Source organism: Neovison vison, chromosome 7 (assembly GCF_020171115.1).
Source record: "Neovison vison isolate M4711 chromosome 7, ASM_NN_V1, whole genome shotgun sequence".
NCBI lineage: Eukaryota > Metazoa > Chordata > Mammalia > Carnivora > Mustelidae > Neogale > Neogale vison.
The window spans coordinates 70,413,559-70,485,647 of NC_058097.1; positions in this window are offsets into that span (position 1 = coordinate 70,413,559).

A 72,089-nucleotide genomic window follows, 5' to 3' on the forward strand; every position below is an offset into this window, starting at 1 on the left:
CCACTAACCCTAACCCAAATTTGTGTATGCAGACTTCCATCTCAAAACCATGGCTCTCATGCCCTCAAGGATGGGGTCTCTGGAGCCAAACCACAGGACTGTGCCTGCCATCCCCAAAGAAACTGTGCCCGTCACAGTTGCCCAAACCTTCCAGATTGGGAGAAAGCAGCAAGGCCCTGATCCCACCCCTATATCAGCGGCCATTCTGGATGGAGAAGCACAGTGAAAATACCTGATCACCTACATCCAGGCAGTCAGCCAAGTCAATGGTCCTGAGTCAGAAGATTAAACCTGACAGGCCCCTAGGACCACATTGGAACCCTCAACTAGGTTTTCAGGAATTTGTCCTCAGTGGCCTGTTCTGAAATACCACATTCTGATACAATCTTAGGGCCCTGGGCCATACAAGAGGACATCTCCTGTCCCCAGAAGGAAACCGTGCTCTTCGAACTGTGCCAATCCCTCAGGGAAGGAGAATCCTGTATGGCACCTTACCCACCAGCACATTCGAACATCTCCCTGGTAACAAAATATCATTGTGGCCTTTCTGCAGGATATTCAATGTCATCTCAAGGCCTTGGTACTTCGCCCCAGTGCTACCAGAATGAACCTGTCATGTTCCTCAATGCGATGCTCAATGGAGGTGTGCATTCCAGGCATCCATGTGGGAGAGATCCACTACCTAAACTTTCTACATGGGGGACCCTATAGCAAACAAACCAGATTCCATCTGTCTAGTAGAAGGAAACATTTCTGTTTGGAGCATCTCACAAGCCTCAGCATGGGAAATCCTACAGGGCCTCTTGACACCATGCCTCCATTTGTTGTTCATCATAGACACAAACTCCACTGTGAGCGAACATCTGACATCCGCCCTTACTCATGCCCTAGATATCTCAAATAAGACTCTGCACATTGGAACTGTCTTCTGCCTGGCACTGAATATAACCGTGGCTTGGGTTTAAAATTCTATCCTCATTGTACTCATCTTCATGCCTTCTTGATGAGGAATTTTGGAGCCACAATGCAGCAATCTGTCTTCCCCATAGAAAGAAGATGTGCCTGTTGAGACTGCCAGAAAATCCCACATGAGGATCTGTCTGCTCGACCCTCAAGGGAACCCCAATCTATAGGTACCCTGGACACAACTGCTGTGTCTGAGAGAGCCTGAGCCCTGACCTCTTGTCAGCCACCCATAGAGCCGGGCCCATATCCAGCATGTGAGACCAGAGATGGCCGACATCCATCATCTCTACCCATCCTTAGTATTCAGTCATCTGTCCCCAGAACTTTGCTGGAATCCCTGCCAATGGAGGAACCTGAAGCACAATAGAAACTCCTCTTTCCCCAGGGCAGGAAACGTGGCTTTTGGGATGGGTTTCCAACCCTCAGAGTGGGAACCAGGTGCATGGCCAATGAGACAACACCGACACCTGAGGGCCTCCCTGGGGACAAACAGGTACTGTGACCCTCAGCTTCAGCATGCTTTCAAGACAGCCTTCTCAGTTTAACCTCCAGGATCAGGCTTTGAAGGACTGGTACGCCCCTAGACACAAATCCTAATGCTTGGTGGGATTTTTCAGGCGCCCATACCCAGAGCCCATCTCTGGAATCCCTATTTTGGGGCACACATAAGTTGGAAACCATCACCCTTCCCTTCCACAAAAAAGCCACCAAATTACAGGGAGCAAGCAGGTTCTATAGAGAGGAACAGTCTCCCATGGACCCATGAGACCACACCTGCATTATGAGGCCATCCTGGACACACAACCCAGATATAAAAGCCTGTGCTACCACTTTCGAGGCACCCTAATTACAGTTCCTGATGAGCTGCCCTCCAGCTCTATGCATTGGGCCTGTGATCACTTCTCCACTAACCCTAACCTGAGTTTGTGTATGCAGACTTCTCGCCCAAAACCATGGCTCACATGCCCTCCAGGATGGGGTCTCTGGAGCCACACCAGAGGACTGTGCCTGCAATCCCCAAGGAAACTATGGCCATCACATTTGCCCAAACCCTCCAGTTTAGGAGAAACCTGCAAGGCCCCTGAGCCCATCCCACTATTGGAGGCCAGTCTGGTTGCAAATGCGTGGTCTGAAACACCATGATCACCTCCATCGAGGCAGACACCCAAGTCAATGGGCCTAAGTCAGAAGATTGAACCTGACGTGCCCCTAGGACCTCATTGGAAGCCTAGATTAGGTTTTCAGGCATTTGTCATCTATTCTAGAATACCAACGTAGGGTAAAACATGTGGTCCCTGAGTCCCACAACAGAACATCTATCCCTAGAAGCAAACCATGCCCTTGGACCTGTATAAAACCCTCAAGGTGGGAGAATCGTGCATGGCCCCTTAGCCACCAGCATATTTTAAGATCTCTCTGGTAAAAAAAAAAAAAAAAAAGCCAGCATAGTAGAACATCTGTAAGAGATTTCATGTCAACTCCAGGCCTTGGTACTTCGCCCCAGAGGCAACAGAAGGAACATGCCATTTTCCTCAGGTGCAATCATTGATGGACATGTGCTTTCCAGGCATCCATTCGGGAGAGCTCTGCTACCCAAACTTTCCACATGGAGGACTGTGGAAGAACCACACCAAACCAAACCAAACCTGCTTCCAAACCAAAGCAGACTCAACCTGTCCTGTAGAAGAAAACCTTGCTGTTTGGAGCATCTCACAAGCCACAGTGTGGGGAATTCTCTGTAGCCTCTTGACACCAGCCCTCCATTTGTCAGACATCATAGACACAAACTCCAGTGTGAGCAAATACAAACTCCAGTGTGAGCAAATATCTGACATCGCCCCCCCTACTCAGGTGCTGGCTATCTTGAATAAGCTGCTGCCATTTGGAACTCTCTACCGCTTGGCACTGAATTAAACCGTAGCTAGTGTTTACAACTCCATCCTCACCCGACTGGTCCCCAAGCCCTCTTGATAGGGAATTCTGGAACAACAATGCAGCATTCCGCCTTCCCCATAGAAAGAAGAATGCCTGGTGAGACTGTCCAGAAACCCCACATGAGGATCATTTGCTGAGCCCTCAAGGATCCCCAATTAATCAGCTGCCCTGGCCAGCAGTGCTGTGTCTGACAGAGCCTGAGCCATGACTTCGTGTCAGCCACCCAGAGAGTGGTTCGCATATCCAGCAAGTGAGACTGGTTATGGCTCAATCAGTCCTCTCTACCCATCCTAGTTATCCGGTATCTATCCCCAAACCTTTGCTGGAATCCGTGCCAATGGGGGAACCTGAAGCCCAATAGCGAACTGCTCCTTCCCCATGGCATGAAACCTAACTGTTGGTATGGGTGTCCAACCCTGAGAGGGAGCCAGCTGTATGGGCAGAGACCATACCCACTCCTATAGGTCGCCCTGGGAATAAACAGGCATTGTGACCTTCAACCTGAGCATGCTTTCAAATAAGCCCTCTCTATTGCACCACCAGGATCCCGCATTGCAGGGCTGGTATGCCCCTAGGCCCAAATCCTATCCCTTGGTGGGAATCTCCTGGCGCCCAGACCCGTCTCCAGAATCCCTGTTTTGGGGCACCCCTACGATGGAAAACAGCACTCTCCCCTTCCCCGAGAAAGCTACCAAAATATTGGGAGCCGCCAGGATCCTTAAGGAAGAAAATATCCAGTGGACCCATGAGACCACACCTGCATTCTGAGGCCATCCAAACACACAGTCCATATAGGAAAGCCTGTGCTACTGCCTTCCAGTCACCCTAATTACAGTTCCTGACGAGCTCTCCTCCAGGTCTACACGTTGGGCCTGTGATCACCTCACCACTAAGCCTATCCCGAGTTTGAGTTTGCAGTCTTCTCTCCCAAAACCATGGCTCATATGTCCTCCAGGATGGGGTTTTGGGAGCCACACCAAAGGAATGTGCCTGCCATCCCCAAGGAAAATTTGCCCGTCCCAGTTTACCAAACCATCTAGATTAGGAGAAACCTCAAATGTGCCTGGGACCACCGCCATATTGGAGGCTGCTCTGTACGCAAATGCACAGTCTGGAACACCCTAATCACCTAAATCTGGCAGATGCCAAAGTCAATGGTCCTGAGTCAGAAGATTGAAACTGACATGCCCCTAGAACCTCACTGGAATCCTAGATTAGGTTTACAGGCATTGTCCTCAGAGGCTTCTTCTGGAATGCCAACTTATGATATAACAAGAACATCCCCTATACCCAGAAAGAAACTGCTCTTCGACCTCTGTCAAACCCTCTGGGTAATAGAATCCTGCTTGGCCCCTTAGCACCAGGACATTCTAAGTGTTCCTTGGTAAAAAACCAACATTGTAACCCATCTGAAAGAGACTCCATGTTAATTCATCACACTTGGTACTTCGCACCAGAGCCACCAGAAAAAACCTGCCATGTTCCTTAGCTGCAATGGAGAATGAAGGTTTGCTTTCCAGGTATCCATGTGGGAGTGCTCTGTTACAGAAATTTTCCACACGGGGGAAACTAGAACAAACAAACCAGACTCCACATGTCCAGTAGAAGGAAACCTTGCTGTTTGGAGCATCTCACAATCCTCAGCATGGGAAATCCTCCATGGCTTCTTGACGCCACCACTCCATTTGTCTATCATCATAGATACAAACTCCAGTGTGAGCAAACATCTGACAACTGCCCTTACTCAGGTGCTGGTTTCTCAAATAAGGTGCTTCATATTGGAACTGCCTTCCACTTGGTACTGAATTGAACCGTAGCTTGGTTTTACAATTCAATCCTCACCCTACTGGTCTCCAAGCCTTGTTGAGAGGGAATTCTGGAGACACAATGCAGCATTCTGCCTTCCCCATAGAAAGAAGAAGAGCCTAGTCAGTCTGCCCAGAAACCCCACATGAGGAACAATCTGTTCAGCCTTTGAGGGGACCCCGATTTATAGGCTGACCTGGCAACTAGTGCTGTGTCTGACAGAGCCTGAGCCCCGACCTCGTGTCATTCATCCGGAGGGTGGGGCCATATCCAGCATGCAGACCGGCCATGGCTTCATATCTTCCCATCCTTCATATCTACCCATCCTTCGTATTCAGGCTTCTGTCGCCAGTCTTTTGTTGGAATCCCTGCCAATGGGGGAACTTGAAGCACAATAGAGAACTCCTCCTTCCCAATGGCAGGAAACATGGCTGTTGGGATGGGTGTCCAACCATCAATGTGGGAGCCAGCTGCATTGCCAATGAGACCACACCCACTCATGAGGGCCGCCCTGGGATCAAAGAGGCATTGTGACCCTCAGCCTGAGCATGCTTTCAGACAAGCACTCTCAATTTCACCACTAGGATCCTGCTTGGCCAGCCTGGTACCCCCCTAGGCCCAAATACTAACCCTTGGTGAGATTTTCCAAGTGCCCGTACCCAGTTCCCATCTCTGGAATTTCTCTTTTGGGGAAGCCCTTAGATGGAAAACAGCACTCTTCTCTTCCCTGAAAAAGCCACCAAAGTATTGGGAGTTGCCAGGATCCTTAGAGAGGAAAAATATCCAATGGACCCATGAGACCACACCTGCAATCTGAGGCCATCCTGGACACCAAATGCAGATAGAAAATCCTGTGCTACCTCTTTCAAGTCACCCTAAGTACAGTTCCTGACAAGCTGCCATCCAGGTCTATGCTATGGGCCTGTGATCATCTCGCTACTAACAATAACCCGAGTTTATGTTTGCAGATTTCTCTCACAAAACCATGGCTCAAATGCCCTCCAGGATGGGGTCTCTGGAGACAAACCACAGGACTGTGCCTGTCATCCCCAAGGAAAATTTGCCCCTCACAGTTTCCCAAACCGTCCAGATTAGGAGAAACCTGCAAGGCCCCTGAGCCCACCACAATATTGGAGACCGCTCTGGAAGTAAATGTGTATTCTGAATCTCCCTGATCACCTACATCCGGAATACACTCAAGTCAATGGTCCTGAGTCAGAAGATTGAAACTGACATGCCCCTAAGACCTCACTGGAACCCTAGATTAGGTGTTCAGGCATTTGTCCTCAGAGGCCTATTCTGGAATATCAACTTATGATACAACTTGTGTTCTCTGAGCCACAGAACAGAACATCTCCTGTCCCCAGAAGGAAACCATGTCCTTCGACCTGTGTCAAGCCCTCCAGGTGGGAGAATCCTGCATGGCCCCTTAGCCTCCAGGACATTCTAAGATTTCCTTGGTAACAAACCAGCATTGTGACCCATCTGGAAGAGATTCCATGTTAATTCATCGCCCTTGGTATTTCACACCAGAGCCACCAGAACAAACCTTGCATATTCCTCAGCTGCAATGGACAATGGAGGTGGGCTTTTAAGGTAGCCATGCAGGAGAGCTGTACTACCCAAACTATCCACATGGAGGACACTGGAGCAAACAAACCATACTCCCCAACTCCAGTAGAAGAAAGCCTTGCTGTTTGGAGAATCTCACAAGTGCCAGCGTGGGACATCCTCCATGGCTTTTTGATACCACCCTTCCTTTAGTCGGTCATAATAGATACAAACACCAGTGTGAGCAGGCATCTGACCTCCACCCTTACTCAGGTGCTGGATATCTCGAATCAACCTTTGCACACTGGAACTGCCTTCTGCTTGAAACTGAATTTAACCATAGCTTGTGTTTACAATTCTATCCTCATCCTCAAGGTCTCCATGGCCTCTTAATAGGTAATTCTCAAGCCACATCAGAGCATTCTTCCTTCCTCATAGAAGGAAGGAGTGCCAGTCAGTCTTCTAAGAAAGCCCACATGAGGATCAATCTGCTCGACCCTCGAGGGAACCCCGATGTGTAGGCTGTCCTGGCCACTAGTCCTGTTTCTGACAGAGCCTGAGCCCCGACTTCGTGTCAGCCACCAAGAGACTGGGGACCATATCCAGCATGTGAGACGGCCATGGCTCAAGTCCGTCATCTCTACCCACCCTTGGTATTCAGGCATCTGTCCCTAGACCTTTGCTGGAATCCCGGTCAATGGGGGAACCTAAAGCACAATAGAGAACTCCTCCTTCCCAGTGGCAGGAAACCTGTCTTTTGGGATGGGTGCACAGCCCTCAGTGGGAGCCAGCGGTATCGCCAATGAGACCACGCCCACTCCTGAGGACCGCCCTGGGATCAAACAGGCATTGTGACCCTCAGCCTGAGCATGCTTTCAAACAAGCCCTCTCAGTTGCATGACCAGGATCCTGAATTGTAAGCCTGGTACTCCCCTAGTCCCAAATCGTAACCCTTGGTGGGATTTTCCAGGTGCCCTGACCCAGTGCCCGTCTATGTAATTTCTGTTTTGGACCACCCATAAGATGGAAAGCAGCACTTTTCCCTTCCCCTAAAAAGCCACTAAACTACTGGGAGCTGCCAGGATCCTTAGAGAGGTAAAGTGTCCCATGGTCCCATGAGACTATACCTACATTCCGAGGCCTTCCTGGACACAAAATCCAGATATAAAATCCTTTGCTACTGTCTTTGCATCACCCTAATTACATTTCCTGATGAACTGCCCTCCAGGTCTATGCATTGAGCAGGCGATCACCTTGCCAGTAACCCTAACCTGAGTTTGTGTTTGAAAAATTCTCTTCCCAAACCATGGCTCAAATGCCCTGCTGGATGGGCTCCCTAGAGCCACATTACAGGACTGTGCCTCCCATCACCAAGGAAAATTTGCCCGTCACAGTTCCCAAACCCTCCAGAATAGGAGAAACCTGAAAGACCTCTGAGCCCAGCCCCTTATTGGAGGCTTCTCTAGCCGCAAATGCGAAATCTGTACACCTGATAACCTACATCGAGGCAGACACCCAAGTCAATGTTCCTGAGTCAGATGATTGAACCTGACATGCCCCTACAACCTCATTAGAACCCAGATTAGGTTTCCAGGCATCTGTACTCAGGAATGGGTCACAGTGCTGAATTGTTACCAGGGAGATCTTAGAATGTGCTGGTGGGTAACGTGCACAGCAGGATTTTCCTACCCTGAGGGTTAGGCACAGGTCGAAAAACACGGTTTCACTGGAATACCAACTTATAATAGAACATGTGGTCCCTGAACCACACAACAGTACATCTCCTGTCCCCAAAAGGAAACTGTGCTCTTGGACCTGTGTCAAACCCTCAGGTTAGGAGAATCCTGCATGGCCCCTTAGCCACCAGCACATTCGAAGATCTCCGTGGTAACAAACCAGCATTATGACCCATCTGCAAGAGATTCAGTGTCAACTCAAGGCCTTTGTACTTCGACCCAGAGCCACCAGAAGGAATCTTCCATGTTCCTGAGCTGCAGTGGACATTGAGGGTGTGCTTTCCAGGCATCCATGTGGAAGAGCTCTGCTCCCAATCTTTCCACATGCGGGATCCTGGAGCTAGCAAACCAGACTCCCCCTGTCCGGTAGAAGAAAACCTTGCTGCTTGGAGCATCTCACAAGACCCAGCGTGGGAAATCCCCCATGGCCTCTTGACGCCACCCCCCCATTTGTCACTCATCATAGACACAAACTCCAGTGTGAGCAAATATCTGACATCCGACCTCACTCAGGTGCTGGGTATCTCGAATTAGCCTCTGCACATTGGAACTCCCTTCTGCTTGACACTGAATTGAACTGTAACTTGTGTTGACAATTCCATCCTCAACCTAATTTTCCCCAAGCCCTCTTGATGAGGAATCTGGAGCCACAACACAGCATTCTGCCTTCCCTATAGAAAGAAGAATTGCCTGGCCAGTCTGCCCAGAAACCCCACATGAGAATCTCTCTGCTTGGCACTCGAAGGAATTCTGATTTATAGGCTGTCCTGGCCACTAGTGCTGTGTCTGACAGAGCCTAAGCCACGACGTAGTGTTAGCCACCCAAAGAGCGGGCCCCATATCCAGCATGTGAGACTGGCCATGGCCCAAGTCCGTCATCTCTATCCAACATTGGATTCAGGCACCTTTCCCTAGACCTTTGCTGGAATACCTGCCAATAGCGGAACATGAAGCACAATAGAGAACTCCTCCTTCCCCGTGACAGGAAACCTGGCAGTTGGGATGTTTGTCGAAACCACACAGTTTGAGCCAGCTTCATGGACAATGAGATCACACTAACTCCTTAGGGCCTCCCTGGGCACAAACAGGCATAGTGACCCTAAGCCTGACCATGCTTTCAAACAAGCCCTCTCAGTGGCATGGTCAGAATCCCGCATTGCACGCCTGGTACACCCGAGGCCCAAATAATAACAATTGGTGTGATTTTCCAGGCACCCAGTCTGAGAGCCCGTCTCTGGAATCCCTGTTTTGGGGCAACAAAATGACGGAAAGCAGCACAATTCCTGTCCCTCAAAAAGCCACCAAACTTGGGGAGCCAACAGATCCCAGGGGAATCCCAGCCGCTAGGGGAAAAATCTCCCATTGACCATGAGACCACACCTGCATTCCAAGGCCATCCTGCAAACACAATCCAGATAGAAAGACCTTTGCTACTGCCTTCGAGTCACCTTAATAACAGTTCCTCACTAACTACCCTCCAGGTGTACGCATTGGGCCTGTGATCACCTTGACACTAACCCTAACCCGAATTTGTGCTTGCAGACTTCTTTCCCAAAACCATGGCTCACTTGCCATCCAGGATGGTGTCTCTGGAGCCAGAGCACAGGACTGTGCCTGCCATCCCCGAGGAAACTGTACCCGACCCAGTTGCCCAAACATTTAAAATTTGGAGAAACCTGCAAGACCCCGGAGCCCACCTCAATATTGACAGCCCCTCTGCATGCATGCCTTCCAGGATGGGGTCTCTGTAGCCACACCACAGGACTGTGCCTGCAATCCCCAAGGAAACTGTGCCATCAAAGTTGCCCAAACCCACCAGATGGGAGAAATCTGCAAGGCCCCTGAGCCAACCCCAATTTTGGAGGCCGTTCTGGACTCAAATGCAGAGTCTGAAACACCCTGATCACCTACATCCAGGCAGACACTCATGTCAATGGGCCTGAGTCAGATGTTTGAACCTGACATGCCCCTACTACATCATTGGAACTCTAGATTAGGTTTTCAGGCACTTTTCCTCAGAGGCCTGTTCTGGAATACCAACTTATGATTCAACATGTGGTCCCTGAGCCACACAACAGAACATTTCCCCTCCCCAGAAGGGAACCGTGCTCTTGGACCTGTGTCATACCCTCAGGGTAGATAAATCCTGCACAGCCCCTTAGCCACCAGCAAACTCTAAGATCTCCCTGGTAACAAATCAGCATTGTAACCCACATTCGTGAGACTCCATGTCAACTCAAGGCCTTGGTACTTCGCCTTAGAGCCCACAGAACGAACCTGCCATGTTCGTCTGCTGCAATGGTCAATGGAAGTATGCTTTCCAAGCATCCATATGGGAGTGCTCCACAGTTCTTTTGGGGCCTAGGAGGGAGAGTAGGGTATAGAGGTTAGGCACTGTCGGGTGGATATCTTCAACACATTTATTAACTTCCCTCAAGTCCTGGACCTGTCGGTACTCCCCAGTCTCGGCCTTTTTAATGGGCAGCAAAGATGTGTTCCATGGAGATTTGTAAGGAACTAGGATGACCTCTCTTTGGAGGTGGTTAATGTGTTTTTTGATCCCTTCCTTTGCTTCCCGGGGAAGGTGGGTACTGCCGAACGTGAACAGCCATAGCTGTTGCATTTAATTGTACCACCAATGGAGGTTGTTCCTTGGCCAAGCCAGGGGGCTTCCCTTCTGCACAGACCTCGGTAAACTCCTCCTGTAGGATTTGGAGAAGGCTCCCCCAACTTTGTTTCCTCTGGTTTTGAGACTGGCTCGTAAAGGAGGTATTCATATACTGCTGCCATAAGCACTTGTACAGTGGGTTGTCTCAAGGTTACAGTCATGCCTCCTTCTGAGAACTGAATGCCAGCTCGTAAGTTGTGGAGGAGATCTCTTCCCATCAAGTTATATGAGGCATTATGGAGGGATGTTAAAAATTGATGTTTAGCTATTCCCGAGGCCAAATTTAAAGTCCTTTCTGCTGCCCATTTTTGTCTCTCTGAGCCATTGGCTCCTTGTACAGACTTCCTCTCCAAGCAGTGTTTCCATACATTTAAGTAATGATGAAAATTGGGCTCCCATGTCTACCAATAAATAAAGTGATTTCCCCTGCACTTCAATTTTTACCCCAGGTTTGGGGAGGGGCTCCGAACCATGACCCCTTCAATCTCTGGTGGCAAGCATTGTTGTCTTCCTTTTGGGGCACTCCCTGGCCCAATGTCCTTTTTCCATACTGTAAGCACACTGTTCTGAATCTAAGTCTCCCCGCCTGCCTTCTCTGTGCTTAGGCTTATCCTTCCATTTACTATCCCCTACCCATCGCCTCTCTGCCTCATGTAATGCCAAAACCTTAACCAGTTTTTTTGTCTGTTTTTCATCTTCCTGTGCATCCCTGTTGTTAAACATCTTTTCTGCTATTCCCACTAACTCAGTCAGATTCTTCCATTCAAATCCTTCAATTTTCTGCAGTTTCCTATATCTGGGGTGACTGACTTATAAAGCAAGATCGTCTAAGTGAGCTATAATGCAACTTCCCTGAAGTTTTCCTCAAATTGTCTATCTTAAGTAAACAAACATTTAAAGACAATCAAATCTAGAATTTAACATCCATAAAGGTGTGTTATTAAAATATAATTTTCCTCTCCAAAATAATACTAGTTTTCAGAGATAGCCAAATCAGGACTAAGTTATTTGCAAAACAAGTCAAGTTTTAACAAGCTTGGCCTAATTGTTTACATAAGCTCAGCAAGAACAGTGAGAGATCATATAAATCTTTTAGAATCTGCTCTGCTGGAATCTCATAAGGAATCTGTAGGTTGTACTTATGATAACCTCTCCAAGCCAGAAGCCAAGTTACATACTTGCCATCAGACACGCCTGCCATACCTGTTGATTTGGGTGAATTCCTCTTCCTGAGGCTCCCAAAGAATACTGAGGTTCTTGCACCTGCCAGGAAGTAACATCTTTTACTCACCTGGTGAGGCTACTTGGAACTCTGTAAGCAAGATATCAGGCCAACAGTTCCAAAGGCCTTTATGGTTCCAGGTTTTATAAAGTCAACCTTAGTTCCTTTAAGCTGTCTAGTCATATCTGAGTCTTTTCTAATATGGCATTACAGTCAAAGCCATGGTAAAATAAAATAACCAATGTTTCCAATGGTGTCCTGTTACAAGGAGAATGGATTCTTATTGAACTTATGCAAATGACTGATTGCCATGGAAGAAAGAATACTTGCTGAGGCCTTTTGATTTCAGAGGGTTCAAATAGAGAGAAAGAGTTAAATACCTTGATTTGGTTATAAATGACTACATTTTATCTCTGTCAATTACAGATAACTTAAGAATAAGTTTCCCTAGTCGGGAAGAGCAAACATAAGACAAAACATCAAGAGATACAACATTACAGTCTTTCAGTTCACATAGTCCCATGTTAATAATTCTGGTTTAGTCCAAATGCAGCTTTTACTTCTGTAAATTCTTACCCATTTCAGTTCCAGAATTTCAACATATCAAAGACCTGTATTTGTCCTGAAACTCTCCCCTATGAATTTTCTTTGAGACAGAATTTATGTTACAAAACAATTAAAACAATTACAAATGATGAGAACTCAGAACAGATATTGTAAAGAGCTGGTGAGAAGAGAATTTACAATGTAACTGGCAAGAAAATCAGGTTACTTCTGTGATACGTAACATTTTCATAATCACAATATCAAGTGGTGATCTATCAATGTATTAAAACTTTAGGAAAGGGCGCCTGGGTGACTCCGTGGGTTAAGCCGCTGCCTTCAGCTCAGGTCATGATCTCGGGGTCCTGGGATCGAGTCCCGCATCAGGCTCTCTGCTCAGCAGGGAGCCTGCTTCCTCCTTTCTCTCTCTACCTGCCTCTCTGCCTACTTGTGAAGTCTTTCTGTCAAATAAATAAATAAAATCTTTAAAAACAAGAACAAAAACAAAAAAAACTTTAGGAAATGTATGGCATTTTCCGAAATATAACCCAAGGTTTATCATTGGTTTAAATCCTGTCAACAATTGCTAAAACCTTAGACAGTTTTAAAACACATGCCTAAATATAATTAGGGATGTTAAATACCTGATAAAACAAAACATAGAAACGGAATTTTCTGGGCAGGCAAAGAGAAAACCATAACAGATCAATTAACTTAAGAAAAATTCATTTCTTTAAACAGAGAGAAACCCAGTTTTTCTATACCAGTGTCTTTTTTTAAAAAAATAAGCAGATAATGAGTTTACTAGGTTTCCCTCCCTTCTTGAATGATATTGCAGACAATGGGAGGGGGATCTTTCAGATGCTGTCCTGATCGTGTCCCTTGCTTGAACTTTAGGAGACTCTGAGTTAAGATCTGTCCGTATAAACCCCAGACAAGGACAATCCGTGGAGTAGATGACCGTTATGCCATATGACGCCCTGCAAGACTCAGGGTGCAGCCCACTCAGACTCCATAGCGGAAGTCGAGCCATACAGACACATTCACACAGTCAGGCACTTTTCAGATTCAAACTTTTACATATCTTCTACTTTTTACATACAGAGTTGCTTTTCTCATTTCCACTGTCTTAACTACACTTAACAGAATTTTGTACTCTTAGAAATACCTGAACCTCTACTGAAGACTAAATATAAACCAATCGTGAGTTAGGAAAACAGAATTCTTTAGATGGCAAAATTATCAATTAGTTAAGCACAGAACACGTTCACCAGCAGATTTCAAAAGCACAAACCCAGTTCCAGCAGCCAACACTCTAGCATTTTATCCCATTTGGTTAAGACCTACATGTCCAACAAATGTAATTCCATTTGTCATTCAAGCAACCCTTCTGAGTTCCAGGTTACAAAGACTTCGGAAGCCACTTGAACAATTACCCATTAAAACCTTGAGGCAGACAAATAAGCATCTCCACGTCAGATGCCATGCTCTCCCGCCGGCAAGTGGGAGGGGCTATGCAGTCCACATTGGGCCAAAAAGGCAAGGAATTCCCCAAAACAAAGGGAGTTTCTGCAGCTTCTTGGGAATATTCCTTAAAGTCTCTCTCTCGAGGTCGGTTCATCCCACAGTGACAGTACTACTTACCAAAATTGGTCCATTAGGCACTATATTCCACGCCTGGCTCCAATGAGCCAGCATTGGGCACCTTAACCTGGCATTCAAATAACCCCATCTGACTCCAGTATTAGCCCTTAACACACAAAATGAGTGAGCGAGAAGCCTTAAATATATTATGAAGAATGGAGAGATGAAGTCAGAGTCCTCTTGCTCTCTGCTTGCCCCATTCCATCAACCATAACAAACAACACAACAGACAAGAAAAGGACCAGGCAAAGAATCTTACCAGGTAAGAATCTTACCCATAACCTGCCACTGGTGGGGGCTTTATCCCTCCGACCACCTAGGGGGACATGAACCCACCAACCACCCATGGGGACACGAACCCCCGAATGTCTAGGGGTACTCAAACCCCCCGACTGCCCACGGGGACTTGAAGCCCTTGACCATCTAGAGGGACTTGAACTCTGTGGCTTTCTAGGGGGATTCGAACCCCCCAACCACCAAGGGGGAATCAATCCCCCTGGCCATCTAGGGAGACTCGAACACCCTGGCCGTCTAGGGGCACTCGAAACCCCCAACTGCCTAGGGGTACTCGAACCCCCCGGCAGGCCCCTGACTGACTGGGGGACTTGTACACCCCGGTGACAGCCTAGGGGGACTCGAAACCCCCGACCACCCAGGGGACTCGAAGCCTCCCGTCTATCTACCAGCAGAGGGATGGGGTGTCCCCGCATCCACTCCATCCCTGGGGTCATGGCTGCATCCAATTTCTCCCTGGTGGGCCATACCCTGGAGCTCTAACTAGACAGACAGATAGGAACCCCTGATCTTACTTCTGGAAGCTTTTCCCAAAAATTCCTATACTGGCTCAGTTCTCATCGTTTGAATCCGGGTGCCCCCTCCAATGTTAGGGTCCATAATCAAAGGAGCAAGACTGATACAAAATGAAGGTCAAGCAAAGCTTTATTTCATGCCAGCATTGAGAATCAAACTGACTGGTCAGGGCCGTCTCTTGCAAAGAGGCGACCCCTCCCAGCCTCACAGACTAACTTTTATAGAGGTATTTAGCCAGGCTATACACACGTGACCAATGAGATTGCAATACACAGAGAACACTACACAGTCATGCTAAATCACCAGACAGAAAAAAAAAAAAAATACTAGGTAACACACGCGTGCCCAATTGTATTCCAATTTACCCTAGTAGATATATGTGTGCCCCACTGATTGGATGTCTTCACCTGGCCTGAACTTCCCTTTTATCTAGGCTTTGCAAGTAAGTTCCTCTGGGAAGGGCGGGGTCAATCTAAGTTTACTGCATAGGGTCAATCTAAGTTCACTACATAAACACAAAATGACTCTGACCACACCCTTACAGGGGAGCCTTAAGCTCCATAGAGAACTCCTTCCAGATGGCAGGAACCTGTCTGTTGAGACTGGTGTCCAACACTCAGAGTGGGAGCCAGCTGCATGGCCAATGAGACCACACCCAATCCTGAGGGCAGCCCTGGGCACAAACAGGCATTGTGACCCTCAGCCTGAGCATGCTTTCAACCAAGCCCTCTCAGTTACACCACCAGGATTCCTCATTGCAGGCTTGGTATGCCCCTAGGCCCAAATCATAACACTTCATTGGATTTTCCAGGCGCCCAGAGCCTGGCTCTGAAATGGATGTTTTGGGGCACGCCTAAGGTGGAAAATTGCACTCTTCCTTTCCCTGAAAAAGTCACCAAACTATGGGGAGCCGCCAGGATCTTTAGAGAGGAAAAAATCTCCCATGGACCCATGAGACCACACTTGCATTCTGAGGCCATCCTAGACACACAATCACGATAGAAAAGTCTGTGCTACCACCTTCCAGTCACCATAATTACATTTCCTGATGAGCTGCCCTTCAGGTTTACCCATTGGGCCTGTGATCATCTTGCCACTAACTATAACCCGATTTGGGTTTGCAGACTTCTCTCCCAAAACCATGGCTCACATGTCCTCCAGAATGGGGTCTCTGGAGCCACAGCACAGGACTGTGCCTGCCATCCCCAAGGAAACTGTTCCCGTCACAGTTGCCCAAACTCTTTAGATTAGCATAAACTTAAAGGGACCCTGAGCTCACCCCAATGTGAGAGGCAGCTCTGGATGCAAAAGCCTAGCCTGAAGCACCCTGATCACCTCCATCCAGTCAGACACATAAATCAATGGTCCTGAGTCAAAAGATTGAAACTGACATGTCCCTAGGACCTCATTGGAACCCTAGATTAGGTTTTCAGACATCTGTCCTCAGAGGCCTGTTCTGGAAAACCAACTTATAATACAACATGTGTTCCCTGAGCCAAAAAACAGAATTTCTCCTGTCCCCAGAAGGAAACCATGCTCTTGGACCTGTGTCAAACACTCAGGGTGATAGAATCCTGCGTGGCCCATTAGCGACCAGCACATTCTAAGATCTCCCTGGTAACAAATTAGTATTGAGACCGATCTGCAAGAGATTCCATGTCAAATCAAGGCCTTCATACTTCACGCCATAGCCACCAGAACGAACCTGCCATGTTCCTCAGCTGCAATGGTCATTGGAGGTGTGCTTTCCACACATCCTTGTGGAAGTGCTCTGCTACCCAAACTTTCCACATGGAGGACACTGGAGAAAACAACCAGACTCCAGCTGCCCAGTAGAATGAAACCTTACTATTTGGAGCATCTCCCAAACCCCAGCGAGTGAAATCCTCTATGACCTCTTGACGCCACCCCTCCATTTCTTGGTCATCATAGACACAAACTCCAGTGTGAGCAAAACTCTGAAATTGTCCTTACTCAGATGATGAATATCTCGAATAAGCCACTGCACACTAGAACTGCCCTCTGCGTGGCACTGAATTTAACTGTAGCTTGGGTTTACAATTCCATCCTCATCTCCATGGACCCAAATCCCTCTTGGTAGGGAATTCTCAAGACTCATTGCTGCATTCGGCCTTCCCCATAGAAAGAAGAAGTGCCTGGTGAGTCTGCCCAGAAACACCAAATGTGGATCAATCTGCTTGGCCATCGAGGGATTTATAGGCTTTCTCAATTACCAGGTTACCCTGGCCACTAGTGGTGTGTATGACAGAGCCTGAGACCCGAACTCGTGTCAGCCATCCGGAGAGATGGCACCATATCCAGCATGTGAGACCAGCCAGAGCCCAAGTCCATCAACTCTACCCATCCTTGTTATTCAGGAATCTGTCCCCAGGCCTTTGTTGGAATCGCTGCCAATGGGGGAACCTGAAGCACAATAGAGAACTCCTCCTTCCCAACTGCAGGAAACCTGGCTGTTGGGATGGGTGTCCAACCCTGAAATTGAGAGCCAGCTACATGGACAATGAGATGACGCTCATTTCTAAGGGCTGCCGTGGGAATAAACAGGCATTGTGACCCTCAGCCAGAGTATGCTTTCAAACAAGCCCTCTCAGTTACACCATCAGTTTCCCGCATTGCAGGCCTGGGATACCTCTAGGCCCTAATCCTAATCCACGTGTGATTTTCCAGTCACGCAGACTCAGAGCCTGTCTCTGCATTTCCTGTTTTGGGGCACGACTAAGATGGAAAACAGCACTATTCCCTTCCCCAAAAAAGCCACCAAAGTATTGAGAGAAGAGGGGATCGATAGAAAGGAAAAATCTCCTATGGACCCATGAGACCACACCTGCTTCTGAGGCCATCCTGGTCACACAATCCAGATAAAAAAGCCTGTGCTACCTTCTTCCAGCCACCTTAATCAGAGTTCCTGACGGGCTGCCCTCCAGGTCTATGCATTGGGCCTGAGATCACCTCGCCACTAACCCTAACCTGAGTTTGTGTTTGCAGACTTCTCTCCCAAAACCATGGCTCACATGCCCTCCAAGATGGGGTCTCTGGAGCCACACCACAGGGCTGGGCCTGCCATCCCCAAGGAAACTTTGCCCATAACATTTGCCCAAATGCTGTAGATTAGGAGAAACCTCCAAGGCCCCTAATCCCACTGCAATATTTGAAGTGGCTTTGGATGCAAATGCACAGTCTGAAACACACTGATCACCTACACTCAGGAAGACACCCAAGTCAATGATCCTGAGTCAGAAAACTGAACCCGACATGCCCCTAGAACATCACTGGAACCCAGGAATAGGTCTTCAGGCATCTGTCCTCAGATGGCTGTTCTCTAAAACCAACTTATGACACAACATCTGTTTCCTGAGTCACACAACAGAACATCTCCTGTCCATAGAAGGAAATTCTCCCCATTCCAATGTCTCCATGGACCCAAACTCACATTAGGACCCATATGCAGGAGAGTCCATGTGAACTCAGCCCTCTCTCTTGTTCCCCCTGAGCCAGCAGATTGAAACCATCTTGTCACTAGGAGACAATTGCAATGCAAGGCGGGCTGCCCAGGCATCCATCCTTTGAACCGTGCTCAGGAGTCCTTCCGTATGGGAAGTCCTGGAGCATTCCAACAGGTCTCAATTGTCCCGCAGAAGGAATCCCTGTGGTTTGGAGCATCACAGGTCCCATTGTGTGAAAAATTCCATGGCCTCGTGATGCTCCCCCTCCTTCATGAAGGGGCCATCATGGACAGAAACACCAAACTGAGCGAACGTCTGATCCTTGCCCTGACTTCAGATGCATGAGATCTCGATTCAGCTCTGCAGAGAGTGCCTTCCGTGCCCTCACTCCGAAACCTAAGCCTAGCTTGTGTTCTCAGAATTCTGTCCTCACACTCCTGGCCCACAAGTGCCCCAGTATGGCAGTACTGGAGCCACAATGCAGCACTCTGCCTGCCCTCCAGAAGAAAAATGTTACCCTCTGGAGCTACCCAGAAACACCAAGTGACTATCAACCTGCACGCCACTAGACTCTATGCCAATTATACAGTCTATCCCTGGGAAATAATGCCCTGTCTGACACAGCCTGAGCCCGAAACTCCTGACCGACACCAAGACAGCTGGCCGCACACTGAGCATATTAGACCCGCCATGGCCTTATGTCCTCATCTCTTCCCAACCTTGTTTTTCAGGCTTCAGAACCTAGATCTTATCTCCAATCATTGCCCAGGGGTGAACGTGATGCAGAACTCAGAACTCATCTTTCCCCATAGCAAGAATTATTGTGGATGTCATGTTGTCCAACATTCAGTGTAGGAGAAACGAGCGTGGCCCATGAGGCCCCGCCCATGCTTGAGGGCAGCGTTCGGCACACCCATTGTGACCCTCATCGTGAGCCCTGTTCTCAAGTAAGGCCTCTCAGTGGCTGGACCAAGAGCCCACTTATGGGGCTCTCCATGCCGCTAGACCCCATCTTTAACTGGAGTTCGGGCTGTCAAGTCGCCCCTTCCCAGGGCTCTGTTCTAGAATCCCACTTTAGTGAGACAACAAAGGTTAAAAGAAAAGAAAACAAAACAAAACAACAACAACAACAACAAAAAAAAAACGCATCCCACAAAATGCGCCCAAAGTCTTTGGATTGGGCCAAATCCCCACAGTGGGACACTCCTCCATGGCCCTTGAGGCCACCCCGTCATTCCACGGCCATTGTTTACACAAAATCCAGAGGCAAAAGCCTGAGCAAGCGCCTCACACTCGCCATTTGTTCTTATCCCTAGGAATTCTATTCATGGTCTGTAGCTCGGGTCTGCCATACCTACGTCCCCAAACCTAAGCCGAGTTTGTGTTTTCAGACTTCTGTCCCCAGAGCACTGACCAAACACCCTCCATGTTGGGGCCGCTGTTGCCACAACTCAGGGCTATGCCTGTCCTCTCCAAGGGAATTCAGCCCATTCCATGGGCAACAACCGTATAAATTAGGAGAAACCTCCAAAGTCCCCGAGGACATCCCAATAGTGTAGGCCGCCCAGGACAAACAGGGGTGATCTGACACCAGCTGAGCAACAGCCTCCACTCAGAACTGTACACAGATGTCCACAGAGAAGAAAATTGTACCAGACAGGACCAGAGGCCCTAATTGTACCCATTGCATTGGTTTCCAGGCATCTCTCCTCAGAGGACTTTTTTCCAATACTAGCATATGGGGTTTCCTAAGGCACCTATCAGGACATATCTCGTCTCCACATGGGAAACGTGCTCTTTGGAGCTGTCTCAAAATCTCCGGTTAGGAGAATCCTTCAGGGCCCCAGTGCCACCGCCCCATTCCAAGGTCTCCATGAACACAAACCCACATTAGGACCCATATGCAGTAGAGTCCATGTCAACTCAGTCCCCTTGGTTGCTCCCACAGAGCCAGCAGATCTTACCCGTCTTGTCATTAGCAGAAAATTGGAATGCGAGGCGGGCTGCCCAAGCATCCATCCTTAGAGCCCTGCTCTGGAGTCGTTCTGTACGGGACGTCCTGGAGCCATCCAACAGGTCCTGACTGTCCTGAAGAAGGAATCCTTGTGGTTTGGAGCATCTCAGAACTCCCACCATGGGAAAACCTCCATGGCCTTGTGATGCCCAGCCCCTTTATGAAGGGGTCATCATGGACAGGAACCCTAATCTGAGCCTAAGTCTGAGCCTCGCCCTGACTTCAGAAGCACGGGATCTCGATTCAGCCCTGCAGAGGGTGCTTTCCATGCCCTCGCCCCGGAATCTTAGCCTAGCTTGTGTTCTCAGACTTCAATCCTCACACTCCTGGCCCGCAAGCACTCCAGTTTGGCGATACTGGAGCCACAATGCAGGAATCTAATTGCCCTCCAGGAGGAAAACGTTGCACTTTGGGGCTACCCAGAAACCACAAATGGGGATCATCCTGCACACCCCTCGACTGTACCACAATTATATAGTCTACCGTGGGCATTAATGCACTGTTTGACACAGTCTGAGCCTGGAACTCCTGACCGACTCCCAGACAGCTGGCTGCACAATTAGCACATCGGACCCGACGTGGCCTTAGGTCGTCATCTCTTCCCAACCTCCTTTTTCAGGCTTCAGAACCTAGACCTTATCTCCAATCACTGCCAAGGGTTGAACGTGATGCAGAAATCAGAACTCATCCTTCCCCATGGCAAGAAATAGTGTGGTTGGCATGTTGTGCAACATTCAGTGTAGGAGAAACCGTGTGGCCCATGAGGCTCCACCGATGCTTGAAGGCAGTGTTGGGCACAATCACAAATTATGACCCTCAGCGTGAGCCCCGTCTCAAGTAAGGCCTTTCAGTGGCTGGAGCAAGAGCACACATATGGGCTTGCGATGCCCCGAGGCCCCCAATCTTAACCAAAGTTTGGGATGTCCAGTCGCCTCTCCCCAGGGCTCTGCTCAAGAATCTCTCTTTTGGTGGACACCTGTTTAGGATACAGAAAAGACTCTTACCATCCCAAGAATGACTCTAACTCTTGGGATAGGGCCAAATCCCCACAGTTTGGAGACTCATCCATGTCCCATGAGGCCCCCCGTCATTCCACGGCCATCGGTGACACAAAACCCAGAGGCAAAATCCTGAGCATGTTCCTCACACTAGCCCTTTGATCATATCCTGAAGATGTCTCCTCACGATCTGTAGATTGGGTCTGCCATAAATACGTCCCCAAACCTAAGCCAAGTTTGTGTTTTCAGTCTTCTGTCCCCACAGAACTGACCAAACACCCTCCATGCTGGGGCCCCTCTTGCCACAACTCAGGACTGTGCCTGTCCTCTCCAAGGGAATTCGGCCCATTCCATTGGTAACAACCGTACAAATTAGGAGAAACCTCTAAAGTCCCGGAGGACAACCCAATAGTGCAGGCCGCCCAGGACAAACAGGTGTGATCTGACACCAGCTGAGAAACAGCCTCCACTCAGAACTGTAGACAGATATCTACAGAGAAGAAGACTGAACCGGACAGGCCCCTAGGCCCTAATTGGATCCATTGTTTTGTTTTCCAGGCATCACTCCTCAGACGACTGGTTTCCAATACCAGCATATGGGGTTTTCCTGAGGCACCAATTAGAACAAATCTTGCCTAAACATGGGAAACTTGCTCTTTGGAGCTGTCTTTAAATCTCCGGTTCAGAGAATACTTCAGAGTCCATGTGCCACCGACCCATTCCAAGTTCTCCATGGAAACAAATCCACATTAATACCCATGCGCAGGAGATTCCATTTCAACTCGGCCCCCTTGCTTGCTCCCCCAGAGCCAGCAGATAGAACCTGTCTTGTGGCTAGGAGACAATTGGAATGCGAGGCGGGCTGCCCAGGCAGCCATCCTTAGAATCCTGCTCTGGCGTCATTCTGTATGGGATGCCCTGGAACCATCCAACCAGTCTCAAATGTCCTGCAGAAGGAATCCTTGCATCTTGGAGCATTTCACAACTCTCAACGTGGGAAAACCTCGATGGCATTGTGATGCCACCCCCTTTGTGAAGGTGAAATCATGGACAGGAACTCCAACCTGAGAAAACGTCGGATCCACACCTGAATTTAGGTGCACGTGATCTCAATTCAGTCCTGCAGGGTTTGCCGGCCTTGCCCTTGCCTATCTCTATCTCTAGCCTATCTGGCCCCCTCCTATCTCTATCCCTATCCCTCGCCTAACCTATCTCTAGCTTGTGTTCTCAGACTTCTGTCCTCACACTCCTGGCCCTCAAGACCTCAAGTTTGGCAATACCGGACCCACAATCCAGCACTCTGCCTGCCCTCCAGAAGAAAAATATTTCCCTGTGGAGCTTCCCACACACCCCAAATGAAGAGAGACCTACAAGGGACTCTACTGTACTCAAATTATATAGTCTAACATGGGCATTAATACACTGTGTGACACAGCCTGAGCCCGGACCTCCTGACCAACACCGAAACAACTGACCGCACACTGAGCACATTGGACCCGCCATGGCCTTACCTTGTCAGCTCTTCCCAACCCAACTTTTCAGGATTCAGAACTTACACCTTGACTCCAACACTTCCAAGGGGTGAATGTGGTGCAGAAATCAGAAGGCCTCCTTCCCCATGGCTAGAAACCTTGTGGTTGCCATAAGTCCAACGTTCAGTGTAGGAGAAACCAGTGTTCACCATGAGGCCCCACCTATGCTTGAGTGCGGGGAGGGCATAAACACGCGTTGTGACCCTCAGCGGGAGTCCTGTCCTCTAGTAAGTCCTCTCAGTGGCTGGACCATTAGACATAATAATGGGCTTGCCATGCCCCTAGGCCCCAATTTTTAACCAGATTTCTGGTTGTCCCGTCGCCCCTTCCCAGGGCTCTGCTCTGGAATCCCTCTTTTGGTGGGACTCCTCAGGTAAAAAAACAAAAAATAAAAAACAAAAAACAAAAAACAAAACAAACAAGCAAACAAACAAAAAAAAGGACACCTCCCATCCCACGGAATGACCCCAAACTCTTGGGATCAGGCCAAATACCCAGAGAGGAAGACTTGTCCATTGCCCATGAGGCCACCTGGACATCCATGGCTATCAGTGACACAATATCCAGATACAAAAGCCTGAGCAAGCACCTCACACTCGCCCTTTGTTCATATCCCGAAGAGTTCTCCTCACAGTCTATAGAACAGTCCTTCCATACCTATGACACGAAACCTAAGCCGAGTTTGTGTTTTCAGACTTCCATCCTCACACTCCTGGCCCACAAGCCCTCCAGTTTGGCAATTCCAGAACTACAATGCAGCACTCTGTCTGCCCTCCAGAAGAAAGACATTGCCCTCTAGGGCTACCCAGAATCCCCAAATGAGGATCAATCTGCACGCCTCTAGACTGTACCCCAATTCTACAGGATGCCCTGAGCACGAATGCCCTTTCTGACATAGCCTGAGCCTGGACCTCCTGACCCACACACAGCCTGCTTGCCTCACACTGAGCACATCGGTCCAACCATGGCCTTAGGTCATCTATCCCCAACCTCGGTTTTCAGGTGTCAGAACCTAGACCTTATCTGCAATCACTGCCCTGGGTTGAACATGATGCAGATATCAGAACTGCTTCCCCATGGTAAGAAACCTTGCGGTTGGCATGTGGTCCAAAGTTCAGTGTAGTTGAAACCAGTGTGGCCCATGAGGCCCTGCCCATGCTTGAGGGCCGCGTTGGTCACAAACACGCATTGTTACCCTCAGGATGAGCCCACTCCTCAAGTAAGGTCTCTCAGTGGCTGGACCAAGAGACGGGATATTGGGCTTGTCATGCCCTAGGCCCCAATTTTTAACCATAGTTTGGGTTGTCCATTCACCCCTCCCCAGGGCCCTGCTTTGGAATCCCTCTTTTTGTGGGACACCTGAGGTAAGAAAACTGAAAGGACTCTTCCCATCCCACAGATTGACCCAAATCAATTGGGATCGGGCCAAGACCCCAGAGAGGAAGTCTCATCCATGACCCATGAGGCCTCCCCAACATTCTACAGCCATCGTTGACACAAAATCCAGAGACAAAACCTGAATAAGCGTCTCACACTCGCTCTTTCTTCATATCCTGAAGAGTGCTCCTCACGGTCCATAGATCGGGCCTTCCATACCTACGTCCCCAAACCTAAGCTGAGTTTGTGTTTTCAGACTTCAATCCCCACAGTCTTGGCACACACACCGTCCAGGCTGGGGCACCTGGACCCACACATCAGGTCTGTGACTTCCTACTCCACGGGAATTCTGCCCATTCCATTGTCCACAATCGTACAAATTAGGAGAAACCTCCAAATTCCCAAGGCCATCCCAATCGTATAGGCCGCTTGGGACAGACAGGGGCCGTTTGACACCAGCTGAACATCTACCTCCACTCGTACCGTAGAAGGATGTCCCAAGAGGAGAAGTTTGAACCATACAGGCACCCAGGCCATAATCGGATCCATTGCTTTCGTTTCCAGGTATCTCTCCTCAGAGGCCTGGTTTCCAATATCAGCATATGGGGGTTTCCTGAGGCACCAACCAGAACAAATCTCGTCTCCACATGGGAAACTTGTCCTTTGAGGATGTCTCAAAACCTCCGGATAGCAGAATCCTTCAGGGCCCGTGTGCCACTGCCCCATTCCAAGGTCTCCATTAACACACACTCACATTAGGACCCATCCGCAGGAGAGTCCATTTCAATTCAGCACCCTTGGTTGCTCCACTAGAGTCAGCATTTCAAACCTATCTATTCACTAGGAGACAATTGGAATGTGAGGGAGGGCTTCCCAGGCATCCACCCTTAGATCCCTGCTCTGGCATTGTTCCATATGGGATGTCCTGGAGTGATGCAACAGGTCTCAAATGTCGATCAGAAGGAATCCTTGTGGTTTGGAGCATCTCACAACTCCCATCGTGGGTAAACCTCCATGGCCTCGAGATGCCGCCCCCTTCATGAAGGGGCCATAACGGACAGAATCTCCAATCTGAGCATCAGTCTGAACCTCGCCCTGACTTCAGATACATGAAATCCTATTCAGATCTGCAGAGGGTAACTGCTATGCCATCGCCCCGAAATCTATGCCTAACATGTGTTCTCAGACTTTCATCCTCACACTCCTCACCCACAAAGCATCCTGTTTGGAAATTCCGGAGCCACAATGCAGCACTCTGCCCTACAAAAGAAAAACGTTGCCCTTGGGGATACCCAGATACGCCAAATGAGGATTAACCTGCACGGCACTCGACTGTACCCTAATTATACAGTCTATCCTGGGCACTAATGCCCTTTCTGACACAGCCTGAACCTGAAGATTCTGAACAACACACGGACAGTTGGATCCAAACTATGCACATCAAACCCGTCATGGCCTTAAGTTGTCATCTCTTCCCAACCTCGTTTATCAGACTTCACAACCTAGACCTTAACTCCAGTCACTGCCCAGGGGTGAATGAGATGCAGAAATCAGAACTACTACTTCCCCATGGCAAGAATGCATGTGGTTGGCATGTTGTCCAACGTTCAGTGTTCGAGAAACCAGCATGAACCATGAGTCCCTGCCCAAGCTAGAGCGCCACGAGGGAGTAAGGTCACATTGTGAACCTCAGCGTGAGTTGTGTCCTCAAGGAAGGCCTCTCAGTGGCTGGACCATTAGAAGGCATATTGGGCGGGGGGGGGTGGTTTGGGAGGTTGGGGTACCAGGTGGTGGGTATTATAGAGGGCACGGCTTGCATGGAGCACTGGGTGTGGTGAAAAATAATGAATAATGATTTTCTAAAAATAAATAAATTGGAAAAAAAGGCATATTGGGCTTGCCATGCCACTAGGCCCCAATTTTTAACCAGATTTCTGGTTGTTCAGTCGCCCATCCCCAGGGCTCTGCTCTGGCATCCCATTTTGGTGGGACACCTGAGGTAACAAAACTGAAAGGCCTTCTGCATCCCACAGATTGACCCGAAACAATTGGGATGGCTCCAAATCCACAGAGAAGAAGACGTCCATGGCCCATGAGGCCTCCCCGACATTCCACGGCCATCGCTGACACAAAATCCAGAGACAAAAGGCTGATCAAGGGCCTCACACTTGCCCTTTCTTCAAATCCTGCATAGTCCTCCTCACAATCTCTAGATCAGTCCTGTAATACCTATGTCCCCAACCTAAGCTGAGTTTATGTTTTCAGACATCTGTCCCCACAGTCCTGGCCCACACACCCTCCAGGCTTGGGCCCCTGGAGCCACACATCAGGTCTATGCCTGCCTACTCCACAGGAATTCTGCCCCTTCCATTGTCCATAATCGTACCAATTAGGAGAAACCTCCAAAGACCCCGAGGCCATCACAATAGTGTAGCCTGTCCAGACAAACGGGGTGGTCTGACACCAGCTGAGCAACTACCGTAACTCATACCATAGACAGATGTCGCCTGAGAAGAAGATTGAACCGGACAGGCCCCCAGGCCCTAATCAGATCCATTGCTGTGGTTTCCAGGTATCTCTCCTCAGAGGCCTGGTTTCCAACACCAGTATATGGGGTTTTCTTGAGGCACCAATTAGAAAAATCTTGCCTCCACATGGGAAACTTGCTCTTTGGAGCTGTCTCAAAATCTCTGGTTAGGATAATCCTTCAGGGCCCTCGTGCCACCGCCCCATTCCAAGGTCTCCATGGACACAAAACCACATTAGGACCCATCCACAGGAGATTCCATTTCAACTCAACCCCCTTGCTTACTCCCTCAGAGTCAGAAGATCGAACCTGTCTTGTCACTAGGAGAAAATTGGAATGCGAGGCGGGCTGCCCAGGCATCCATCCTTAGAACCCTGCTCTGGCGTCGTTCTGTATGGGACGTCCTGGAGCCATCCAGCAGGTCTCAAATGTCCTGCAGAATGAATCCTTGCATTTTGGAGCATCTCACAACTTCCAACATGGAAAAACCTCGATGGCTTTGTGATGCCACCGCCCCCGAAATGAAGAAGAAATCATACACAGGACCTCCAACCTGAGCCAACGTCCGACCCTCACCATGACTTCAGATGCACGAGATCTAGATTCTGCTCTATGCAGTGTGCCTGCCTTGCCCTCGCCACGAAACATATGTCTTGCTTGTGTTCTCAGACTTCCGTCCTAACACTCCTAGCCCCCACACCCTTATGTTTGGCAATTCTGGACCCACTATGCAGCACTCTGCCTGGCCTCCAGAAGAAAAATGTTGCCCTATGGGGCTTCCCAGACACCCCAAATGAGGATAGACCTACACGGCACTCTACTGTACCCAAATTATATAGTCTAACATGGGCACTAATACACTGTCTGACACTGCCTGATCCCGGACCTCCTGAACAACACTGAGACAGCTGACCACACACTGAGCACATCGGACTCGCCATGGCCTTTTTTCATCATCTCTTCCAAACCTAGCTTTTCAGGCTTCAGAACATAGACTTAACTCCAAACCCTTTCAAGGGGTGAACGTGACACAGATATCAGAACTCCTCCTTCCGCATGGCAAGAACCTTGTGGTTGGCATGTTGTCCAACATTCAGTGTAGGAGAAACCAGCATTCACCATGAGGCCAAGCCCATGCTTGAGAGCTGCGAGAGGATAAACGCACATTGTGACCCTCAACGTGAGTCCTGTCTTCTAGTAAGTCCTCTCAGGGGCTGGACCAATAGACGTCATAATGGGCTTGCCATGCCCCTAAGCTCCAATTTTTAACCAGATTTCTTGTTGTCCAGTCGCCCCTCCCCAGGACTCTGCTCTGGAATCCCTCTTTTGGTGGGACACCTGAGGTAAAAAAAATAAAAAATAAAAAATAAAATAAATAAACGGACTCTTCCTATCCCACAGAAAGACCCCAAAGTCTTGGGATAGGGACAAATCCCCAGAAAGGAAGATTCGTCCATTGCCCATGAGGTCACCTGGACATTCCACGGCCATCGGTGACACAAGTTCCAGAGACAGATGCCTGAGCAAGTGCCTCACACTCGCCCTTTTTTCATATCCCTAAAAGTTCTCACGGTCTGTACATCAGTCCTGCCGTACCTACCACCCGAAACCTAAGACGAGATTTTGTTTTCAGATTTCTGTCCCCACAGCCCTGACCCACACACCCTACAGGCTCAAGCCCCTGGAGCCAAACCTGAGGATTGTACCTGCCCTCTCCAAGGGAATTCTGCCCATTCCATTGGCCACAACCCTACAAATAGGATAAACCTCCAAACTCCCCAAGGCCATCCCAATAGTGTTGGCTGCCCAGGACAAATAGGGGCAATCTGAGCCCATCTGAGCACCCACCTGCACTCAGACACGTAGACAGATGTCCCAGAGGTAAATTGGAATGAACAGGCCCCTAGGCCCTTTGGTTTCCAGGCATTTCTCCTCAGAGGCCTGGATTCCAATACCAGCATATGGCTGTTTCTTGAGACTCCCATCAGAACAAATCTCGTCTCCACATGGGAAACTTGTGTGTTGGAGCTGTGTCAAAGCCTCTAGTTAGGAGAACCCTTCTGGGCCCCGGTGCCATGGCCTTATTCCAAGGTCTCCATGAACACAAACCCACATTAGGTCCCATCCGCAGGAGAGTCCATTTCAACTCAGCCACCTCGGTTGCTCCCTCAGATCCAGCAGATCTAACCTGTCTTGTCACTAGTAGACAATTGGAATGACAGGCAGGCTGCCCAGCATCCATCCTTAGAACCCTGGTCAGAATCGTTCCATATGGGAAATCCTGGAGCCAACCAACAGGTCTCAATTGTCCCGCAGAAGAATCTTTGCAGTTTGGAGCATCTCACAACTCCCTTCGTGGGAAAACCTCCATGGCCTCGTGATCCCCCCACCCTTCATGAAGGGGCCATCAGAGACAGAAACTTCAACCTGAGCGATCATCTAATCCTCGCCCTCACTTCAGATGCACTAGATCTCGATTCACGTCTGCAGAATGTGCCTGTCGTGCCCTTGCCCAGAAACCTAAGCCTAGCTTGTGTTCTCTGACTTCCGTCCTCATACTCCTGGCCCACAAGCCCTCCAGTTTCACAACTCCAGAACTACAATGCAGCACTCTGCCTGCCTTACAGTAGAAAGACATTGCCCTCTGGGGCTTCCCAGAAACCCCAAATGAGGATCAACCTGCAAGCCACTTGACTGTACCCCAATTATAGAGGCTTCTCTGGGCACTAATACCCTTTCTGACACAGCCAGAGCCTGGACTTCTCGACCCACACCCAGCCAGCTGGCCGCACATTAGGCACATCGGACCCACCATGGCCTTAGGTCATCATCTATTCCCAACCTCGGTTTTCAGGCTTCAGAACCTAGAACTTATCTCTAATCACTGCCCAGTGTTGAACTTGATGCAGAAAACAGAACTTCTTCCCCATGGCAAGAAACTTTGTGCTTGGCATTTGGTCACATATTCAGTGTAGTTGAAACCAGTGTGGCCCATGAGGCCCCGCCCATGCTTGAGGGCCACTTTGGTCACAAACACGCATTGTGACCTTCAGGATGGGCCCAGTCCTCAAGTAAGGCCTCTCAATGGCTGGACCAAGAGACGGCATATTGGGCTTGCCATGACCCTGGGCCCCAAATTTTAAACATAGTTCGGGTTGTCCATTCGCCCCTCCCCAAGACTCTGCTTTGGAATCCCTCTTTTTGTGGGACACCTGAGGTAACAATACTGAAAGGACTCCTCCCATTCCACAGATTGACCCAAAACAATTGGGATCGGTCCAAATCCCCAGAGAGAAAGACTCGTCCATGGCCCATGAGGCCTCCCCGAAATTCCACGGCCATCGTTGACACAAAATCCAGAGACAAAATCCTGAATAAGTGCCTCATACTCACTCTTTTTTCATATCAAGTGAGTTCTTCTCACGGTCTGTAGATCGGGCCTGCCATACCTATGTCTCCAAACCTAAGTTGAGTTTGTGTTTTCAGACTTCTGTCCCCACAGTCCTGGCCCACACACCCTCCAGACTGGGGGCCCTGGAGCCACACATCAGGTCTGTGCCTTCCCACTCCAAGGAAATTCTGCCATTCCATTGTCCACAATCATACAAATTAGGAGAAACCTCCAAAGTCCCCGAGGCCATCCCAATAGTACAGGCCACCCAGGACAGACAGGGGCCTTCTGACTCCAGCTGAGCATCTACCTCTGCTCATACCATTGAATGATGTCCCAAGTGAAGAAGATTGAAGCAGACAGGCCCCTAGGCCTTAATAGGATCCATTGCTTTCGTTTCCAGGTATCTCTCCTCAGAGGCCTGGTTGCCAATATCAGCATATTTGGTATCCGTGAGGCTTGGTTGCTTGAGTGCCTCGAGGGCACAAACACGCATTGGGACCCTCAGCGTGTCACCTATGCTCAAGTACGGCCTTTCAGTGGCTGGACCAAGAGATGGCATATTGGAATTTCCATCCTCCTAGGCCCCAATCTTCAACCAGAAGTCTGGTTGTCTAGTCGCCCCTAACCAAGGCTCTGCTCTGGAATTCCTCTTTTTGTGGGACACCTGAGGTAACAAAACATAAATGACTCATCCCATCCCTCTGATTGACCCAAAAGTCTTGGGAACAGGCCAAATCCACAGAGAGGGAGACTCGTCCATGGCCCATGAGTCCTCCCCGACATTCCACGGCCATCGTTGACACAAAATCCAGAAACAAAAGCCTGAGCTAGCACCTCACACGTGCCATTTGTTCATATCCCGAAGAGTTCTCCTCACGGTTTGTAGATGGGGCATGCCATACCTACATCCCCAAACCTAAGCCGAGTTTGTGTTTTCAGACTTCTGTCCCCAAAGCCCTGACACACACACCCTCCACACTTGGGCCCTTGGAGCCATACCTCAAAACTGTGCCTTCCCTTTCCAAAGGAATTCTGCCCATTCCATTGGCCACAACCTTGCAATATAAGAGAAACTTCCAAAGTCACCAAGGAGATCCCAATAGTATAGGCCACCCAGGACAAACAGGGGCGATCTAACAAAAGCTGAGCATCTACCTACACTCAGACCTGTAGACAGATGTCCACAGAGGAGAAGATTGAACCAGATAGGCCTATAGGGACATCCCACTACTGTGAGGCACCCTGGACAAACAGGGGCATTCTGACACAAGCTGAGCAACTACCTCCATGCAAGCATGCAGACAGATGTCCACAGGACAGATTGAACTGGACCGGCCCCTAGGCCTAAATATGAACTCTTGCTTTGGTTTCCAGGTGTCACTCCTAAGAGGCCTGGGTTTGAAGACCAGCATATAGGGCTTACCTGAGGCACCGAACAGAACACCTCTCATCTCAAAATAGGAGGCTTCCTTGTTGGAGATGTGTCAAACCCTTTGGGTTGGAGAATCCTGCAGAGTCCCTGACCACTGCTACATTCCAAGGGCTCCATGGCCATCAACACACATTATGACCCATCCTCAGGAGAGTCCATTTCAACTCAGCCCTTTGGGTAGCTCGCCCAAGAGCCCACAGATTGAACCTGTCATGTCCCGACCAAACACAGGGAATGTGAGGTGGCGTTTCCAGGCATCCATGCTTAGACCCCTGCTCTCGAGTTTTTCCGTATGGGGCATCCTGGAACCATCCAATAGTACTTGACTGTCCTGCAGAAGGAAAGCTCGAGGTTTGGAGTAGCTCACAATTCCCATCATAGGGAAACCACCCTGGCCTCATGAAGCCCCCACACCCTTCAGGAAGGGGCCATCATGGACACAAACTCTAGCCTGAGGCAATGTCACATACTCGTCCTGACCTCAGATGAAGGAGATCTCGATTCAGCCTCTGCAGAGCGTGTCTGCCGTGCCCTAAGCCCAAACTTAACGCTAGCTTGTGTTTTCAGACTTCCTTCCTCACACTCCTGGCAAAGAAGCCGTTCAGACTGGGAATTCCGGAACCACAATGCAGCCCTCTGTCTGTCCACCAGAAGAAAAACGTTGCCCTATGGGGCTCTCCAGAAACCCCAAATGAGGATCAACCTGCTCGGGCCTCAACCGCATCCCAATTGCATAGGCTGCCCTGGGCAGTAATGCTCGGTCTGACACAGCCTGTGGCCAAACGTCCAGACAAGGAGACAGCTGGTCGCACACCCAGCACATTGGTCACAACTTGGCCTTAGGCCATCATCTCTTTCCTACCTGGGTTTGCAGACATCTGAACCTAGACATTATATCAAATCCGGACACATATGAGTACCTGAAGCACAAATCAGAACTCCTCCTTCCCCATGGCTGTAAAGCTTGCTGTTGGCATGGAGTCACACCTTCAGGATAGGAGAAATGTTCATGGCCCCTGAGGCCATGCCCAAACTTGAGTGCCGCTGTGGACACAAACTCACATTGTCACCCTCAGTGTGAGGCCCATGTCTAACCAAAGCCTCTCTGGGCATGGACCAAGAGCCCGCATATTGGGCTTGCCAAGACCCTATGCTCCCAATCCTTACCGGACTTCGAGTTTTCCAGTCACCCGTACCTGGGGCTCTGCTCTGGAATCCCTCTCTTGGAGAGACACTGAGCCAGAAAACAGGACTCCACTCTACCCACAAAATGATCCCAAACTCTTGGGAGCTGGGCCAAATCCCCAGAGAGGGAAACTCGTCCATAATCCCTGAGGCCACCCCTACAATCCACGGCTATCCTGGACACAACATCCAGAGACAAAAGCCTGAGGAAACGCCTCCCACCTGCCCTTCTTTCATAAGCCGAGGAGCTCCACTCACAGTCTGTAGATCCGGTCTGCCATACACTTGGAGCCACACCTAAGCCGAATTTGTGTTTTCAGACTTCTGTGCCCACAGCCTGGACCCACCCAACCTCCAGGCTAGGGCCTCTGGAGCCACACCAAAAGACTGTGCCTGTCCTTTCCAAGGAAATTGTGCCTAATCCATTGACCACAACCCTACAGGTTAGGAAAAACCTCCAAGGACCCTGAGTCCATCCTGATAGTGTAGTCTGCCCTGGACTAAGAGGGGCACTCTGACACCAGCTGAGCAACTATCTCCACTTAGACACTCAGACAGTGTCCCCAGAGAGAGAAAATTGAAACAGACAGGCCCCTAGGCCCTAACCTGACTCTAACTTAGCTTTCCAGGTGTCCCTCCTCAGATGACTGGTTTCGTAGACCAGCATATGGGGCTTTTCTGAGGCACCAAACCAAACCTCGTCTCCACATGGGGAGCTTTGTTATTGGAGCTGTATCAAACCCTTCAGGTAGGAGAATTCCGCAGGGCCCCTGAAACACCAGCACATTCCAAGGTCTCCATGGACACAAACCCACATTATGACGCATCCTCAGGAGAGTCTATTTCAACTCATCCCCCTGGTAGCTTGCTCCAGAGCCAGCAGATGAAACATATCTTTTCGCTAATGGCCAATGGGAATGCGAGGCATGCTGTACAGGGATCCATCCTTCGAAAACTGCTCTCCAGTCCTTCCGTATGGGATGTCCTGCAGACATGCAACAGGACTCGACTGTTCCGCCGAAGGAAACCTTGTGGTTTGGAACCACTCACAACTCAGCGTGGGAAAAACTCCTTAGTCTCATGAGGTCCCTGCTTCATGAAGGGACCATCATGGACACAACCCCAGCCTCAGCCAACATCTAATCCTCACCCTGACTTCAGATGCAGGAGATTTAGATTATGCCTCTGCAGAGTGAGCCTGCCATGCCCTTGGTCCAAACCTCACCCTAGCTTGTGTTTTCAGAATTCCGTCCTCACACTCCTTGCCCACAAGCCCTCCTGACCGGGAATTCTGGGGCCAAAACGAAGCATTCTGCCTGCCTCCCATAAGAAAAAACATTATCTATGACATTGTCCAGAAACCCCAAATGAAAATCAACCTGCTCAGCCCTCGGCAACACCCCAATTGCATAGGTACCCTAAGCACTAAGGCTCTGTCTGACATAGCCTGAGCCCAGACCTCCTGACAGACACCAAGACAGGTGGGTGTACACCCAACACATCAGACCCGCCATGGTCTTAGGCCATTCATCCCTTCCCATTGACCTGTGCGTCTTCCTGGAGGTATGTTCTGAGGCTGTGTCAGACTGTGCATTTTTTCTGAAGTGGCCTATGAAATTGGGGTGGTCTCAGGGGTCTTGCAGGTTTCTCTTAATCTGGTGGGTTTGGGAAACTGAGATGGGCTAAGATTCCTTGGGAGAGCAGGACCAGTGATTTGGTGTGGTCCTGGAGGCCCCATCCTGGAGGGCATATGGGTCAGGACTTTGGGTCCTAAGTCTTCAGACAAATACTCGGGTAAGAGTAAAGGGCGAGGTGATCGCAGACCTGATCTGCAGACCCTGGGAGAAGCTCCTCGATATTTGAAATTCGGACAGCTGGGAGACAGGAGCACAGGGTTTTCAGTCTGGATTGTTTGTCTAAGATGGCCACGAAATGGAGGGGTGGCCCCATGGATCCCTGTGAGAGTCTACCTCTTTGGAAATTCTGTCTGGCACCCAAGAATTTGGTGTCTTTCTGCGGGATGGGGGAGCGTGGATTTCTCCTTCAGGGGTCCCGTCCAAGCAGGCATTCCAGAGATGGGTTCTGGGTCCGGGAGCCTGGATCACCCCAACAAGGCTTAGGATTTATGCCTAGGGGCATGAGAGGCCCACTCTATGTTCTCCTGGTACAGCTCCAGAGGGGGCTTGTTGGAAATGGTTCTCAGGCTGAGGGACAATGTCTGTTTGTGCCCAGATGCACATCCTGTGTGGGCATGGTCTCACGGGCCATGCTCTTGGCTCCCACTTGAGTGTTGGACAGCCATCTCAACATTCAGTTTTCTGGCCATGGGGAAGGAGGTGTACTTTTTTGTGCTTCAGGGTCCCCCATGGGCAGAAATTTTAGCTTATTTCTGGGACAGGTACCTAAATACCTAGGATGCATCGAGATGAGGTCCTCGGGCCAAGGCAGGACCCACCTGCAGTAAATGGGGCCCCCTGTCTGGGTGGCTGACAGCAGGTCGGGCTCGAGCTCTTTCAGACAGAGAATTCATGCAGAGGGCAGCCTATGATATTGGGGTGCTGTTGAGAGCTGTGCTCCTGGGTCCTCATGTGGGGTTTAGGCACAGACCCTTAGGGAATTTCTTCTTTCTGGTGAGAAGGAAGATGGCTGCATTATGGCTCCAGAATACCCAAGATGGAGATTTGCAGGGGAGGATTGTGAGGACAGAGGTCTGAAAACCCAAGCTACGGTTAAGCTCAGTGCCAATCACATGTCTGTTCCAATGTACAGCAGTTGTTTCGAGATCTTCAGCACCTGGGCGAGGGTCAGATGTCTGCTCACGCTGGAGTTTGTATCCGTGATGGCCAACAAATGGTGGGGTGGCCTCAAGAATTCTTGGAGGTTTTTCCAAGCTGGAGCTTGTGAGCTGCTCCAAACATCAAGGTGTCCTACTGCACGACAGGAGAAGTCCGCCTACAGGGCTCCAGGGTCCCCCATATGGAAGAATCGATAGCAGAGCTCTCTGAATGGAGGCCTGGGGATCCCCTCTCGCATTACCATTGCAGCTGGGGAACAGGGCAGGCTTGATCCAATAACACTGATTCCAAGTTCCAAGTGATCTGTGTTGACAGAAGTTCTCAGTCTAACGGGTCCCAATGCTGCTTGGTGTCCAGGGAGACCTTAGAATGTGGTGGCAGCTCTCGGGCCATGCAGGATTCTCTATCCTGAGGATTAGACCCAGTACCCAGGAGCCAGGTTTCCTTCTTGGGACAGGAGGTGTTCTCTTGAACGGCTCACGGACCACAGGTTGGACGATATGTTGAATTACAGAACAGGCCTCTGGGGAGAGAGGCCACAAAACCTAAGCTGGGTTCTGATGAGGTTGTAGGGGCATGGCAGGTTCAATCTTTGGAGTCAGTGCCAGGACCCTGCGAGTCATCCTGGAGGTCAGTGCTGAGGCTGTGTCAGGCTGTGCATTTTTTGCAGAGTGGCCTATGAAATTGGGGTGGACGCAGTGGCCTTGCAGATTTCTCCTAATCTGGACGTTTTGGGAATCTGAGTTCAGCAGAGTTTACTCGGGAGAGCAGGCCCAGTGATGTTGTGTGGTTCTCGAGGCCCCATCCTGGAGAGCATGTGGGTCAGGACTTTGGGACCAAAGACTTCAGATACAAACTCGGGTAAGAGTTAGGAGCAAGGTGATGGCAGTCGTGATCTGCAGACCCTAAGAGAAGCTCCTCGGGATTTGAAATTCAGGTGGCTGGGAGGGAGGAGCACAGGCTTTTCTGTCTGGATTGTGTGTCTAGGATGGCCATAAAATGGAGGTGACCTCATGGGTCCATGGGATATTCTTCCACTCTGGGGATTCTGCTTGGCATCCAAGAGTTTAATGTCTTTCTGGGGAAGAGGAAAACGCTGTTTCCCATCTCAGGGGTCCTGACCAAACAGGAGTTCCAGAGATGGGTTCTGGGTCCAGGTACCTGGAAAACCCAACCAAGACTTCGGTTTTGGGCCTAGGGGCATGACAGGCCCACTCTGTGGGATCCTGGTCTAGCTCCCAAGGGGGCTCTTTTGAAAGGGGTCTCATTCTGAGGGTCACAATGCCTGTTTGTGCCCAGCTGCCCATCTTGTGTGGGCGTGGTCTCATGGGCCATACACTTGGCTCCCACTCTGAGGGTTGGACAGCCACCTCAACATTCAGTTTTCTGGCCATGAAGAAAGAGGATTACTCTTTTGTGTTTCAGGGTCCTATGGGCAGGAATTAAAGCTAAGTCTGAGACAGGTACCTGAATACCCAGGTTGGTTCAATATGATGGCCTCGGTCCAAGGCTGAACCCACCAGCAGGTTATGGGGCCCACTGTCTGGGTTGCTGACTGGAGGTTGGGGATCGGGTTGTGTCAGAGAGAGCATTTGTGCAGTGGTCGGCCTATTATATTGGTGTGCCATTGAGGACCATGCAAGAGTAACCTCATGTGGGTTTCTGTGAAGACCCATAGGGCACATCCTCTTTCTTGTAGGCAGGCAGAAGGCTGCTTTGTGGCTCCCGAATTCCCAATATGGAGGGCTTGCAGGTGAGGAGTGTGAGGACAGAAGCCTGAAAACAGTAGCTACGGTTAAGCTCAGTGCCGAGCAAATTGCTGTTCCAATGTGTAGCGGTTGTTTAGAGATCTCCAGCACCTAAGTACGGGCAAGGGTCAGATGTCTGCTTACAATGGAGTTTGTATCTATGATGACCAACAAACGAAATATCCAGCACCTGATAAAGGGTGGATGTCAGATGTTTGCTCACACTGGAGTTTGTGTCTATGATGACCGAGAAATGGAGGAGTGGCGTCAAGAGTCCATGGAGGATTCCCCATGCTGATGCATGTGAGATGCTCCAAACAGCAAGGTTGCTTTTTCTACTGGACAGGTTGAGTCTCATTTGTTTGCTCCAGGGTACCCCTGTGAAAAGTATGGGTAGCAGAGCTCTTCCGCATGGATGCCTGGAAAGCACAACACCATTGACCACTGCAGCTGAGGAACATGACAGGTTCTTTAGGGTGGCTCTGGGGAAAAGTACCAAGGCCTTGAGTTGACATGGAATCTCTTGCAGATGGGTCAGAATCCTGGTTTGTTACCAGGTATTTCTTAGAAGGTGTTGGTGGCTAAGGTGCCATGCAGGATTCTCGTAACCTGAGGGTTTAACACAGGTAGAATTGCACGGTTTCCTTCTGAGGACAGGAGATGTAGTGTTGTGTGGCTCAGGGACCACATGTTGTATCATCAGTTCATATTCCAAAACAGGCCTCTGAAGACAGATGCCTGACAACCTAATCTATGGTTCCAATGAGGTCCCAGGGACATGATAGGTTCAATCTTCAGACTCAGGACATTTGACTTGGGTGTCTGAGTGGATGTAGGTAATCAGGGTGTCTTGTGTCCAGAGTAGCCTCCAATATAAGGGAGGCCTCAGGAGCCTTGCATGTTGCAACCTACTCTGGAGGATTTGGGTAACTGTGACACGCACAATTTCCATGGGGATGTCAGGCACAGTCCTGTGATGTGGCTCCAGAGACCCAATCCTGGAGTGCATGTGAGCCATAGTTTTGGGAGTGAAGTCTGCAAACACAAACTCGGGTTAGGTTTAGTGGCGAGGTTATTGCAGGGCAATGCGTATACGTGGAGGGCTACTCGTCAGGAACAGTAATTTGAGTGTCTCGAAGGCAGAAGCACAGGCTTTCATAACTGGATTGTTTGTAGAGGATGGCCTTGGAATGCAGTTGTGGTATCATGGGTCCATGGGAGATTTTCCACTCTAAGGATCCTGACGGCTCCCAATAGTTTGATGGCTTTTCGGGATGAGAAGAGTGCTATTTTCGATCTGAGGGGTGCCCCAAAACAAGGATTCCAGAGATGGGCTCTGGGTATGGGAGCCTGGAAAATCCCACCAAGGATTAGGATTTGGGCCTACGGGCATACCAGGCCCTCAATGCAGGATCCCCAGGGTGCAACTGAGAGGGCTTGTTTGAAAGCATGATCAGGCTGAGTGTCACCATGCATGTTTGTGTGCAGGGGAGCCCTCAGAAAGGGCGTGGTCTTATTGGCCATACAGCTGGTTCCCACTTTGAGTGCTGGACACCCATCGCTACAGTCAGGCTTCTTGCCATTGAAAGAGGAGTCTCTATTGTGCTTCAGGTTCCCCCATTGGCATGGTTTCCAGTAAAGTTCTGGGGAAAGGTGCCTGAATACCAAGGATGTGTAGAGATGACAGACTTGGGCCATGGCCGGTCACACATGCTGGTAATGGGGCCTGCTCTCTTGGTGGCTAACACTATGTTGGGGCTCATGCTGTCAGACACAGCACTAGTTGCCAGTGCAGTCTACAGATCAGGTTTCCCTTGAGGGCCGAGCATATTTATCCTTATGTGGGGTTTCTGGACAGAATCACCAGGCACCTCTTCTTTCTATGGGTAAGTCAGAATGCTGTGCTGTGGCTCCAGAATGCCCTATCATGAGGGCTTGGGGACTAGTAGGTTGACGACGGATTTGTAAACACAAGCTATGGCTCAATTCAGTCCAAAGTAGGAAGCAGTTCCAATGTGCAGTGGCTTATTCGAGATATCCAGCAGCTGAATAAGGGCAGATGTCAGATCTTTGGCACACTGAATTTGTGTCTATGATGACCGACAAATGGATGGTGGCACCAAGAGGCCATGGAGGATTTCCCACGCCAAAGGTTGTGAGATGCTCCTAACAGCAAGGTTTCCTTCTACAGGACAGTTGGAGTCTGGTTTTGTTTGCTCCAGGGTATCCCATGTGGAAAGTATTGGTAGCAGAGACCTCTCACTTGAATGCCTGGAAAGCACAAATCCATTGACATTTGCAGGTTAAGAACATGACAGGTTCCTTCTGGTGGCTCTGGGACAAAGTATCAGGCCTTGAGATGACAGGAATCTCTTGCAATTTGGTAAAAATGCTGGTTTGTTATGAGGGAGACCTTAGAATGTGCTGGTGGCTAATGTGCCATGCAGGATTCTCGTACACAAAGGGTTTGGCACAGGTCAAAGAGCACGGTTTCCTTCCTGGGACAGGAGATGTTCTCTTGCATGGCCCAGGGAAAAGGAGATGTATTCCAGAACAGGCCCCTGAGCACAGATGCTTAAATCCTAATCTAGGGTTCCAATACAGTCCTAGGGGCATGCCAGGTCCAATCTTCTGACTCAAGACCATTGAATTGGCTGTCTGTCTGGAAGTAGGTGATCAGGGTGTTTCAGACTGAGCATTTGCGTCCAGAGTGGGCACCAATATGGGGGTTGGCTCAGGGGCCTTGCAGGTTTCTCCTAATCTGGAAGGTTTGGGCAACTGTGACAGGCATAATTTCCTTGGTGATAGCAGCACATTCCTGTAGTGTGGCTCCAGAGACCCCATCCTGGTGGGCATGTGATCCACGGTTTTGGGAGAGAAATCTGCAAACACAAATTCAGGTTAGGGTTAGTGACGTGGTGGTGGCAGGCCTAATGTGTAGACCTGGAGGGCAGCTCATTAGGAGCCATAATTGGGGTGACTAGAAATGGGTAGCACAGACTTTTCTATCAGGATTGTGTGTCCATGATGGCCTCGGAATGCAGGTGTGTTCTATTGGGTCCATGGGACACTTTTCTTGCCTAAGGATCCTAGTGGCTCGCCATAGTTTGCTGGCATTTTCGGGGAAGGGAAGAATGCACTTTTCCACCTTAGGGGCACCCCAAAACAGGGATTCCAGAGATGGGCTCTGGGTCTGGGTGCCTGGAAAAGCCCACCAAGTGTTAGGACTTGGGCCTAGGGGCATAACAAAACTGCAATGCAGGATCCTGGTGGTGTAACTGAGAGGGCTTGTTTGAAAGCATGATGAAGGGCCTGGTTATTCTGCCCAGAAACTCCCCATGAAAATCAATCTATTCGGCCCTCGAGGGAAACCCAATTTATACTTTTTCCTGGACACTAGTGTTGTGTCTGACAGTGCCTGAGCCCTGACTTCGTGTCAGTGACCCAGAGTGCGGGCTCCATATCCAGCATGTGAGTCCAGCCATGGCCCAGGGCCGTCATCTCTACCCATCCTTGGTATTCATGCAACTGTCCAGACATTTGCTGAAATCCCTACCAATGGGGAAGCCTGAAGCACAATCGAGAAATCCTCGTTCCATATGGCAGGAATCCTGACTGTTGTGATAGGTGTCAAACACTCAGAATGGGAACCGGCAGCATGGACAAGGAAACCACGCCCACTCCTGGGGGCTTCCCTGAACACAAGCAGGCACTGTGACCCTCAGTCTGAGAATGCTTTCAAACAAACGCTCTCAGTTGCAACTCAAGGATCCGACATTGCATGACTGTACGCTCCTAGGCCCAAATCCTAACTCTTGGTGGGATTTTCCATGCGCCCATTCCCAGAGTCCGTCACTGGAATTCCTGTTTTGGGGCACCCCTAAGATGGAAAACAGCATTTTTCACTTCCCCTAGAAAGCAACCAAACTATTGGGAGCCACCAGGATCCTTCAGAGAAAAAAATCTTCCATGGACCCATGAGACAACACCTGCATTCCGAGGCCATCCTGGACACACAATCCAGATACAAAAGCTTGTGCTACCACATTTGAGTCACCCTATTTACAGTTCCAGACGAGCTGCCCTACAGAACTACACATTGGGCCTGTGATTACCTCGCCATTAACTCTAAACCACGTTTGTGTTTGAGGACTTCTCTCCCAAAACCATAGCTCACAGCCAGTCCAATATTGGAGGCCTCTCTGGATGCAAATGCACAGTCTGAAGCATCCTGATCACCTCCATCAAGGCAGACACCCATGTCAATGGTCCTGAGTCAGATGATTGAATCTGACATGCCCCTAGGACCTCATTGCAAGCCTAGATTAGTTTTTCAGGCATTTCACTTCAGAGGCCTATTCTGTAATACCAATATGATACAACATATGGTCCTTGAGACCCACAATAGAATATCTCCTGTCCCCAGATGGAATCCGTGCACTTTGACTTGTGTCAAACCTCAGGGTATATGAATTCTTCACAACCACTTAGCCACCAGCACATTCTAAGATCTCCCTGGTAACAAACCAGCATTGTGACCCATCTTTATGAGATTCCATGTCACATCAATTCCTTGGTAATTTGCCTCAGAGCCACCAAAATGAACCTTCCATGTCCTTAACCTGCAATGGTCAGTGTAGGTGTGCTTTCCAGGCATCCATGAGGGAGTGCTGTGCTACCCAGTCTTTCCCAATGTGGGATCCTGGAGCAAACACACCAGACTGCCACTGACCCTTAGAAGGGAACCTTCTGTTTGGAGCATCTCAGAAGCACCAGCGTGAGAAGTCCTCCATGGACTCTTGACACAACCCCTCCATTTGTCAGTCAACATAGACAAAAACTCCAGCATGTGCAAACATCTGGCATCCGCCCTTATTTAGGTTCTGGATTTTCATTTCACCACTGCACACTGGAACTGTGTTTCGCTTGACACTGAACTTAACCATAGCTTGGGTTGAGAATTCCATCCTCAGCCTCCTGGTACGCAAGCCCTCTTGAGAGGGAACTCGGGAGCAACAAAGCAACATTCTGCATTCCCAATAAAAAGAAATAGGGCCTGGTGAATCTGCCCAGAAACTCCACATGAGGATCAATCTGCTTGGCGCTCGAGGGAACCTTGATTTATAGGCTGTCCTGGGCACTAGTTCTGTGTCTGACAGAGCCTGAACCAAGACCTAGTTTCAGCCACCCAGAGATATGATCCCATATCCAGCATGTGAGATCGGCCAGGGCCCAAGTCCGTCACCTCTACCCATCCTTGGTATTCAGGCATCTGTCCTCAGATCTTTGCTGGAAATCCTGCCAATGAGGGGAACCTGAAGCACAACAGAGAACTCTTCCTTCCCCATGGCAGGAATCCTGGCTGTTGGGATGGCTGTCCAACCTCAAAGTGGGTGCTGGCTGCATGGCCGAGGAGATTACGCCCACTCATGAGGGCGGCCCTGGGCACAAGCAGGCAATGTGAACCTCAGCCTGAGCATGCTTTAAAACAAGCCCTCTCAGTTGACCCAGAAGTATCCCGCATTGCAGGCCCAGGTATTCCCCTTGGCCCAAATCCTAACACTTAGTGGGATTATCCAGGAGCCCAGACCCAGAGCCAGTCTCTGGAATTCCATATTTTGGGGAACCTCCAAGATGGAAAACGCACTCTTCCCTTTTCCGAGAAAGCCACCAAACTATTGGGAACCACCAGGTAACTTAGAGAGGAAAAACCTCCATGGACCCATTAGATCACACCTGCATTCTGTGGCCATCCTGGACACACAATGCAGATACAAAAGCCTGTGCTACCCCCTTCAAGTCATCTAATTTACAATTCCTGACGAGTTGCTTTCCAAGTCTATGCATTGGGCCTGCAATCACCTCGCCACTAACCCTAACCCGAGTTTGTGTTTGCAGACTGCTCTCCAAAAACCATGGCTTACATGGCCTCCAGGTTGTGGTATCTGGAGCCACACCTAACGACTATGCCTGCCTTCCTCAAAGAAACTGTGCCCGTCATTGTTGCCCAAAATCTCTAGATTAGGAAAAACCTGCAAGGCCCCTGAGCCCACCTCAATATTAGAGGCCACTCTGGACTCAAATTCACAGTCTCAAAAACCCTGATAACCTCCAACCAGGCAGACACACAAATCAATGATCCTGAGTCTGAAGATTGAAACTGACTTGCCCCGAAAACTTCTTTGGAACACTAGATTGGTTTTTCAGGTATCTGTCCTCAGAGGCCTGTTCTGGAATACCAAGTTAGGATACAACGTGTTGTCCGTGAGCCACAGAACAGAACATCTCCTGAAGCCAGAAGGAAGCCATGCTTGTGGACCTGTGTCAAACCTTCAGGGTACATGAATCCTACATGGCCCCTTAGCAACAAGCACATTCTATGATCTCCCTGGTAACAAATCAGCATTGTGTCCCATCTTCATGAGACTCCATGTCAATAAGGTCTTGATACTTCACCCCAGATCCACCAGAATGAACCTGCCATGTTCCTCAGCTGCAATGGTCAATGTAGTGTGCTTTCTAGGCATCCATGCGGGAGTGATCTGCTACACAAACTTTCCACATGGAGAAACCTGAACAAACAAATCAGACTCCTCCTGTCCGGTAGAAAGAAACTTTGATGTTTGGAGCATCTCACAAGCCCCAGGGTGGGAAATCCTCCATGGCCTCTTGACGCCACCACTCCATTTGTCGGTCATCATAGACACAACCTCCAGCCTGAGCAAACATCTGACATCCGCCCATAATCAGGTGCTGATATTGGAATCAGCCGATGCACACTGGAATTGCCTTTCAATTCGCACTGAATATAACCCTAGCTTCGGATGACAAATCCATCCTCACCTTACTGGTCTGCAAGCCCTCTTGATAGGGAATTCTGGAGCCACAACACAGCATTCTGCCTTCCCCATAGAAAGAAGAAGGACCTGGTGAGTCTGCCCAGAAACTGCACATGAGGATCAATCCACTCAGCCCATGAGGGAACCCTGATTTCTAGTTTGCCCTGACCACTAGTGCTGTGGCTTACAGAGCCTGAGTCCCGACCTCGTGTCAGCTACCCAGAGGGCAGAGCCCATGTCCAGCATGTGAGACTGGCGATGGCCCATGTCCGTCATCTCTACCCATCCATGGTATTCAAGCATCTGTCCCCTAGACCTTTGCTGGAATCCCTACCAATGGAGGGACCTGAATCACAGTAGAGAACACCTCTTTCACCATTACAGGAATCCTGGCTTTGGAATGGGTGTCCAACCCTCAGAATGGGATCTGGCTGCATGGGCAATAACACCACACCCACTCCTGAGGTATTCCTGGGCACAAGCAGGCATTGTGACCCTCAACTTGAGCATGCTTTCAAACAAATGTTCTCAGTTGCACCTCCAGGACCCGCATTACAGACCTGGTACACCCCTAGGCCCAAATCCTAACACTTAGTGGGATTTTCAATGCACCCAGATCCAAAGTCTGTCTCTGGAATCCCTGTCCTGGGGCACCCCTAAAATGGAAAACAGCACTCTTCCTTTCCCTGAGAAAGCCACCAAACTATTGGGACCCGCCAGGATCTTTAAGAGGAAAAATCTACCATGGACCCATGAGACCACACCTACATTCCAAGGCCATCCTAGAAATTCAATCCAGATACAATAGCCTGTGCTACGCCTTCCAGTCACCTGATTTACAGTTCCTGACTTGCTGCCCTCCAGGTCTATCCATTGGGCCTGCAATCACCATGCCGCTAAGCCTAACCCGAGTTTTGTGTTGGCAGAAGTCACTCCCAAAACCATGGCTCACATGTCCTCCAGGATGGGGTCTCTGGAGACACACCAAAGGACTGTGCCTGCCATCCCCAAGGAAACTATGCCCGTCAAAGTTGCCAAAACCCTCCAGATAAGGAGAAAACTGCAAGGACCATGAGCACACCACAATATTGGATGCCGCTCTGGATGCAAATGCGCAGTCTGAAATACCCTGATCACCTCCATCCAGGCAGACACCAGAGTCAATGGTCCTGAGTCAGAGGATTGAACCTGAAATGCCCCTAGGACTTCAATGGAATGCTATATTAGGTTTTCAGGCATCTGTCATCACAGGCCTGTTCTGGAATACCAACTTATGATACAACATATGGTCCCTGAGCCCCACAACAGAACATCTCCTGTCCACAGATGGAATCCGGGCTCTTGGACATGTGTCAAATCCTCGGGGTAGATTAATCCTGCACATTAGCCCCTTAGCCACCAGCACATTCTTAGTTCTCCCTGGTAACAAACCAGCATTATGACCTATCTTCGTGAGATTCCATGTCCAATCCAGTCCTTGGCACCTCAGAGACACCAGAATGAACCTGATATATTCCTCAGCAGCAATGGTGAATGGAGGTGTGCTTTCCAGGCATCCATGCGTGAGAGCTATGCTACACATTCTTTCCACATGAGGGACTCTGGAGCAAACAAACCAGACTGCCCCTGTCCGGTAGAAGGAAACCTTGCTATTTGGAGCATCTCACAAGGCCCAGCCTAGGAAATACTCCAGGGCTTCTTGACGCAACCACTCCATTTGTCGGTCATTGTAGACACAAACTCCAGCATGAGCAAATATCTGACATCCAACCTTACTCAGGTGCTGAATATTCGATTCAACCGCTGTACACTGGAAGTGCCTTTTGCTTGATACAGAATATAACCATAGCTTGGGTTTACAATTCCATCCTCAGCCTCCTGGCCCACAAGCCCTCTTGGTAGGGAATTCTGGAACCACAATGCAGCATTCTGTCTTCCCCATAGAAACAAGAAGGGTCTAGTGATTCTGCCCAGAAACGCTACATGAGGATCAATCTGCTCGGCACTCAAGGGAACCCCGATGTATAGGCTGCCTTGGGCACTAGTATTGTGTCTGACAAATCCTGAGCCAAGACCTACTGTCAGCCAACTAGAGATCGGGGCCCATATTCACGATTTGAGTCTGTCCATGGCCCATGTCCTTCATCTCTACCTATCCTTGGTATTCAGGCATCTGTCCCAAGACTTTTGCTAGAATCCCTGCTAATGGGGGAACCAAAAGAACAATGGAGAACTCCTCTTTCCCCATGGCAGGAATCCTGGCTGTTGGGTGGGTGTCCAACCCTCAAAGTGGGAGACAGCTACATGGCCAAGGAGATCATGCCCACTCATGAGGCCCACCCTGGGCACAAGCATGCATTGTGACCCTCAGCCTGAGCATGATTTCAAACAAGCCCTCTCAGTTGCACCTCCAGGATCCCGCATGCAGGCTTGGTAAGCCACTAGGCCCAAATCCTAACCCTTGGTGGGATTTTCCAGGGGACCAACCCAGAGCCCGTCTCTGGAATCCCTATTTTGGGGCACCCTATCATGGAAAACAGCACTCTTCTCTTCCCTGAGAAAGCTACCAACTATTGGGAGCTGCCAGGATCCTTAGAGAGGAAAAATCTCCCATGGACCCATGAGGCCACACCTGCATTCCGATGCCATCCTGGACACACAATCCAGATACAAAAGCCTGTGCTACCACCTTTGATTCACCTGATTAACAGTTCCTGATGAGCTTCCCTCCATGTCTATGCATTGGGCCTGTGATCACCTTGCCACTAACCCTAATCCGAGTTTGTGTTTGCAGATTTCTCTCCCAAAACCATGGCTCACATGCCCTCCATGTTGTGGTATCTGGAGCCACACCACGGTAGTGTAACTGTCTTCCCCAATAAAGCTGTGCCTGTCAATATTGCACAAACCCTCTAGATTAGGAGAAACCTGCAAGGCTCCTGAGTCTACCCCAATATCGGAGGCCACTCTGGATGCAAATGCCCAGTCTGACACACCCTATCACCTACATCCAGGCTAATAGCCAAGTCAATGGTCCTGAGAAAGAAGACTGAACCTGACATGCCACTAGGATTCATTGGAACACTAGATTATGTTTTCAGGTATCTGTACTGAATATCAACTTATGATACAACATGGTCCCTGAGCCACACAAGAGAACATCTCCTGTCCTCAGAAGGAAACCGTGCTCTTGGACCTGTGTCAAACACTCTTGGTCGATGAATCCTGAAAGACCCCCTGGCAACCAGCACATTCTATGATCTCCCTGAAAACAAAGCAGCATTGTGACCCATCTTCATGAGACACCATGACAACTCAAGACCTTGGTACTTCGCCCCAGAGCCACCAGAACGAAACTGCCATGATCCTCAGCTGCCATGGTCAATGTAGGTGAACTTTCTAGGCATTCAGTGGGAGTGCTCTGATACTAACTTTCCACAAGGGGAACCCTGGAGAAAACAAACCAGCCTTCCCTGTACGATAAAAGGAAACCTTTCTGTATGGATTATCTCACAAGCCGGAGCATGGGTAATTCTCTGTGGCCTCTTGAGGCCACCCATCCATTTGTTGGTCATCATAGACACAAACTCCAGCATGAGCAATCAGTTGACATCCTCGTTTACTCCGGTGTGTATATTTGAATCAGCTTCTACACACTGGAATTTTTTGCTTGGCACTCAATTTAAAAGTAGCTTGGGTTTACAATTCCATCCTCAACCTAGTGTTCAGTAAGCCCTCTTGATAGGGAATTCTCGAGCCACAACACAGCATTCTGCCTTCCCCATAGTAAGAAAAAGGGCCTGGTGAGATTGTCCAGAAACCCTACATGAGGATAAATCTACTTGACCTTCGAGGGGACCCCGTTTTATAGGTTGCCCTGGCCACTATTGCTTTGTCTGACAGAACCTCATCTCTGACCTCATGTCAGGAACCAGAGGGCGGATGCCATCTCCAGAATGTGAGACTGGCCATGGCCCAGGGCTCTCATCTCTACCGATTCTTGGTTCAGGCATCTGTCCCCAGACCTTTGCTGGAATCCCTGCCAATGGGGGAACCTGAAGCACAATAGAGAAACCCTCCTTCCCCATGGCCGAAATCCTGGCTATTGGGATGTGTGTCCAAACCTCAGAGTGGTAGCCAGTTGAATGGCCAAGGAGACCCCACCCACGCATGAGGGCGACCCTGGACACAAGCAGGCATTGTGACCCCCTACCAGAGCATGCTTTCAAACAAACGCTCTCAGTTGCATCTCCAGGATCACGCATTGCAGGCCTGGTATGCCCCTAAGCCCAAATCTTAACCCTTGGTGGGATTTTTCAGGTGCGCAGAACCACAGCCTGTCTCTGGAATCCCTGTTTTGGGGCACCTATAAGATGGAAAATAGCCCTCTTCCCTTCCCTGTGGAAGCCTCCATAGTATAGGGAGCCACCAGGATCCTTGAGAGGAAAAATATCCCATGGACCAATGAGACCACACCTGCATTCCGAGGCCATCATGGACAAACAAGCCAGATACAAAAGCCTGTGCTACCACCTTCGAGGCACCTGATTTACAGTTCCTGACGAGCTGCCCTCCAGGTCTATGCATTGGGCCTGCAAACAACTCGCCGCTAACTTTAACCTGAGTTTGTGTTTGCAGACTTCTCTCCCAAAACCATGGCTCATATGTCCTCCAGTTTTGGGTCTCTGGAGCCACACCAAAGGACTATGCCTGCCATCCCCAAGGAAATGTGTCCGTCACAGTTGCCCAAACCCTCGGGATAAGGAGAAACCTGCAAGGCCCCTGAGCCCACCCCAATATTGGAGGCCGCTTTGGATGCAAATGTGCAGTCTGAAACCCCCTGATCACCTGAATCCAGGCAGACACCCAAGTCAATGATCCTGAGACAGAAGATTGAACCTGACATACCCCTATGACCTCATTGTAACCTTAGATTAGGTTTTCAGGCATCTGTAATCAGAGACCTGTTTTGGAGTACCAACTTATGATACAACATATGGTCCCTGAGCCCCACAACAGAACTTCTCCTTTTCCCAGATGGAAGCCATGCTCTTGGACCTGTGTCAAACCCTCAGGGTAGATGGATCCTACTCAGCCCATAGCCACCAGTGGATTCTAAGTTCTTACTGCTAACAAACAAGTGACCCATCTTCATGAGATTCCATGTCAACTCAAGGCCTTGGTACTTCACCCCAGAGCCTCCAGAACGAACCTGCCATGTACCTTAGCTGCAATGTTCAATGGAGGTGTGCTTTCCAGGCATCCATGTGGGATTGCTCTGCTACGCAAATTTTCCACATGGGGGACTCTCGAGCAAACAAACCAGACTGCCCCTGTCCGGTATAGGAAACCTTGCAGTTTCGAGCATCTCACAAGCCCGAGTGTGGGAAATCCTCCATGGCTTCTTGTCACCTCCCCTCCATTTGTCGGTCATCATAGACACAAACTCCAGCATGAGCAAAGATCTGACGTCTGCCCTTACTCCAGTGCTGGACACTCAAATCAGCCGCTGCACACTGGAAATGCCATTCGCTTGTCACTGAATTTATCCATATCTTGCGTTTACAATTCCATCATCACCCTACTGGTTCGCAAGCCCTCATGATAGGGAATTCTGGAGCCACAACGCAGCATTCTGCCTTCCCCATAGAAAGAGGAAGGGCCTGGTGAGTCTGCCCAGAAACTCCACATGAGGATCAATCTACTTGGCCCTCGAGGCAACCCCAAAGTATAGGCAGCCCTGGCCCCTAGTGCTGTGTCTGACAGAGCCTGAACCCCGACCTCATATCAGCTACCCAGAGGGAGGGGCCCATATCCAGCATGTGAGACAGGCCAAGGACCAGGGCCATCATCTCTATCCATCTTTGGTATTCAGGCATCTGTTCCCAGAACTCTCCTGGAATCCCTACCAATGGGGAAACCTGAATCACAATAAAGAAATCCTCCTGCCCCATGGCAGGATTCCTGGACATTGGGCAGGTTGTTTGACACTCAGAGTGGTAGCCTATGGCATAGCCATTGTGACCATACCCACTCCTGAGGGCCACCCTAGGCAAAAGCTGGCATAGTGACCCTCAGCCTGAGCATGTTTTCAAACAAACACTCTCTGTTGAACCTCCAGGACTTGCATTGGAGGCCTGGTAAGCCCCTAGGCCCAAATCATAACACTTGGTGGGTATTTCCAAGTGCCCAACGCTAGAGCATGTCTCTGCAATCCCTGTTATGGGACACCCTTAATAGGGAAAACAGAATTCTTCCCTCTCTGAGAAAGCCACCAAACTATAGGGAGCCGCCAGGATACTTGAGAGGAAAAATCATCCATGGACCCCTGAGACAACACCTGCATTCCTAGTCCATCATGGATACACAATCCATATACCAAAGTCTGTGCTACCGCCTTCGAGGCACGCGATTTACAGTTTCTGACACGCTGCCCTCCAGGTCTATGCATTGGGCCTATGATCAACTCACCACTAAACCTAATCCGTGTTTGTGTTAGCAGACTTCCCTCCCAAAACCATGGCTCACATGCCCTCCAGGATGGTGTCTCTGGAGCCAAACCACAGGTCTGTGCCTACCATTGCCAAGGAAACTGTGCCCGTCAAAGTTGCCCAATCCTTCCAGATTAGTAGAAACCTGCAAGGCCCCTGAGCCAACCCCAATACTGTTTGCCACTCTGTACACAAATTCACAATCTGGAACACTCTGATCGCCTACATCTAGGCAGACATCGAAGTCAATGGTCTTGAGTCAGATGATTGAATCTGACATTACCCTAGGATTTCATTGGAACCCTATATTAAATTTTTAGGCAGCTGTCTTCAGAGGCCTGTTCTGGAATACCAACTTATGATACAACATGTGGTCCATGAGACCCACAACAGAACATCTCCGGTCCCAGAAGGAAACCGTGCTCTTCTACCGGTGTCAAACCCTCAGCGTAGATGAATCCCACATGGTCCCTTAGCCACCAGCACATTGTAAGATCTCCCTGGTAACAAACCTGCATTGTGACCCATCTTCATGCGACTCCATGTCAACTCCACCCCTTGGCACTTCGCCCCAGAGCCACAAGAATGAACTGGCCATGTTCCTCCGCTGCAGTTGTCAATGCAGGTGTGATTTTCAGGCACCCATGCGGGAGTGGTCTGCTACCCAAACTTTCCACATGGGTGACCCTGGAGCAAATAAACCAGACTCCCTCTGTCCGGTAGAAGGAAACCTTACTGTTTGGAGCATCTCACCCGCCCCAGCATGTGAAATCCTCCATGGCTTCTTGACTCCACCCGTCCATTTGACAGCCATCATTGACTAAAACTCTAGCATGAGCAAACATCTGACATCCACCTTTACTCTGGTGCAGGATATCTGGAATCAGCCACTGCACACTGGAACTGCCTTTCGCTTGGCACTGAATTGAACCATAGCTTGGGTTTACAATTTCACCCTCACCCTACTGGTACCCAAGCCCTGTTGAAAGGGAATTCTAAAGCCACAACACAGCTTTCAGCCTTCCCCTTAGAAAGAAGAAGGGCCTGGTGATTCCGCCCAGAAACTCTACATGAGGATCAATCAGCTCGACCCTCGAGGGATCCCTGATTTATCCACTAGTTCTGTGTCTGACAGAGCCTGAGCCCTCAACTCATGTCAGCCACTCAGAGATTCGGGCCCACATCCAGCAAGTGAGACTGGCCATGTCTCATGTCCCTCATCTCTACCCATTCTTGGTATTCAGGCACCTTTCCCCAGACATTTGCTGGAATCCCTAACAATGGGGGAATCTGAAGCACAATAGAGAACTCCTCCTTCTCCATGTCAGGAATCCTGGTAGTTGGGATGGGTGTCCTACCTTAAAGTGGGAGCCAGCTTCATGGCCAAGGAGACAACGCCCACTCATGAGGGCCACCCTAGGCACATCAGGCATTGGGACCCTCATCTTGAGCATGCTTTCAAACAAACGCTCTCAGTTGCACATCTAGCTCGCACATCGCAGGCCTGGTTCTCCCCTAGGCCCAAATCCTAACCCTGGTGGGATTTTCCAGGCACCCAGAACCACAGCCCATCTCTGGAATCCCTGTTTGGGGAACCTCTAAGATGGAAAACAGCACTCTTCCCTTCAACGAGAAAGCCACCATACTACTGGAAGCTGCCAGGATCCTTAGAGAGGAAAAGTCTCCCATGGGAACATTAGACCACACCTGCATTCAGAGGCCATAATGGACACACAAAATCCAGATACAAAAGCCAGTGCTACCACCTTTGAGGCACTTGATTTACAGTTCCTGACGATCTGACCTCCAGGTCTATGCATTGGGCCTACGATCACCTTGCCACTAAAACTAACCCAAGTTTGTGTTTGCAGACTTCTCTCCATGGCTCACATGCCCTCCAGGATGGAGTCTCTGGAGCCACACCACAGGACTGTGCCCACCATCCCCAAGGAAACTGTGCCCATCAAAGTTGCCTAAACCTTCCAGATTAGGAGAAACCTGCAAGGCCCCAGAGCCCACCCCAATATTGGAGGTCACTCTGTACACAAATGCATAGTCAGAAACAAACTGACCGCCTACATCTAGGCAGACACCGAAGTCAATGGTCCTGAGTCAGATGATTGAACCTGACATTCCCCTAGGACTTCATTGGAACCATAGATTAAGTTTTGAGGCATCTGTCCTAAGAGGCCTGTTCTGGAATACCAACTTATGATACAACATTTGGTCCGTGAGCCCCACAAAAGAACATCTCGGATCCCCAGAAAGTAACTGTGTTCTTCGACCGGTGTCAAACCCTCAGGTTAGATGAATCATACATGGCCCCTTAGCCACCAGCACATAGTAAGATCTCCTGGGTAACAAACCAGCATTGTGACCCATCTTCATGAGACTCCATGTCAACTCCAGGACTTGGTACTTCACCCTAGAGCAACCAGAATGAACCTGCCATGTTCCTCAGCTGCAATGGTCAGTGGAGGTGTGCCTTCCAGACATCCACGTGCGAGTGCTATGCTATCCAAACTTTTCACATCGGGAACCTGGCGAAAACAAACCAGACTCCTCCTCTCCAGTACAAGGAAATCTTGCTGTTTGGAGCATCTCACAAATCCCAGTGTGTGAAATACTCCATGGCCTCTTGACTACACTTCTTCATTTGTAGGTTATCATAGACACAAACTCTAGTGTAAGCAAATATCTGACATTCATCCTTATTCTGGTGCTGGATGTCTCAAATAAACCGCTGCACATTGGAACTGCCTTCCGCTTGGCACTAAATTGAACCGTGGCTTGTGTTTACAATTCCATCCTCACCCGACTGGCCCACAAGCCCTCTTGATAGGGAAATCTGGAGCCACAACACAGCATTCTGCCTTTCCCATCGAATGAAGAAGTGCCTGGTGAGTGTGCCCAGAAAGCCCACATGAGGATCAATCTGATCGGCCCTTGAGTCAACCCCAATTTATAGGCTGCCATGGCCACTAGTGCTGTGTCTGACAGAGCCTGAGCCCCGACCGAGTTTCGTCCACCAGAGAGCGGGCCCCATATCCAGCATATAGGATGGTCATGGCTCTCATACGTCATCTCTATCTATCCTTGATATTCAGGCCCCTGTCCCCAGACCTTGGCTGGAATCCCTGCCAAAGGGGGAACCTGAGGCACAATAGAGAAGTCCTCCATCCCCATAGCAATAAACCTGGCTGTTGGGATGGGGGTCCAACCCTCAAAGGGGAGGCAGTTACAAGACCAATGAGACGACTCCTACTCCTGAGGGACGCCCTGGGTACAAACAGGCATTGTGACCATCACCCTGAGCATGCTTTCAAAAAACCCATCCCAGTTGCACTACCATGGTCCCGCATTGCAGGTCTCGTACGCCTAAAGGCACAAATCTTAAAACTTGGTGGCATTTTCCAGAAGCCCAGACCCAGAACCCGTCTCTGGAATTCCTGTTTTGGCCACCCCTAAGATGGAATACAGCACTCTTCCCTTCCCCGAAATAGCCACCAAACTATGGGGAGCCACCAGGAACCATAGAGAGGAAAAGTCCCCCATGGACCCATGAGAACACATCTGCATTCCGATGTCATCCTGGACAAAAAAATCCAGAGAGAAAAGCCTATGCTACCGCCTTCCAGTCACCCTAATCACAGTTCCAGTGGAGCTGACTTCCAGGTCTATGCATTGGGCCTGCGATCACTTTACAACTCACCCTAATCTGAATTCATTTTTGCAGAGTTCTCTCCCAAAACCATGGCACACATGCCCTCCAGGATAGGTTCTCTGGATACAGCCACAGGACTGTCCCTGCCATCCCCAAGGAAACTGTGTCCATCAGAGTTGCCCAAACCTTCTAGATTAGGAGAAACCTTCACTGACTCTGAGCCTACCCCAATCTTGGAGGCCGCTCTGAATGCAAACGTGCAGTCGGAAACACCCCGATCACCTACATCCAGGCAGACAGCCATATCAATGGTCCTGAGTCAGAATAGTGAACCTAACATGCCCCTAGGACATCACTGGATCCCTAGATTCGGTTTTCAGACATCTGTCCTCAGAGGCCTGTTCTGGAATGCAAGCTTATGATACAACATGTGATCTCTGGGCCACACAACAGAACATCTCCTATCCCCAGAAGGAAACCGTGACCTTCCATCTGTGCCAAACCCCAGGCTAGTAGAGTCCTGCACAGCAACTTTGCCACCACACATCTCCATGGTAGTAGAATCCTGCATGGCACCTTAGCAACCACCACATTCTAATATCTCCTTGCTAACAAACCACCATTGTGGCCCATCTGCAAGAGATTCCACGTCAACTCAAGGACTTGGTACTTCACTCCAGAGGCAATAGAACGAACCGGCATGTTCCTCAGCTACAATGGTCAATAGAGCTGAGCTTTCCAGTTATCCATGTGGTAGAGCTCTGCTACCCAAAATTTCCACATGGGGGACTCTGCAGCCAATAAACCAGACTCGACCTATCCAGTAGAACGAAACCTTGTTGTTTGGAGCAGCGCATAAGCCTCAACATGAAAACCCCTCCATGGCCTCTTGACCCACCCGTCCATTTGTCAGTCGTCATAGACATAAACTCAGGTGTGAGCAAATATCTGACATCGGCCCTTACTCAGGTGCTGGATATCTCGAATAAGCCCCTGCACATATGAACTACCTTCTGCCTGGCACTGAATTGAACCGTAATTGTGTTTTCAATTCCATCCTCACCCTATGTTCCCCAAGCTCTCTTAATAGGAAATTCTGGAGCTACAACGCAGCATTTATCCTTCCCCATCGAATGAAGAAGTGCCTGGTGAGACTGCCCAGAAAAACAACATGAGAATCAACCTCCTCGGCCATAGAGGGAGGCTCGATTTATAGGGTGCCCTGGCCACTAGTGCTGTGTCTGACAGAGCCTGAGCCCCGACCTAGAGTCAGTTACCAGACAGTGGGCCCCACATCAAGCATTTGGAGTTTCCATGGCCCAAGTACGTCACCTCTACCCAACCTTGGTTTTCAGTCACCTGTCCCCAGACCTTTGCTGGAATCCCAGCCAAGGGGGAACCTGAAGCACAATAGAGAACTCCTCCTTCCTCATGGCACGAAACTTGGCTGTTGGGATGGGTGTCCAACCCTCAAAGGGGGAGCCAGTTACAAGACCAATGAGACCATGCCCACTCCTGAGTGGGTGCAAACAGGCATTGTGACTAAGCCTGAGCATGCTTTCAAACAATCCCTCTCAGTTGCACCTCCATGATCCCGCATTGCAGGTCTCCTTAGCCCCTAGGCGCAAATCCTAACCCTTGTTGGGATGTCTCAGAAGCCCAGAACCAAGCCCGTCTCTGGAAACCCTGTTTCGGGGCACCCCTAAGATGGAAAACAGCACTCTTCCCTTCCCCAAAAAAGCCACCAAACTATGGAGAGCCGCCAGAATTCATAGGAAAACACTCCCATGGACCCATGAGACAACACCTGCATTCCGAGGTCATCCTGGGCATACAATTCAGAGACAAAAGCCTGTGCTACTGCCTTCCAGTCACCCTAATGAAAGTTTCTGACGAATTTCCCTCCAGGTCTATGCATTGGGCCTGCGATCACATCGCCACAAATTCGCTACCCGAATTTGTGTTTCCAGACTTCTCTCCAAAAACCATGGCTCACATTCCCAGCAGAATGGGATCTCTGGAGACACACCACAAAACTCTGGCTGCCATTCACAAGGACACTGTGCATATCAGAATTGCCCAATCCTTCCAGAATAGGAGAAAACTGGAAGGCCCCTGAGCCCACCTAAATATTGCCAGCCACCCTGGACTCAAATGCATAGTCTGAAACACCCTGGTCACCTGCATCCAGGGAGACAGCCAAGTCAATGATCGTGAATTAGAAGATTGAACCTGAAATGCCCCTAGGCCCTCAATGGAAGCCCAATCAGTTTTCAGACATCTGTCCTCAGGGTCCTGTTCTGGAATACCAATAAATGACACATCATGTGGTACCTGAGCAATACGACAGAATATCTCCTGTCCGCAGAAAAATACTGTGCTCTTAGACCTGTGCCAAACCCTAAGATTAGGAGAATCCTGCATGGCACCTTAGCAACAAGCACATTCTAAGAACTCCTTGGTAACAAACCAGAATTGTGGCCCATCTGCAAGAGATTACGTGTCAAATCAAGGCCTTGGTACTTCGCCCCAGGGCCACCAGAACGAACCTGCCATGTTCTCTGCTGCAATGGTCAATGGAGGTATGCTTTCCAGGCATCCATGCTGGAGTAGCTCTGCTTCACAAACTCTCCACATGGGGGAACCTAGAGCAAACAAACCAGACTTCACTTGCCCAGTAGAAGGAAACAGTATGTATGGAGCAGCTCACAGGCCTCAGCGTGTGAACTTCTCCATGGCCTCTTGACGCCACCCTTTCATTGGTCGGTCATCATAGACACAAACTCCCGTGTGAGCAAACATCTGACATGCACCCTTATTCCGGTGCTGGATGTCTCGAATAAACCACTGCACATTGGAATTTACTTCCGCTTGGCACTAAATTGAACCGTGGCTTGTGTTTACAATTCCATCCTCACCCAACTGGTCCCCAAACCCTCTTCATAGGGAAATCTGGAGCCACAACACAGCATTCTGCCTTCCCCATCGAATGAAGAAGTGCCTGTTAAGTGTACTCAGAAACCCCACATGAGGATAAATCTGCTGGCTCACGAGTCAACCCCGATTTATAGGCTGCCATGGCCACTAGTGATGTGTCTGACAGAGCCTGAGACCTGACCAAGTTTCAGCCACCAGAGAGCGGGCTCCGATCTAGCATTTGGGATGGTCATGGCCCAAGTACATCATCTCTACCCATCCTTGGTATTCAGCACCTGTACCCAGACCTTTGCTGGAATCTCTGCCAATGGGGTAACCTGAAGTACAATGGAGAACCCCTTCTTCCTCATGGCAGGAAACTTGGCTGTTGGGATGGGTGTCCTACCCTCAATTGGGTGAGCCAGTTACAAGACCAAAGAGACCATGCCCATTCCTGAGGCCAGACCTGGGCACAAACAGGCATTGTGACCCTCAACCTGAGCTTGCTTTCAAATAATACCTCTCATTTGCACCACTATGATCCAGCATAGCAGCCTGCTATGCCTTTAGGCACAAATCCTATAATTTGGTGGGATTTTTGAGGTGCCAAGACCAAGAGCCCGTCTCTGGAATCCCTGTTTTGGGGTGTCCCTAAGATGGAAAACAGCTCTCTTCCCTTCACCGAAAAAGCCACCAAACTATGGGGATCCAACAGGATCCATAGAGAGGAAAACTCTCCCATGGACCCATGAGACCACACCTGCATTCCGAGGACATCCTGAACACACAATCCAGAGAGAAAAGCCTGTGCTACTGCCTTCCAATCACCCTAATTAAAGTTCCTGACGAGCTTCCCTCCAGGTCTACGTATTGGGCCTGTGATCACATTGCCACAAATTCGCTATCTGAATTTATTTTTCCAGACTTCTTTCCCAAAACCATGGCTCACATGCCCAACAGAATGGGATCTCTGGAGCCATACCACAGACCTCTGGCTGCCATCACCAAGGACACTGTGCATATCAGAGTTGCCCAAACCTTCCAGATTAGGAGAAACCTGTAAGGTCCATGAGCCCACCCCAATATTGCTGGCCACTCTGGACACAAATGCATCGTCTAAAACACCCTGGTCACCTGCATTCAGGGAGACAGCCATGTCAATGATCGTGAGTTAGAAGATTGAACCTGAAATTCCCCTAGGCCCTCAATGGAACCCCATTAGGTTTTCAGGCATCTGTCCTCAGGGGTCTGTTCTGGAATACCAATTTATGACACAACATATGGTCCCTGAGCAACATGCCAGAACATCTCCTATCCCCAGAAAGATACTGTGCTCTTCGACCTGTGCGAAAACCTCAGGGTAGAAGAACCCTGCATGGCACCTTAGCAACCAGCACATTCTGAGATCTCCTTGGTAACAAACCAGTATTGTGGCCCATTTGCAAGAGGTCCCAGTCAACTCAAGACCTTGGCCCTTCGCCCCAGAGCCACCAGAACGAACCTGCCATGTTCTCTGCTGCAATGTTCAACAGAGGTTTGCTTCCAGGCATCCATGCCGGAGAGCTCTGCTTCACTAACTTTCCACATAGGGGAACCTAGAGCAAACAAACCAGACTTCAACTGCCCAGTAGAAGGAAACCTTACTGTTTGGTGTAGCTCACAGGTCTCAGCGTGTGAACTTCTCCATGGCCTCTTGACGCCACCCTTCTTTTGGATGGCCATCATAGACACAAACTCTAGTGTGAGCAAACATCTGACATCCACCCTTATTCCGGTGCTGGATGTCTCGAATAAACTGCTGCACATTGGAACTGCCTTCTGCTTGGCACTAATTTGAACCTTAGCTTGTGTGTACAATTCCTTCCTCATGTGACTGGTCCCCAGGCCCTCTTGATGGCAGATTCTGGAGTCACAACGTAGAATTCTGCCTTTCTTATAGAAAGAAGTGCCTGGTGAGTCTGGCTAGAAACTCCACATGAGGATCAATCTGCTTGGCCCTCGAGTGTACCCCCATTCATAGGTTGCCCTGTCTACTAGTGCTGTGTCTGAGAAAGCCTGATCCCCGACCGAGTGTCAGTCACCATTACATGGGCACCACATCTAGCATTTGGGATTGCCATGGCCCAAGTACATTATCTCTACCTATCCTTTGTATTCAGGACCTGTCTCCAGACCTTTGCGGGAATCCCTGTCTATGGGGGAACCTAAAGCACAATAGAGAACTTCTCCTTCCCTATGGCAGGAGACCTGGTTGTTGGGTTGGGTGTCCAAACTCCAAATTGGGAGCCAGCTACATGGCCAGTGAGACCACGGCCACTCCTGAGTGCCTCCCTGTGCACAAAAAGGCATTGTGACCCTCAGCCTGAGCAGGCTTTCAAACAAGCCCTCTCAGTTGCACGAACATGATTCCACATTGCAGGCCTGGTACGCCCTTAAGCCCATATCCTAAAACTTGATGGGATTTTCCAGGGACCCAGATCCAGATCTCGTCTCAGGAATCCCTGTTTTGGGACACCCTTAAGATGGAAAACAGTACTCTTCACTTCCCCGAAAAAGCCACCAAACTATAGAGAGCTACCAGGATCCTAAGTGAGGTACCGTCTCCCATGGACCCAAGAGACCACACCTGCATTCAGAGTCCATCGTGGACACACAATCCAGATGGAAAAGCCTGTGTTATCACCTTCCAGTCACCCTAATTACAGTTCTTGACGAGCTGCACTCCAGGTCTACACATTGGGCCTGCAATCTCCTTTCCACTAACCCTAACCCACATTTGTGTTTGCATACTTCTCTCCCAAAACCATAGCTCATATGCCCTTCAGTGTAGGGTCTCTGGATCCACACCACAGGACTGTGCCTGCCATCCCCAAGGAAACTGTGTCCGTCAAAGCTGCCCAAACCTTCCAGATTAGGAGAAACAAACAAGGACCCTAAGCCCACCCCAATATTGTCAGTAGCGCTGGATGCAAATGCCAGTCTGAAACTCCCTGATCACCTACATCCAAGCAGAGAGCCAAGTCAATGTTCCTGGGTCAGAAGATTGAACCTGACATGCCCCTAGGACCTCTTCGGAACCCTGGATTAGGTTTTAGGCATTTGTCCTCAGGGTTCTGTTCTGGAATACCAACTAAGGATACAACATGTGGGCCCTGAGCCACACAACAGAACATCTCCTGTCCCCAGAAGGAAACCGTGCCCTTTGACCTGTGCCAAACCCTCAGTGTCTCTGGGGACAATGTCTGAGTGTCTAAGAGGAGATAGTTGCTCAACTGGTGTCAGAGTGTCCCTCTTAGTCTAGGGCAGCCTACACTATTGGCATGGCTTCGGAGGCCTTGGAGGTTTCTCCTAATCTGTAGAGTTGTGGCCAATGGATTGGGCACAGTTTTCTTGGAAAGGACAAGCACAGTCCTTCAGTGTGTCTCCATAGGCCCTAGCCTGGAGGGTGTGTGGGTCTGGACTGTGGGCACAGAAGTCTGAAAACACAAACTCGGCTTAGGTGAGGTGCCAAGGGTATGGCAGTCCAGTTCCACACACTGTGAGGGGAGCTCCTCAGCTTATGAAAGAAGGGCGAATGGGAGGCCGTCACACAAGCTTTTGCCTCTGGATGTTGTGTCCACATAGCCGTGGAATGTAGGGGTGGCCTCAGGGGCTATAGAAGAGTCTCCCTCTCTGAGGAGTTGGGCCATCTGCCATGATTTTGGGGTCATTTTGTGGGAAGGGTGGAGTCCTGTTGTCTGGCTCAGGTGTTCCTCCTGGAGAGGGACTCCAGATCACAGCCCTGGGTACGAGCGACTGGAAAACTCGAACTCTGGTGAGGATTGGGAGCGTAGGGTCATGGCAAGCCCCATATACGGGTGCTTGGTCCAGGCCCTGAGAGGACTTACTTCGACATGGGGCTTACGCTGATGGTCACAATGCGAATTTGTGCCCAAGGCGGCACTCAAGTTTGGGCTTAGCTTCGGGGGCCATGAAGATTTCTCCTATCCTGAAGGTGTTACTCCATGCCAACAACAAGCTTTACAGCCATGGGGAAGGAGGAGTTCTGATTTGGGCTTCAGGTACCCACGTGTGCTGGGATTTGATATAATGTCTAGGTTCAGATGTCTGAAAACCCAGGTTGGGAAGAGATGACGGCCTAAGGCCATGGCCTGTCTAGTGTGCTGGGTGTGAGGCCAGCTGTCTCCTTGTCTGTCGGAATGTCTGGCCTTAGGCTGTGTCAGACAGAGCATTAGCACCCAAGACAGCCTATCCAATTGGGGTGCGGTTGAGGCCCGAGCAGGTTGATCCTCATTTGTGGTTTCGGGAGAGCCCCATGGGGCGAGGTTTTTCTTCTGGTGAGCAGGCAGAGGGCTGTGTTGTGGTTCCAGAATTCTCAGTCTGGAGGACTTGTCTGCCAGGAATGTGTGGAAGGAAGTCTGAAAACACAAGCTAGCATTAGGTTTGTGGCTGAGGGGCACAGCAAGCCCACTCTGTAGAGGCTTAATCAAGATCTCCTGCATCTGAGGTCAGGGTGAGTATCAGACGCTGCCTCAAGCTGGAGTTTGTGTCCTGAACGGGGTGGGGCTCTCATGATGCCAGGGAGGTTTCCCTACTTGGGAGTTGTGAGCTGCTCCAAACCTCAAGGTTTCCTTCTGCAGGACAGTTGAGTCTGACTGGATGGTTCCACGATGCCCCAAATGGAAAAACTCGAGATCAGGGGCCTAAGCATGGATGCCTGGAATCGCCACCTCACATTCCCACTGGCTACTTGGGGCAAGGCAGGCTCAATCTGCAGGCTCTTGGGTGAGCTATCCAGAGGGCTGAGTTGAAATAGACTCTCCTGAGGATGAGTCATAATGTGGGTTGGTGGCCATGGAGACCTTGGAATGTGGCAGTGGCTCAGGGACTCTGCAGGATTCTCCAACCCAAAGGGTTTGACACAGCTCCTACAAGGAAGCTTCCCATGTGGAGACGAGAGGTGTTCTGTTTGGTGCCTCAGGAAAGCACCATATGCTGGTCTTTGAATGCAGGCCTCTGAGGAGTGACACCTGGAAACCAAAGCAAGAGTTCAGATTCGGGCCTAGGGGCCGGTCCGGTTCAATCTTTTGTCTCTGCAGACATCTGTCTGTGTGTCGGTGTGGAGGTAGTGCCCAGATTGTGTTAGGATGCCCCTGTTTGTCCAGGGTGGCTTACATTAGTGGGATGTCTTGGGGCCTTTAGGTTTCTCCTATTCTGTGGGGTTGTGGGAAATTGAATGGGCACAGTCTCCTAGGAGAGAGTAGGAAAGTCCTGTGGTGTGGCTCCAGATTCCCCAGCCTGGAGGCTGTGTTGACTATGGCTGTGGGGACAGACGTCCAAAAACACAAACTCGGCTGAGGTTTGGGGCCGAGGTTATGGCAGGAGTGATCTACAGTTCGTGAGGGGAGCTCTTCACAATTAGAAAAGAGGGCGAGTGAGAGGCGGTCATTCAGGTTTATGTCTCTGGATGTTGTATTCATGATGGTCGTTTAATGTAGGGGTAGCCTCATGGGCCGTGGAAGAGTCTCCCTCTCTGGCGATTTGCCTAGCTCCCAAGTGTTTGGGGTCATTCTGTAGGAAAGGAGGAGTCCTGTTTTCTGCCTCATGTGACTCCCCAATAGAGGGATTCTAGAGCAAAACACTAGAGAAAACTGGAATACCCGCCCTCTGGTTAGGCCTGGGGGCCTATGAGCATGTCAAGCCCTATATGAGGGCTCTTGGTCCAGCCACTGAGAGGCGTTACTTGAATAGTGGCCTCACGCTGAGGGTCACAATGCGTTTTTGTGCCCAAGGCGGCCCTCAATATTGGGCGGGGCCTCATTGAGCATGCAGGTTTCGCCTACACTGAACCTTGGACATGCCATCCTCAAGGTTTCTTGCCATGGGGAAGGAGGAGTTCTGATTTCTGCATCACGTTCACCTCTGGGCATTGATTGGAGATAAGGTCTAGTTTCTGAAGCTTGGAAACCTAGGTTGGGAAGAGATGATGACCTAAGGCCATGGTGGGTCTAATGTGTTCAGTTTGGGGCCAGCTTTCTGTGTGTCGTTCAGGAGGTCTGTGCTCAGACTGTGCCAGACAGGGCATTAGTGCCCAGATATGCTGCATAATTGGAGTACAGTTGAGTGGCGTGCAGAAGATAATCATTTGGGGTTTCTCAGTAGCCCCATAGGGCAAAATTTTTCTTCTGGAGGGCAGGCAAAGTGCTGCATTCTGGCGCCGGAATTGCCAAACTGAAGGGCTTTTGGGCCAGGAGTCTGAGGACGTAAGTTTGAGAACATAAGCTTGGCTTTGGTTTCGGGGCGAGGGCACAGCAGGCACACTCTGCAGAGCTGAATCAAGATCTCGTGCATCATATCAGGGCAAGGTTCAGATGTTGGCTCAGGTTGAAGTTTCTGCCTATGATGGCCCCTTTCTGAAGGGGGGTCATCACGAGGCCATGGGGGTTTTCCCATGATGGGAGTAGTGAGATGCTCCAAACCACAATGATTTTTTGCTGGTCAATTGAAACCTGTTGGATGTCTCCAGGACAACCCATGTGGAACGACTCAAGAGCAGGGTTCTAAGGATGGATGCCTGGGCAGCCCACATGGAATTCCAATTTTCTCCTAGTGAGAGGAAACGCTGGCTCTGGTGTAGCAACCGATGGGGCTGAGTCGAAATGGTTTTTCCTGAGGATGGGTCATAATGTGGGTTTGTGTCCATGGAGACCTTGGAATAGGGTGGTGGCACTTGAAGGATTCTCTTAACCGGAGGTTTTGACACAGCTCCAACGAGCAAGTTTCCCATGGGGAGACAAGATTTGTTCTCATCGGTGCTTCAGTAACCGCCCATATTCTGGTATTAGAAACCAGAACTCCGAGGAGAGATGCCTGGAAACCAACGCAATGGATCCGATTAGGGCATAGGGTCCTGTCCGGTTTAATCTTCTTCTCTTGGTTCATATGTCTAAGGGTCTGAGTGGTGATAGTTCCTCAGCTGGTGTAAGATCGCCCCTGTTCATCCCGGGCAGTCTACACTATTGGGATGGCCTCAGTGACTTTGGAGGTTTCTCCTAATTTGCAAGTTTGTGCCATTGAAAGGGGCAGAATTCCTTTGGGGAGGGAAGGCATAGTCCTGAGGTGTGGCTTCAGGGGCCCAAGCGTGGAGGATGTGTGGGTCAGAGCTGTGGGGACAGGAGTCTGAAAACAGAAACTTGGCTTAGGTTTGGGGATGTAGGTATGGGAGGCCCGATCTACAGACCTTGAGGAGAACTTTTCAGGATATGAGCAAAGGGTGAGTGTGAGGAGCTTGCTCAGGCTTTTGTCTATGGATTTTGTGTCACTGATTGTCAGGGAATGTTGGGGTGGCCTCATGGGCCATGGATGAGTCTCCCTCTCTGGGGATTCTCCCTGATCCCAAGATTTTGGGGTCATTCTGTGGAATGGGAGGAGTCCTTTCTGATTTTTTTACCTCAAGTGTGCCTCTAAAAGAGGGATTCCAGAGATGAGCTGTAGGGAGGGGCAACTGGACATCCCGAACTCTGGTTAAGATTGGTTGCCTAGGGGAATGGCAAGCCCCATATGCGGGACCTTGGTCCAGCCACTGAGAGGTCTTACTTGGGGACAGGGCTCACACTGAGGGTCACAATGCATGCTTGTGCCCAACGGAGGCCTCAAGCAAGGGCGGGGACTCATGCGCCATGCTGGTTTCTCCTACACTGAACTTGAACAACATGCCAACTACAAGGTTTCTTGCCGTGGGGAAGGAGGAATTCTGATTAATGCATCACGTTCACTCCTGGGCAGTTATTGGAGATAAGGCCTAAGATCTGAGGCCTGAAAACCGAGGTTGGGAATAGATGATGACCTAAGGCCATGGCGGGTCCGATGTGCTCAGTGTGCAGTCAGCTGTCTGGGTGCTGGTCAGGAGGCCCGGGCTCAGGCTGTGTCAGACATTGCATTATTGCCCAGGTTAGACTATATAATTGGTTACAGTCGAGTGCCATGTAGGTTTATCCTCATTTAACGTGTCTGGGAAGCTCATTAAGGCAACATTTATCTTCTGGAGAGCAGGCAGAGTGCTGCATTGTGGGTCCAAAATTGCCAACCTTGAGGGCTAGGGGTTCAGAAATGTGAGGATGGAAGTCTGAGAAAACAAGCTAGACTTAGGTTTCAGGGAAAGGGCATGGCAGGCACCCTCTGCAGATCTGAATCGAGATCTCGTGCATCTGAAGTCAGGGCGAGGATCAGAAGTTGGCTCAGGTTGGGGTTTCTGTCCATGATGGCCCCTTCATGAAGGAGGGGGAATCTTGATGCCGTGAAGATTTTCCCACGTTGGGAGTTGTGGGATGCTCCGAACTGCAAGGATTCCTTCTGTGGGACAATTGAGACCTGTTGGACAGCTCCAGGACGTCCCATATAGAATGACTCCAGAGCACCGTTCTAAGGATGGATGCCTGGGCAGCCTGCCTCCAATTCCAATTGTCTTCTAGATACAAGACAGGTTCTATCTGATGGCTCTGTGGGAGGAACTGGGGAGGCTGAATTGAAATGGACTCTCCTGAGGATGGGTCATAGTGTGTGTTTGTGTCCATGAGGACCTTGGAATGGGGCGGTGGCACTGGGACCCTGAGGATTCTCCTAAGATTTTGACACAGCTCCAACACACAAGTTTCCATGTGAAGACAAGATTTGTTCTGATTGGTGCCTCAGGAAACCCCCCTATGTTGATATTATGGCCTAGGGGCCTGTCTGGTTCAATCTTCTTCTCTGGGGATATCCATCTACTGTATGAGTGGAGGTAGATGCTCAGCTGGTGTTATACTGCCCTTGTTTGTCCCAGGCGACCTACACTATTGGAATGGCCTCGGGAATATTGGAGGTTTCTTCTAATTTGTACGATTGTGGACAATGGAATGGGCAGAATTCCCGTGGAGTGGGCAGGCACAGTACTACTTTGTGGCTCCAGGAGCCCCAGGCTGGAGGGTTTGTGGGCCAGAAGCCTAAAAAACAAACTCGGCTTAGGTTTGGGTACTTAGGTATGGCACGCCCGATCTACAGACCGTGAGGAGAACTCTTTGGGATATGAAGAAAGAGTGAGTGTGAGGTGCTTATTCAGGATTTTGTCTCCAGATTTTATGGCCGTGGAATGTCGGAGAGACCTCATGGGCCATGGACGAGTCTTCCTCTCTGTGGTTTTGGCCCGATCCCAATTGTTTTGGGTCAATCTGTGGGATGGGAGGAGTCCTTCAGTTTTGTTACTTCAGGTGACCCACCAAAAGAGGGATTTCAAAGCAGAGCCCTGGGGAGGAGCGAGTGGACAACTCGAACTATGGTTAAAAATTGGGGCCTAGCGGCATGTCAAGACCAATATGCCGTCTCTTGGTCCAGCCACTGAGAGGCCTTTATTGAGGACTGAGCTCACGCTGAGAGTCATAATGCGTGTTTATGACCATCACTGCCCTCAAGCATGGGCAGGGCCTCATGGGCCACACTGGTTTCAACTACACTGAACGTTGGACAACATGCCAACCATGTAGATTCTTCTACAGGACCATTGATACCTGTTGGTTGGTTCCTGAAAATCTAGGTTGGGAAGAGATGAGGAGCTAAGGCCATGGCAGGTCTGATGTGCTCGGTGTGCGTTCAGCTGTCTGGGTGTTGGTCAAGAGGTCTGGGTTCAGGCTGTGTCAGACATTGCATTATTGCCCAGGTTAGACTGTATAATTTGGGTACTGTATAGTGCTATGTAGGTCTATACTCATTTGGGGCTTCTGGGAAGCTCCATATGGCAACATTTTTCTTCAGGAGGGCAGGCAGAGTGCTGGATTGTGGTCCGGAATTGCCAAACTTGAGGGCTTGGGGGACAAGAGTGTGAGGATGAAAGTCTGAGAACACAAGCTAGACATATGTTTCCGGGAGAAGGAAAGGCAGGCAGACTCTGCAGAGCTGACTAGAGATCTTGTGCATCTGAAGTCAGGGCGAGGATCAGACTTTGGCTCAGGTTGGAGTTCCTGTCCTGGATTTCCCCTTCATAAAGGGGGAGGCATCACAAAGCCATCGAGGTTTTCCCACGTTGGGAGTTGTGAGATGATCCAAAATGCAAAGATTCCTGTTGCAGGACATTTGAGACAAGTTGGATGGCTCCAGGATGTCCCATACAGAATGACGCCAGAGCAGGGTTCTAAGGATGGATGCCTGGGCAGCCCGCCTCGCATTCCAATTGTCTCCTAGTGACAAGACACCTTTGATCTGCTGTCTCTGGGGGAGCAACCAAAGGGACTGAGTTGAAATGGAATCTCCTGCGGATGGGTACTAATGTGGGTTTGTGTCCATGGAGACTTTGGAATCGGGTGGTGGCACCGGGGCCCTGAAGCATTCTCCTAACCAGAGATTTTGAGACAGCTCCAAAGAGCAAGTTTCCCATGTGGAGACAGGATTTGTTGTAATTGGTGCCTCATGAAACCCCCTTAAGCTGCTATTGGAAAGCAGGCCTCTGAGGAGAGATACCTGGAAACCACAGCAATGGATCCGATTAGGGCCTCGGGGCCTGTCCGGTTCAATCTTCTTCTCTGGCAACATCTGTGTATGGTATGAGGGGAGGTAGTTGCTCAGCTGGTGTCAGACCTCCCCTGTTTGTCCGGGCGGCCTACACTATTGTGATGGCCTCGGGGACTATGGAGGTTTCTCCTAATTTGTACGATTATGAAAAATGAAAGTGGCAGGATTCCTGTGGGGTAGGCAGGCACAGACCTGATGTGTAGATCCAGATTCCCCATCCTGGAGGGTGTGTGGCCACGAATGTGGGGACAGATGTTTGAAAACACAAGTTCAGCTTAAGTTTGGGGATGTAGGTATGGCAGGCCCAATCTACAGACCGTGAAGAGAACTCTTAGGGATATTAATTAAGAGAGAGTGTGAGGCGCTTGCTCAGGCTTTTGTCTCTGGATTTTGTGTCAGCGATGGCCGTGGAATGTCGGGGAGGCATAATAGGCCATGGATGAGGCTTCCTCTATGCGGATTTGGCCCGATCCCAATAGTTTTGTGTCAATCTCTGGGACGGGAAGAGTCCTTTCAGTTTTGTTACCTCAGGTGTCCCACCAAAAGAGGGTTTCCAGAGCATAGCCGTGGGGAGGGGCAACTGGAAAACCAGAAATCTGGTTAAAAATTGGAGCCTAGGGACATGGAAAGCCCAATATGCCTTCTAATGGTCCAGCCACTGAGAGGCCTTCCTTAAAAACAGAACTCACACTGAGGTTCACAATGAGTGTTTGTGACCAACGCGGCCCTCAAGCATGGGCAGGGTCTCATGGGTGACACTGGTTTCAACTACACTGAACGTTGGACAATATGCCAACCACATGGTTTCTTGCCATGGTGAAGAAGTTCTGATTTCTGCATCATGTTCAACCCTGGGCAGTGATTGGAGATAAGGTCTAGGTTCTGAAGCCTGAAAACCGAGGTTGGGAAGAGATGACAAACTAAGGCCATGTCGGGTCCGATGTGCTCAGTTGCGGCCAGCTAGCTGGGTTTTGGTAGGGAGGTCTAGGCTCAGGCTGTGTCAGAGAGGGCATTAGTGCCTAACGCATCCTGTATAATTGGTGTACAGTGAAGTGGCGTACGGGTTGATCATCATTTGGGGTTTCTGGGTAGCCCCATAGGGCAATGTTTTTCTTCTGGAGGGCAGGAAAAGTGATGCATTGTAGTTCTGGAACTGCCAAACTAGAGGGCTTGTGGGTCAGGAGTGTGAGGACGGAAGTCTGAGAACACAAGCTAGGCTTAGGTTTCTTGGCAAGGGCATGGCAGGCACACTCTGCAGAGGTGAATCGAGATCTCGTGCATCTGGAGTCAGGGCAAGGATCAGACGATCGCTCAGGTTTGAGTTTCTGTCCCTCATGACCCGTTCATGAAGGGCGGGTTGGATCACAATTCCATGGAGGTTTTCCCACAATGGGAGTTTTGATATGCTCCAAACTTCAACGATTATTCTTCAGGACCATTGAGACCTGTTGGTTGGCTACAGGATGTCCTATATGGAACAACTCCCGAGCAGGGTTGTAAGGATGGATGCCTGAGCAGCAGGCCTTGCATTCCAATTGTCTCCTAGAGACAAGACAGCTACGATCTGCTGGCTCTGGGGGAGCAACCTAGGGGGCTGAATTGAAATGGAATCTCCTGTGGTTGGGTTCTGATGTGGGTTTGTGTCCATGGAGACTTTGGAATGGGGTGGTGGCACCGGGGGCCTGAAGGATTCTTCTAACCAGAGATTTTGAGACAGCTCCAAAGAGCAAGTTTCTCACGTGGAGGCAATATTTGTTCTAACTGGTGCCTCAGGAAACCCCCATATGCTGGTATTGGAAAGAAGGCCTCTGAGGAGAGATACCTGGAATCCATAGCAATGGATCTGATTAGGGCCACGGGGCCTGTCCCATTCAATCGTCTTTTTTGGTGACATCTGTCTATGGTGTGAGTGGAGGTAATTGCTCAGCTGTTATCAGACTGCCCCAGTTTGTCCGGGCGGCCTACACTATTGGGATGGCCTTGGGGACTTTGGAGGTTTCTCGCAATTTGTACAATTATGGACAATGGAATGGGCAGAATTCCCGTGGAGTTGGCAGGCACAGACCTGATATGTGACTCCAGGGGTCCTAGCCTAGAGGATGTGTGGGCCAGGACTGTGGGGACAGATGTCTGAAAACATAAACTTAGCTTAGGTTTGGGGACCTAGGTATGGCAGGCCCGATCTACTGACCATGAGAAGAACTCTTCGGGATATGAAGAAAGGGTGACTGTGAGGCGCTTGCTCAGGCTTTTGTCTCTGGATTTAGTGTCAATGATGGCCGTGGAATGTCGGGGAGGAATCATGGGCCATTGACGAGTCTTCCCCTGTGTGGATTTGGCCCGATCTCAATTATTTTGGGTCAATCTGTGGGATGGGAGGAGTCCTTTCAGTTTTGTTACCTCAGGTGTCCCACCAAAAGAGGGATTCAGGAGCAGATCCCTGGGGAGGGGCGACTGGACAACCAGAAATCTGGTTAAAAATTGGGGCCTAGGGGCATGGCAAGCCCAATATGCCTTCTAATGGTCCAGCCACTGAGACGCTTTCTTTGAGGACATAGCTCTTGCTGAGGGTCACAATGTGTGTTTATGCCCTTATTTTGCTACAGCATGAGCGGGGACTCATTGTGCACGCTGGTTTCTCCTACACTGAACATTGGACAACATGCCAAACACAAGTATTCTTGCCATGGGAAAGTAGTAGTTCTGATTTCTGCATCTCATTCACCCCTGGGCAGTGATTGGAGATAAGGTCTAGGTTCTGAAGCCTGTAAACCAAGGTTGGAAGAGATGACGACCTAAGGCCATGTCGGGTCTGATGTGCTCAGTGTGGAGCAAGCTGTCTGGGTGTTGGTCGGGAGGTTCAGGCTCAGGCTGTGTTAGACAGGGCATTAGTGCCCAGGATAGATTTTATATTTGGGTACAGTCGAATGTCGTGCAGGTTGATCCTCATATGGCGTTTCTGGGTAGCCCCAAGGGCAAAGATTTTCTTCTGGAGAACAGGCAGAGTGCTGCATAATGGCTCCAGAATTGCCAAACTGGAGGCCTTTTAGGCCCAGAGTGTGAGGACTGAAGTCTGAGAACACAAGCTAGGCGTAGGTTCGGGGCGGGGGCACTCTACAGAGTACACTCTACAGAGCTGAAACGAGATCTTGTACACCTGAAGTCAAGGCGAGGATCAGACGTTGGCTCAGTTTGGAGTTTCTGTCCATGTTGGCCCCTTCAGGAATGGGGGGTGGGGCAACACGACGCCATGAAGTTTTCCCCTCAATGGGAGTTTTGAGATGCTCCGAACTGCTCAAATTCCTTCTGCAAGACAATTGAGACATGTTGGATGGCTTAAAGACGTCCCATACGTAACAACTCCAGAACAGTGCTCTAAAATTTGATGCCTGGGCAGCCCTCTTCAAATTCCAATTGTCTCCTTGGGACAAGAGAAGTTCAGTCTGCTGAGTCTGGGGGAGCAAACAAGGGGGATGTGTTGAAATGGACTCTCCTGCGGATGGATCGTAATATGGAGACCTTGGAATGGGGCGGTGGCACTGGGGCCCTGAAGCATTCTCCTAACCGGAAGTTTTGACCCAGCCCCAACTAGCAAGTTTCTAATGTGGAGACGAGATGTGTTCTGATCGGTGCCTCAGGAATCCCAGGAATGCTGGTATTGGAAAACATTCTTCTGTGGAGATACGTAGAAACCAAAGCAATGGATCCGATTAGGACCTAGTGGCCTGTCCGGCTCAGTCTTCTTCATGGGGGACATCTGTCTACGGTTCTGAGTGGAGGTAGTTGCTTAGCTGGTGTGAGATCAAGCCTGTTTGTCCTGGGGGGCCAACACTATGGGGATAGCCTCAGGCACATTGGAGGTTTCTCATAATTTATATGGTTGTGGCCAGTGGAATGGGCAGAATACCATTGGAGAAGGCATGCAAAGTCCTGAAGTGTCCCTCCAGGGACCTCAGCCTGGAGGGTGTGTGGGCCAGGGCTGTGGGGACAGAATTCTGATAACACAATCTTGGCTTAACTTTGGGGACGTAGGCATGGCAGGCCGAATGTACAGACCGTGAGGAGAACTCATTGGGATATGAACAAAGGGCGGGAGTGAGGCACTTGCTCAGCCTTTTGTCTCTGGATTTTGTGTCACCGATGGCCATGGAATGTCGAGGAGGCCTCATGGGCCATGGATGAGTCTCCATCTCTGGGGATTTGGTCCAATACCACGAGTTTGAGGTGATTCTGTGGGATGGGAGGAGTCCCTTCTATTTTTTACCTCGGGTGTCTCACCAAAAGAGGGATTCC